This window comes from Bufo gargarizans, chromosome 4 (genome assembly GCF_014858855.1).
Source record: "Bufo gargarizans isolate SCDJY-AF-19 chromosome 4, ASM1485885v1, whole genome shotgun sequence".
NCBI lineage: Eukaryota > Metazoa > Chordata > Amphibia > Anura > Bufonidae > Bufo > Bufo gargarizans.
Window position 1 is genome coordinate 471,837,463 of NC_058083.1, and position 72,089 is coordinate 471,909,551.

Consider the following 72,089-nt stretch of genomic DNA (forward strand, 5'->3'; position numbering starts at 1 on the left):
ATATCTTTCTTTTTTAAACTTTTGGGAAAACAACCAGTGACTAATTATTTTGTTGTCAAGCAAATGTTGAAAGGCTATGGTAAGAATTTTGTTAGTGGAGACTTGAGAAGACCTATTTCTATTGACATATAACATTTGTGGGTTGTTTTTGGATAAGAATTGTTTTAATAATTTTTAGACTTGTCTTTTCAGAACAGTTTTTGTTTTTGGCAGTTTTTGGGACTCTACGAATAAGTGAGCTGGTCTCTAGAAGTCATTTCTCACCGTCAGGTTTATTAATTGAGGATGTAAAAGTTGATGAAGGTTCTGTGGTTGTGCGAATAAGGAGGTCAAAAATAGATCAACTAGGTAGAAGTTGTTCGTTAAGACTGTTTAGCTTTATTGGTTCATCTATTTGTCCAGTTGAAAACATTATTCATTGGTTAGAAATTAGGCCAAAGATCGGGGGCGTTTTTTTTTTTTCCATGAAAATTTAATTCCAGTTACTAAGTACCAATTCAATGAGATTTTTAAGAAGTGCTTGTTGGAATTGGGTTTAGGGAGCTTTTGTTTTTCGTCTCATTCTTTCGGGATCGGAGCTGCAACAGAAGCAGCTAGGTTGGGATTGAATGATGCATTGGTTAAAAAGATTGGACGGTGGGAATCAAATAGATTTCAATTATATGTTAGACCTGAGTTGCTAATTACAAATTAATTTTTCTCTTTAGATCCTATTGTTATATGGATCGTGGGCCACTCTCATTTACTGGGCTCAGAAGCGAGCTGGCTCAAGATGCTACTCTGAGAATTTGGAAGTTAATTGTAAAATATTTAATGTTTTTTGGTATGGAGTTCGAGGTTTGAAATGGAGGAATTTGCTTCATGAAATGCATAAGCTGAACGCAATTTGGCCTTCATCAGATGTTTTAATTTTTCATCTAGGGGGCAATGACAATGGAAAAATAAATACCTTGGATTTGTTATTTGAGATGAAGCGAGATGTTTGCGCTGCATTTTTCCAAATTCATTTTTTATCTTTTCAGAAATCATTCCTAGATTGGTCTGGGCCAATAAGCATTTTTCTTGAAAGAATTAGGAGAATCAATCGGGCAATGTGCAAATTCATGCCGTTGATTGGTGGATTCTCTTATCGTCATACTGATCTAGAGGGTTTTACAGTTGGTTTGTACAGAAGTGACAATGTGCATTTATCAGATGTAGGTCTCGATATCTTTAACAATGGTCTTCAGAATATGATTGAGCAATGGCTGCTGTGTTTTGGGGGACTCTTTGAGTCGTGGCGTGTGGGAGTTTGTCACCCAGCTGATGCTGTGTGGACTGGTGGTTATGGTTTTCTGGAGTTTAATTGATGATTTTATTTGGGATTAATTTTAATTAATTTATGCTATTTATCATGCTAATTTATTAATTTTTTATAAGGCTATCCTTAATAAACATCGCAGCCATATATTTCCACTTAGAAAGTGTCTGTGTATTTATTTATTAGAGTTGGTTTATCACTGTGTGACTTGGGTCACCATGTCAAGGGCCCCCCATAGCAGTTAGCTTGAAGGACACATGGTGGCCTAGTCACTGTCATTGTTAATGGAAAGTATAATGGTTCGTTCTATATGGCTATGTGTTCTATATGTCTGGTGTTGTGTCTCCCTCTCTTGTGTTTCAGTGCTACTTACTGGTCTGGTCATCTTGAGATCAACTGTGCTTGGCATGAGTGGTCATTTCTGGTCCTGTCCAGTTCTGAGGCGGGAAAATTCTCAGATTTTCCCGGAGCCGGATTTATATGTACATGCAATAAAGACTTTTGAAGAGAAGCACCCGTGTGATTGGCTGCCTTCATCCGTTAAAACTCTAGAAGCGATCCAGGCTGGGGGGGGGTACTCGGTTTACAGGTGTATTATGCTTATCCTGGTAAACCGCCCCCCTCGTTAACCACCTCCGGACCGCCTAACGCAGATTCGCGTTCCGGAGGTGGCAGCTCTGCGCAGAGTCACGCATATATGCGTCATCTCGCGAGAGCCGTGATTTCCTGTAAACGCGCGCGCGCGTTCACAGGATCGGAAGGTAAGCGAGTGGATCTCCAGCCTGCCAGCGGCGATCGTTCGCTGGCAGGCTGGAGATGTGATTTTTTTTAACCCCTAACAGGTATATTAGACGCTGTTTTGATAACAGCGTCTAATATACCTGCTACCTGGTCCTCTGGTGGTCCCTTTTGTTTGGATCGACGACCAGAGGACACAGGCAGCTCAGTAAAGTACCGGAAAACACCACTACACTACACCCCCCCCCCTGTCACTTATTAACCCCTTATGAACCCCTGATCACCCATGATCACCCCATATAGACTCCCTGATCACCCCCCTGTCATTGATCACCCCCCTGTCATTGATCAACCCCCTGTAAGGCTCCATTCAGACGTCCGTATGATTTTTACGGATCCACTGATACATGGATCGGATCCGCAAAACACATACGGACGTCTGAATGGAGCCTTACAGGTGGGTGATCAATGACAAGGGGGGTGATCACGCATATAGACTTCCTGATCACTTCCCTGTCATTGATCACCCCCCTGTAAGGCTCTATTCAGACGTCCGTATGATTTTTACGGATCCACTGATACATGGATCGGATCCGCAAAACACATACGGACGTCTGAATGGAGCCTTACAGGGGGGTGATCAATGACAGGGGGGTGATCACCCATATAGACTCCCTTATCACCCCCCTGTCATTGATCACCCCCTGTAAGGCTCCATTCAGACGTCCGTATGCGTTTTGCGGATCCGATCCATGTATCCGTGGATCCGTAAAAATCACACAGACGTCTGATTGGAGCCTTACAGGGGGGTGATCAATGACAGGGGGGTGATCACCCCATATAGACTCCCTGATCACCCCCCTGTCATTGATCACCCCCTGTAAGGCTCCATTCAGACATTTCTTTCAGACTTCTTCTCACGTTTTAGGGCCCCTAAAATGCCAGGGCAGTATAAATACCCCACATGTGACCCCATTTCGGAAAGAAGACACCCCAAGGTATTCCGTGAGGGGCATATTGAGTCCATGACAGATTGAAATTGTTGTCCCAAGTTAGCGGAAAGGGAGACTTTGTGAGAAAATACAAAAAAAAACAAATTCCGCTAACTTGTGCCAAAAAAAAAAAAAAAATTCTAGGAACTCGCCATGCCCCTCACGGAATACCTTGGGGTGTCTTCTTTCCAAAATGGGGTCACGTGGGGTATTTATACTGCCCTGGCTTTTTAGGGGCCCGAAAGCGTGAGAAGAAGTCTGGGATGCAAATGTCTAAAAATGCCCTCCTAAAAGGAATTTGGGCCGCTTTGCGCATCTAGGCTGCAAAAAAGTGTCACACATGTGGTATCGACGTACTCAGGAGAAGTTGGGGAATGTGTTTTGGGGTGTCATTTTACATATACCCATGCTGGGTGAGATAAATATCTTGGTCAAATGCCAACTTTGTATAAAAAATGGGAAAAGTTGTCTTTTGCCAAGATATTTCTCTCACCCAGCATGGGTATATGTAAAATGAAACCCCAAAACACATTCCCCAACTTCTCCTGAGTACGGCGATACCAGATGTGTGACACTTTTTTGCAGCCTAGGTGGGCAAAGGGGCACACATTCCAAAGAGCACCTTTCGGATTTCGCAGGCCATTTTTTACACATTTTGATTGCAAAGTACTTCTCACACATATGGGCCCCTAAATTGCCAGGGCAGTATAACTACGCCACAAGTGACCCCATTTTGGAAAGAAGACACCCCAAGGTATTCCGTGAGGGGCATGGCGAGTTCCTAGAATTTTTTATTTTTTGTCACAAGTTAGCGGAAAATGATTATTTTATTTATTTTATTTTTTTCCTTACAAAGTCTCATATTCCACTAACTTGCGACAAAAAATAAAAAATTCTAGGAACTCGCCATGCCCCTCACGGAATACCTTGGGGTGTCTTCTTTCCAAAATGGGGTCACTTGTGGCGTAGTTATACTGCCCTGGCATTCTAGGGGCCCAGATGTGTGAGAAGAACTTTGCAATCAAAATCTGTAAAAAATGACCGGTGAAATCCGAAAGGTGCACTTTGGAATGTGTGCCCCTTTGCCTACCTAGGCTGCAAAAAAGTGTCACACATGTGGTATCGCCGTACTCAGGAGAAGTTGGGGAATGTATTTTGGGGTGTCATTTTACATATACCCATGCTGGGTGAGATAAATATCTTGGTCAAATGCCAACTTTGTATAAAAAAAATGGGAAAAGTTGTCTTTTGCCAAGATATTTCTCTCACCCAGCATGGTTATATGTAAAATGACACCCCAAAACACATTCCCCAACTTCTCCTGAGTACGGCGATACCAGATGTGTGACACTTTTTTGCAGCCTAGGTGGGCAAAGGGACCCACATTCCAAAGTGCACCTTTCGGATTTCACCGGTCATTTTTTACAGATTTTGATTGCAAACTACTTCTCACACATATGGGCCCCTAGAATGCCAGGGCCGTATAACTACCCCACAACTGACCCCATTTTGGAAAGAAGACACCCCAAGGTATTCCGTGAGGGGCATGGCGAGTTCCTAGAATTTTTTATTTTTTGTCGCAAGTTAGTGGAATATGAGACTTTGTAAGAAAAAAACAAAAAAAAAAATCATCATTTTCCGCTAACTTGTGACAAGTTCTATGAACTCACTATGCCCATCAGCGAATACCTTAGGGTGTCTACTTTCCGAAATGGGGTCATTTGTGGGGTGTTTGTACTGTCTGGGCATTGTAGAACCTCAGGAAACATGACAGGTGCTCAGAAAGTCAGAGCTGCTTCAAAAAGCGGAAATTCACAGTTTTGTACCATAGTTTGTAAACGCTATAACTTTTACCCAAACCATTTTTTTTTTTTTTATCAAAGACATGTAGAACAATAAATTTAGCAAAAAATTTATATATGGATGTCGTTTTTTTTGCAAAATTTTACAGCTGAAAGTGAAAAATGTCATTTTTTTGCAAAAAAATAGTTAAATTTCGATTAATAACAAAAAAAAGTAAAAATGTCAGCAGCAATGAAATACCACCAAATGAGAGCTCTATTAGTGAGAAGAAAAGGAGGTAAAATTCATTTGGGTGGTAAGTTGCATGACCGAGCAATAAACGGTGAAAGTAGTGTAGTGCAGAAGTGTAAAAAGTGGCCTGGTCATTAAGGGGGTTTCAGCTAGCGGGGTTGAAGTGGTTAAGTGAGTAAATGAACCCACGATACCACATTATTTTAATATATGTATTGGTATCCTTTTAAACAGATTTTTTACCTATTGATTTGCCTAACTGCACCATACCGTGTACGATACTGCAGAACACGGTCTCTCAGGCACTTGAGACGGTTTGCAGTGATCCTACCCATGTGTACAATCTTTTAATGACCAGGAGGCAGTGCAGAGGACTAGATCAGAAGGGAGCAGATAAGTATGAATTCTTAGCTCAGTGGGGGCAGGCAGCTGGCACTTAGTAAGATGTCTCTAATATTATTACCAGAGAATCCCTTGAAAGAGCATTTCCATGATTAATATAGTGTTATGCCTAACGCAGATATGCCTATGTAGTTGGTTACGTCATGTACATCTTCCCCATGATTTTTTTTTCCAATTTGGACTTTCCTAAATCCTGACCCGTTTTCACCATGTAAACAAATCTCTCTTGTTTACATCCTATATGTAGCACTTCCTGTTCCTGTATCCAACCAAACCAATAATGCAATTCCCCTTTCTTTGCCACAGCTCCAGCACCGCCCCTAACACCTAGCTAGTTTATAGCTCCTCCCACCCGGTTAGTTACGTGGACAGCGTCCTATCACTGCTCCTGTTGCTGCTTGGACACACCCATGGACATAACATCACAGGAAATAAGGAAGAGCTACACTGACATGGTCATGTGACCACTGCCCTAGATGGAAAATAGGAGCAATAAAAGTGAAAAAAATACATAAAATTACAGCTACCTTCATAAATGATTATTTTGAAGGACGTTGAAGCAAACAGGAAAACCCCTTTAAGAACCACAGCATGAAGTAAACACACTGACACAACTTGCAAAATCTATCAATGTAATTTTACCAGAACAGAAAAACTAATGACATATATAAAGGGAAACTATCATTATCTGTTTTATATTTATATACCTTCAATCTCTGATTACAATAGTGCAGTACTTCATTTGACATTGGTACATGATATGCTTATTACCTACGCAGTAAATTGTTGTGATTTTCTTTACTATAGTTCTCAGCACTGGGATATATATTGAACTGAAAACAGTATCTTCATATTTCTAGCACTCAAGCAGGACTGTAAAATTTGCTCAGGGGCAGACACAACATGGAATTGCAGCAATCAAAGAAACAAAAACAATAACATAAGGTTCAATAAAAACATAATACTTGTTAGCACACAATAGAAAGGCACAAAGTAAAACAGCAATGATAGTCTCCCTTTAAACACTTGAGCAATAAAGGCAGAGCACTTAAAAGCAATGACAGCTATTCTCACAGTCTTCATATCTTGTCTACTAGGGGTTCATTTTCTTAAATACTAATGTTCTAAAACCATGGAGCAATTACATTATAAACACAACATTATATATAAAAATAAAACATATCCACTAACACCATTGTAAACATAAACAGGGTATAAACATTGAGTCATATAGAAGAATCATGTCACAGAGGAATACTTCATTATATGTTGTCTTCTGTGACCCAGGAACTCCTGTTCCCATTACCGGTAATGACTTTACCTAATCTATGTGTAAATGACCAACTTATTGTTCTATAGTGCATCAATCTTTTTTACATCGACGTTGTAATATGTTAGTGATTAGCTTTATGGTCCTCCTGCGCACAAGTCTAATGAAAAGACAGAAGAACACAAAACGTTCAACAAGATGTTGGTTATTTGCATATGGTAAAAGTAAAGGCTTGAAGGTTCAAAACTGCAGATCTTGACCTTAGGTGATCCTGTGTTTTTCTTTAAAGTGGTTGTCCAACTGATGACCTATACTCTAGATAGGGGACCCCCATCAGTCAGCTACTTGAAGATGGCCCAGCACCCTGCTGAGCACTGAGGCCTCATCCTAGGCCAGTGAAGTCAGGTGCATCAGTCACAAGGCCCAGGTGCAGCTCAGTCCCATTCAAGTAAATTTCCCTGAGCTGCAATACCAAGCACAGTCACTATCCAATGGAAGGCACCATGCTTGGTAAGCTGTGAGGAGGCCGTGGCTCTTGACGGAACACAGCACACTCTTCAAATAGCTGACTAGCAGAGGTGCCAGGTGTTAGACCTCCAGCAATCAGATAATATGATCAAAAATGAAGATAGGTCATCAGTTTTAAACACTTGGAAAACCTCTTTAAAGTATTTAAAGCATTTGCGTCTAAAATAGTAAATCACCTGTAAATATAAGCCACAAGTTGTCCTAACCACTATGGTCAACACCAAGTTTTCACTAAAGTCCCAAACAGCAAATCTAAGTAGTTATCCAGCGATGCACCAAAACTGATGTATAACTAGGGAGACTGGCCATTCAGTGTACTGAAAAAGCTTGGTGAAAACCCAAGTGTGAGTTGTGGTGGTGTCCATATTGGTTGTCATTAAAGAGGTTGTCCGGGTTTAGTGCTGAACCCGGACATACCTCCATTTTCACCCAGGCAGCCCCCCTGACTTGAGCATTGGAGCAGTTCATGCTCCGATGCTCTCCTTTGCCCTGTGCTAAATCGCGCAGGTCAAAGGCATTTTCAGGAGTTCAGGTGACGAACCAGGCTCTCCATGCGGCTGCCAGGAAGCCCGGTGACATCACCGGCACTGATAGGCGGAAGCTTCTGCCCGGCCGTGTGTTATTGTAAACAAAAGAGCCCGTGCCCTGCGCGATCTAGCGCAGGGCAGGGGAGCACAACAGAGTATGAGATGCTCCGATGCTAACATTAGGGTGGCTGCCTGGGTAAAAATATGGGTATGTCCGGGTTCAGCTCTGAACCCGGACAACCCCTTTAAACTTTAGGTTGCATTCAGAAAGCTATAATATGGCTCAGCGTAACAATGTATATTTTGTGCAAAGAATGGAATTAGATGCTCACAGGGCAAAGTGGGGAATAAGTTCCTTTTCTGACAGTATCCAATCCCATTCTTGACGTTAAATATATGGTTCCCGCACAGAGGTGAATTACGATTGCTGGCTGGTGGCAGAACATAAAGAGGACAAATAAAAGACTTTAGTAGGTGATATATCTACTGGTTGTATGTTTTTAGCAATTTAACATAAATGTTCTTTAAGTTAAGGGGTATTCCCATCACACAGAGCAATGATATAGCACTAGGATATAACATAACATTTAGACCAGTGTGGTCCAACCTCTGCCAAATTTGAAGGACAAAGGGACCAAAGTACTTTGGGTTTTTTCCCTGGTTAGAGATGATCCTGTCCACCCAGGATCTTGCAACACAGCTCCACTGAAGTGAATGTGATTGTGTTGCAGTTCCTTGTAGATGGGACTCATAGTGCTGTTGTTCCTTACGCTGGTTGGGAAACACTGGGGTACAGGATGTGGCCTCTAATAATCCGGAAGTGTGGGCGTATACTAGTGATATCCTAAACATGTACCTACTTCATACACACAGCTGGGGTGGCCAGTTTGTAGCTGGCTGATATTCACGAGACTTCACCTGATCGGTTCAGCCTGAACCAATGATATTACGTGAACATTAAGAAGCAGACTTGGGCTACATGGCAATATGAGGTTGTCCACAATTTGAGGTCAGATCGTTTGATAGCTCACAACTAGTTTGCCCTGAAGGAGAACACTGATGTCACAAGTTTTACTGTGACTCCCAGATACTGTCATGTTGCTGTGTAGCCCCAGCCATAAGCATATAGTGTCTCAATGATATTAGCGGTCCATGGTAAACTGGCAAGTGATTTTCCTCTTACAGTCACCATCACTGATGTAGGGGTTTGGTTTATCTCAAGTAAACATTATTCATCAAGGATTTTATTTTTTAGGCTCATGATATGTTATCTATACTCTGCTTTGTGGCTCATTGTGCTGGTCAAGTTAGGTCCTCATCAGAAGATTGTCCAGCTTTGGTGGCTTCAGTGGAACATCTCTTTGTTGATCCACATTAGGCTGCGGGTCTCATTAGGCTTGCACTCATATTCAATACTGCTGAAGCTGTTGCCCCATTGGCAATGATCTCTTTTATGGTAGTTGTAAAACTTCACTTGCCACACGGTCTCAAAGCTTCCGATGTCTTCAAACTGTGAACAGGGCAGAAGAAGAAACAGAAGAGCTTTTATCAGGAGATCTCACATGATATATGCACAGTAATATCCAATTTGTTTAGGTAACATGGAGACTAAACAATTATCTGACATTGTATCTGATCTGATGATAACTGGTAATGTGAAAGGGGCACAACCGAATAAGGGTTAAATTTAAGAAAAGTGTTAAACAATAATAATAAATCATTTTACTATTCTTGTGCTGAAGATAAGAAAACAATAAAATTTGAGATTCCTCAGCAGTTGATACCTTTTAATGGCCAACTGAAAAGATAATGACACAACTGCAAGCTTTTGAGACTACTTGAAGGGGTTTTCCCATCACAGACAATGGGGGCATATCTCTAGAGAATGGAGCGGGAGAGTGGTGGCTAGAGGATCTCGGGTTTCCCGGGGTCCGACCACTGCCAAGCGCTCTCCCCATAAATGGGAGCGCACCGGGTTTGCGTGGCCACCGTTCCCATTAATTTCTAAGGGGCCGACAGAAATAGCGCTCGGCTATTTTCGGCAGCCCCATAGAAATCAACGGAGGGCGACTGCGCAGTGCGCCCTCCGCCACCTTCCGCGCTCCGTTCTCGGTGAAGGTGCGGGTCCCATAGGTGGGATCCGCACCTATGAGACAATGAGGGCATATCCTAGCTATATGCCCCTATTGTCTGTGATGGGAATACCCCTTTAAGCCTCTTCATCAGGCGCCTTTTAAGACAGTATCTGAAGATTCACATATGTACACACCAAAGTCCATAGGAATAATTAGGTAGATGAGACCAGTAAAGTAAGGCAGATCAATATGAGTGATGGAGGAAACAAACAGTTGTAGCAATTATAGATAAGGAGAGCGAAAGCTTTATTGTTCCATTTGAACTTTACTTTTGATACTTTAGCAGACATGTAAAAGAAGATTCCTCGGGTTCTGAGCATAAGGCCTCATGCAAACTGCGGATCCGCAAAAATACAGAAGCCGCCCATGTGCCTTCCGCAATTTGCGGAACGGGCGGCTTATTGAAGAAATGCCTATTCTTGTCCGCAAAACGGACAAGAAGAGGACATGTTCTATTTTTTTTTGCGGGGCCACGAAACGGAGCAACGGATGCGGACAGCACACGGAGTGCTGTCCGCATCTTTTGCGGCCCCATTGAAGTTAATAGGTCCGCATCCGAGCAGCAAAAACGGCTGCTCGGATACGGACCCAAACAACGACCATGTGCATGAGGCCTAACAAGTATTGTAGGTGTTTAGAACTGTGATGTTTTTTAGGCTACATGCACACAAACGTATTTTGTTTCCGTGTTCGTTCACTTTTTTTTTTGCGGAAAGGATGAGGACCCATTCATTTCAATGGGTCCGCAAAAAATGCGGACAGCACACTGTGTGCTATCCGCATCTGTATGTCCGCTCTGTAGCCCCGCAAAAAAATAGTGCATGTCCTATTCTTGTCCGTTTTGCGGACAAGGATAGGCATCATTACAATGGATATGCAAAAAAAAAACGGATGCCATATGGACGTCATCCGATTTTTTCCGCCTGTGAGGAAGCCGGCACCAGGAGCGCGGCATTCACTCACTGCGCCGAATACAGAAGCGCACGGTGCAGGCGCAGGATTTAGACAGATACAGGCAAATCGGACGGCAATCAAGAGGAGCGGGGTGGGCTAGAAGAACGACATCGGCGGCGAAAATGGTCAGTAGACGGAGCCTCTAGGTGTTGAATCGACACCCACATAGCACCTAGAGGCTCATTAGCATATGGATAAAAGTACATTTTTTAGGTGAACGGCCGCAGACAGAAGTGAACAAAGAAGACTGTTATGTACTGCTGACACTAGCACATCGCTCAGTCAGCTACATATGGGCAAAATCTGATGGTAGAAACCCTTTAATACCCTGTTAAGATTGTAATGTGCTGTTACCTGCAGTGACCACTAGAGGGAGCTTACTGCTACTGTTGTACATCAGAAGGGATGCGCTGTATAAATGCCTTGCCCAATGTAATGGGGGCTGCGTGCTGTAGTCCTGTGTGGGGGGCTACATCACAGACGGAACTTAAAAGCGCTGCCTCGTGGTCCACTGCATGACAACCTATAGAACATGCGGCAGATTTTACATAGTTCAGGTATAGATTTTCAAAGTGAAATTCCCTTTCGTAACCATGTCCAAAGTACACAGTTTTGAACTGAAGCAAGGAGCGTGATCAGCACAGCGGCACGTGGCACTGATCACTGCCAAACATAAGCAAAGAACGGTGCCAAAGTACAATGGAAGTCCGCATAGTCAGCAAACGGAAGCTCCTGGACAGTGTCATAACGGAATTCTTAGATAACCAGTACTTTGTGCGCCGAACTTGTTAACATAAGTTCACTCATCCCTACTCATGGATAGTACAGTTTATCTCTGGTTCAACTTCACATATAAAGCAGGTAAGCTGCAGGTGGATGAGCACCGACTTAGGGCGCGTTCATACTGGCGATGAATCCCTTTGGGCATTGCCCGAATTTAGAACAGACAGTACCCGGCCTGAGTACTGACCCACTGAACTGAATAGGTACATTCACATCGGCAATTTTCCACATGGACCACTGGTCGGTGCACAGCAAATCCCAGCATGTTCTATCTCTGTCTGTTTCATTAATTATTTGCACGGATAAAAACCGTTACAATTTTTGGTGGCCAAATCCCAGTAATTATGTCAGGGAGCGGCCAGATCCCCACTGGTCCTCATTATAGTCGATGCGATCTGGGGGGCACATGGCACTATCCGCTATGCCGGGCCGAGAAAACTCCGTCAGGCTGTTCTCTACTTGAGCAGCCTTCCAGATTGCTGTGCCGCATGTGTGAATTTAGTCCCGAAGAGGTTGTGCTTAAAAGGGCATCTGTCAGCAGTTTTGTACCTATGACACTGGCTGACCTGTTACATGTGCACTTGGCAGCTGAAGACACCTGTGTTGGTCCCATGTTCATATGTGTCCGCATTGCTGAGATGTTTTAATATGTGTAGATGAGCCTCTAGGAGCAACGGGGGCGTTGCCATTACACCTAGAGGCTCTGCTCTCTCTGCAACTTCCGCGCCCTCTTCACTTTAATTGGCAATAGCCCCGTATACATACCGTATATGCCGGCGTATAAGACGACTGGGCGTATAAGACGACCCCCAACTTTTACACAGAAAATATAGAGTTTGGGATATACTCGCCGTATAAGACTACCCCTTTTTCAACACACAGCAGTACATTACTGCATCCCACCACCATCCCTGGGTACCTCTGCCATCCCTAAATCCCACCACCATCCCTGGGTACCACTGCCATCCCTGCATCCCACCACCATCCCTAGATACCACTGCCATCCCTGCATCCCACCACCATCCCTAGATTCCACTGCCATCCCTGCATCCCACCACCATCCCTAGATACCACTGCCATCCCTGCATCCCACCACCATCCCTAGGTACCACTGCCATCCCTGCATCCCACCACCATCCCTAGATTCCACTGCCATCCCTGCATCCCACCACCATCCCTAGATACCACTGCCATCCCTGCATCCCACCACCATCCCTAGGTACCACCGCCATCCCATGGTATCACCACCATCCCTGCATCCCACCACCTTCCTTGTCCTCCCTCCCTGCCTCCCAGACCCTAAACATGTGCCACCTATACCCTGAACATGTTTTTGTTATGGTATTCTTCATATTCACATTCACATATGCACATCTGCGCCGCACTTAGATACGCCGCACGGAGATCTCGCACATGCGCAGTAGCGAGATGCGAGCGGCCGTGAGGATCCCGTGTATCCACGCTCGCCGCATGAAATCTCGCACATGCGTAGGAGCGAGATGCGAGCGGCCAGGAGGATGGCGGTACAAGGAGCATACAAGGTACAGAGCAGGGGGCGGTATACAAGGTACAGCGCAGGGGGGGCATATGCCGTGGGTTACATCGCAGCTCTCAGCTGCTGGGGATACAAGGCAATAGCCCGGGCTCTCTCTGTTGATAATTTGGGCGTCCCGGCACTGCAGCGCCCGCCATACCCGGCGTATAAGACGACCCCCGACTTTTGAGAAGATTTTCATGTGTTAAAAAGTAGTCTTATACGCGGGAATATACAGTAGGTTTTAGCACTGTAAGCCATTACTGAAAGAAACACGTATTCAGGGTAGGTACCACATGGTGATCTCCCTCAGCTATTCGGTCAGGACGCCGCTCACGTTTCATGGTATCAGGTAAAAGAAATAACACAACCCTACAACGCCATCATGGAAACTCAATATTCCACGACCGTAATTACAGCTAAGAAAATAACTGTAATTTGCAGTCTTTTGATTACTGGCCATTAATTTGAACGTTGCGATGAACAGTAACGATTATCTCAGACTTTCCATGTACTCCTCTATAATTCCTCCTATTCTATAACATCTTATCAGAAGAATGACGTCGTACAAGGAAGGTGTTCTTAAGTTCTGCATTGTGCTGTAATACGCCTGGGAATTATTCTCCTTCTTTAAAGGGGTTTTCAGAGATTATTTTACGGATGACCCATCCTCTGGATTGGTGGGGGTCCCACACTTGGGACCCCCGCCAATCAGCTGTTTCAGAAGGCAGCGAAGTTCCTGTGGGCGCCGCGGCCTTCTCTCAGCTTTTCCTAGGACAGTGACGTCACGTTCTTCGTTCACATGGCCTAGGAGCAGCTCAACCCCATTCAAGTGGTAGTGATGGTAGTGTCCCTTTAAGCTGAATTTGTATCAGATTGACTGTGAAGGAGAAAGAGCGGCCTGGAGTATATGTGAAATGGTGCAGACTGCAGAGGACAACAGCTGAACATTTTTTTAACAAAGACCAATTGGCTACATTTTTTAGCCAACAGCCCAAAATAAACACAATGCATTATTAAAATAAATGATTCAAAGGTGAGGAAATGGTCACATAATACCCAATCCCAGATTAGTACGCAACTACTATCACATGTTGTCACACAATTCAACGCATTTGTGATTTACCGTAATCTTTTCAACTCATGTCGCTGCCTTCAGTAGTTTCTAACAGTGGTGGGTGCTGATGAGAAACAAATTGTCAGGAACCTAACCCCTGTGTGATCTACACATCCTATTAAATCCCACCTATGTAACGATGCATTCTTATAGGACGTGATGTCGTTGGTTTTTGGGCATAGAATAAACCATTAAAATATCCACTGTAAAAATGACACAAAATTGCGCACATCTTTTCAGCACATCATTTTTTATCCAAGATTTTCACACATGGCATACGGACGCTAACAAATCCCTCACTGCTAATTAAGCTAAGAGAAAAACTCCCAGATGGCGAGAACCTTTGCAGCGAGCTGCTTCGTATGTGTCTGGAGGCTGTGAACATGCACGCTAAATGAGAACTTCTAGAAGCTTCACATATTCTGGTTTACTAGGACAGTTTCCATTGTAAAGGGAAGTATACATGTAAATAGCACTTTATCTATAAATGTCAATTCTGTTAAAATTCCCTATATTTCAATTTGCAATTTTTAATCACTACATTTTACTCATGTTGAGCTCCTGACAGCTCCTAAACACTCATTATAGCCAAAATCTCATCAAACTGAGTTGATTTTATTACCACATTTCACGAAAGTTAGTACACCCATCACGTTTTTGTAAATATCTTATTTTATCTTTTCATGGAACAACACTGAAGATCTGACACTTAGATACAATGTAAAGTAGTCAGTATACAGCTTGTATGACAGTGTACACACAGCCAATAATGTCCAAACTGTTGGCAAGAAAAGTGACTACACCTAAGTGAAAATATCCAAACTGTGCCCAAAGAGTCAATATTTTGTGTGGCCGCCATTATTTTCCAGCACTGCCTTAACTTTCTTGGGCATGGAGTTCACTAGCGCCTCACAGGTTGCCACTGGAATTCCACTCCTCCATGACGACATCATGGAGCTGATGGATGTTAGACACCTTGCGCAATGAGGATGCCGGTAATTGATTCTAATGCGTTGGGTTTCACAGGTGGCAGACCACATAAGAAATGAGCAATTCTGAACAATTAATGGATGTAAAAAATCCATGATTGTTCAGAATTTAAAAGAAAATTTGATTTTTGTAGACTCAAATACGAGCTTCAAAATCATAAAAAAAAGTTTCAATAAATACATAAATAATAAAAAATATAAACATCATGGGTATCACCACGACCAAAAACGCCCGTACTATGAAAATATAGAAATATTTTTCCAATATGGCGAACGGCGTAACGTAAAAAAAGGGTAAAAATAGCCAAATTTGGCATTTTTTCATTGCTTCTCTTACCCAAAAAATGTAATAAAATGTGATCACAAAGTCACACACACTCTAAAATAGTATCTATAAAAACTACAAATTGTCCCGCAAAAAATGAGCTCCCACACAGCTCAGGAGATATAACTATAAAAAGTTATGGGGGTCAGAATATGGTGATGTAAAAAAAAATATATATATATATATATATCAAATTTTGTATTTAATTTTTACAGTTTTTACGGAACACTGTGGGGGGAAAAAAAGTAAAACGGTGGAGGATTTTTTTTTTTTTCAATTCCAACCCATTTGTAATTTTTTTCCCACTTCCCACTACATTGTATGCCAAAATAAATGGTAGCATTAGAAAGTACAACTTGTCCCGCAAAAAATAAGCCTTCATACAGCTATGTGAAAGGAAAAATAAAAACTTTATGGTTCAAGGAAGATAGGGAAGAAAAATGAAAAAACATTTTTTTTTTATAAAACTCCAGTCTCCTAAGGGTTAACAATTATCAGCCAAGCATTTCTCATTCTGGTAAATCAATTGTGGTAAAATATAAATTTTATATTATATATATATATATATATATATATATATATATATATAAATCCGGAAGAATGAGCGGCACTCCAATGGTAGAAAAAACAAGTGAACCTTTATTCACCCAGGTGCAACGTTTCGGCTCTGCTCTTGAGCCTTTTTCAAAGCTTGAAAAAGGCTCAAGAGCAGAGCCGAAACGTTGCACCTGGGTGAATAAAGGTTCACTTGTTTTTTCTACCATTGGAGTGCCGCTCATTCTTCCGGATTTACTAATTGGGGTAAGAAGCCTATTCCCCCAGGGACGTGCACCCTACCTTTTGCGAACATATTGAAAACACCAGTGCCGCCATTTTTTCTTGAACTATATATAATATATATATATATATATATATATATATATATATATATATATATATATATATAGAAACAAAATGCGGGTCTCAGCAGCACAAGACAAAAAATTGGTGCACGTCCTCACAGCCGTGGGCTCAGGCGGCTATATGTAGATAAGTATCAAAAGGATAAGGCAGCACTTTATTCCCTCTGCAACGTTTCAACCGTCTCGATGCGGTCTTTCTCAAGCATATCACACAGTGTCATACAAGGGTATATATACCCACAATCCATAGCAGGAGATTTAGAGTGACAATCAATCAATATACAACATGATTAATTCATAAAACGTATATAGAACATAATAAAGTGTTTTGTGCATAATAAAGTGAATCTAACTAATACAATTACATGCTGATTCATATATCACAATACATTCACAGTATATACAGCCTCTCTACTGCGATTAAACTGTTAATTCACAACTCATCCATGTATTTGAAATCACCTGTGTATCATATATAGTGCAATCATATCAATAAAAGTTAAAAACAACTCACACCGAAGCACCTGTGCAGGGGCGCCAAGATCCGCGTCCTCACTGTCAAACCGCGCATGCCCAAGAGGTCAACCGCGTCACAGTACGCGACTCCATTAGGACCGAAGCCAGAGGCCGTCACCAAGGAAACGTGACGTCAGAGACACGCGACCCGGGAGGCGGCTCCATGACCAGACCAGAGGCGTCGCCGGGAAACACCCATGATGCAAGGGCCGTGTCACCAGGTCAGACACGCCTACAATAGTGGCGTCGCTGCCATAGCAACAACCGGCCCAGCAACATGCGCTTGCCCTATGTCTTCCGCTGGATCCTGTGGAGACACTGAGCATGTTGCTGGGCCGGTTGTTGCTATGGCAGCGACGCCACTATTGTAGGCGTGTCTGACCTGGTGACACGGCCCTTGCATCATGGGTGTTTCCCGGCGACGCCTCTGGTCTGGTCATGGAGCCGCCTCCCGGGTCGCGTGTCTCTGACGTCACGTTTCCTTGGTGACGGCCTCTGGCTTCGGTCCTAATGGAGTCGCGTACTGTGACGCGGTTGACCTCTTGGGCATGCGCGGTTTGACAGTAAGGACGCGGATCTTGGCGCCCCTGCACAGGTGCTTCGGTGTGAGTTGTTTTTAACTTTTATTGATATGATTGCACTATATATGATACACAGGTGATTTCAAATACATGGATGAGTTGTGAATTAACAGTTTAATCGCAGTAGAGAGGCTGTATATACTGTGAATGTATTGTGATATATGAATCAGCATGTAATTGTATTAGTTAGATTCACTTTATTATGCACAAAACACTTTATTATGTTCTATATACGTTTTATGAATTAATCATGTTGTATATTGATTGATTGTCACTCTAAATCTCCTGCTATGGATTGTGGGTATATATACCCTTGTATGACACTGTGTGATATGCTTGAGAAAGACCGCATCGAGACGTTGCAGAGGGAATAAAGATCCACCTTTTTTCACTTTACCTGGAGTGCTGCCTTATCCCTTTGATACATTATATATATATATATATATATATATATATAGGTTTTTATCCAGAGGCCAACTGTGATTTACACATTTTGGGGTGCTCCATACCTGTTCTGGACAGAGGTTGCAGAAAATGCATAGTCCTTCTCCATTACAGTGAATGGAGGCTAGGAACAGCACTTATGTGATCATGGCCAAACCTATGTGTATTTTGCTATTTTTTTTCACATTTTATTATTTTCAGGACTCAGCATTTAGTTTTCAAACCACATATACAGAGTCAGAGCTCTAACGCAAGGTCCTTAGTGGAGGTTGGAGGGCTGGAGCACCAGAGCCAACTATGCTTTGCTCGGGGCTGTTTACATACAAAGTTAAGGCATCAAACTCAATCTTTGCCCCAGGTAAAGGAAAGTCATATGACTATTCTCTAATGGTAATAAACCAGAATAACCTTCTTATAGTAAATATTAAAGTATAACTGTCATATATCTTTTTAGTATTGGATTGTGGTGATTAATATCACCTTGATGACCCTATTTAAACTTTTCACTGTGTATTTAATCACCCCTTAATTCCACATTTTTGTTCCCTGTACTGCCTACTTTTACCTCTGCTTAAAATCAGGTTGCTAGGCATGGTCCGTCTATGTGTTGAAGGACGGAGGACGCAGAAGCACGCAGCGTGCAGCTCACATTACAGACAGCCAGGGACTGTAAGTAAATTATTAAAGCCAGGTCCTCCCCAGCAGCTGATAACAGTGCCTGGGCTGTGTGCACTTCTCCCTGTCCCTGCGCTTGGCAGACCATCCCTCACTCAGCAGAGCTAGAGAATGCAGAGTTGAAGCAGCGCAGACCAGGGAAGGGAGATCTGCCGTCTGCTCAGTGTATTAAATGAAAGCAACATGTGGTAAGAGTACCCCTTTGTGCTGCAGGAGATTAACCCTTTAGGGGGGAGGGCTCTGGTTACTGACACTTTTGGGGGGCTATTGTTACTGGCTTGTGAGGGCAGGCGGGATTAGCCTCAGGGTGAGGGCAGTGGCGGCCATCTTTACTGAATAGTGAAATTGCAGTTTTATGCAGACTGGAATATCATGTTATTAGTAACTATATATATGAAATTAGGGTCTAAGTGTGACAGTTATCCTTTAAGTAAATGCCCCACATATAAATTTATGTTGGCATTTCAAATCCACAGCACATTACGTGGACATACCCACAAGGGTCCTAATGAACCTTTTCTATAAATGGCAGGGGAAAGGAACAGGTTCTGCATTTTTGAATCTGACCCACACAAGTAATGTCTCTTGTTGGTGGGAATTTCAAGTTCTCTGTACTTTTCTTGCAGACACGTTGGCAGAGCGAGTCTCTACCGCATCATCATTCTCCTAACTGTGAAAGAAGAACAGGGACACCAACATGGACCTCAGCTCCTTCTCTTCTTGGTATCGATACAATCTATGCTGTCATCCAGATTTACTCTACCTTGAGCCTTTTTATACCAGGGATGGCAGATGTATTATGGGAAATGAGGCAAGTGACATATGAAGTGATTTTCCTGGCTGTTTCGCCAACAAGTTGCACAATGGAGATGTTTTAGAAGAGCTGACAAATGATAAGGCCCAAACAGAGCTTAGGTGGAAGGTGTCTTCTACTGTTACATAACTGTGAACAGGTTTGGCTTCTTTTAGTGTTAGAAAGATATTACTGAAGCATTTCAGGATGAACACAGACTCCTTCATGTCACTGTGTTATTAGAAGCGTGGAGCTGACTTTGGGATAGATCCAAATCACAAAAACATTCAGAATTTTGCCAAATATTCTATTTACTAAAAAATAACTAATCCTTATCTGGCATCTGCTAAAATTCATGGAAAGGAAATGTAGTAGAGAGACTTGAAGAATAGCTTTGGACACCATAACAATTGGAACTAATCTTATCTCCTGAGAAAATTGATATTCGGACTTACATTCGGATTCATCATGCCTTCACCGCAGAATTCTGGCTTCAATGGGGCTTTTGCGACTATTTGAATTCCCTTGCAAAAACTTTTTGCAACTTTTTGCATTTTTACACCACTCACTCTAGTTTTCAAATATAGGTGGGAGAGTGGGCATTGTTAGATATGTTAATGAGTTTCATAGCAAATGTCATAAACTTATCTGTCCGGGCTCCAGCGCCGAGACCTCCATCTTTGATTGCGCCGGGAGAGACACGCTGCTAAGTCATGCCCCTGTTGACGCGACAGTCATTAGTAACAGGATGCAATGCTCTGTTTCTCCCTGCAGAGGGCGTGTATGGTGTGCTGGAGGAGATTAGCAGTGGGATGATTGCTCAGCTGATTTATTACTGTGTACTAGTGTTTCTGACTAATGGAGCACCGAGTCATGGACCTATCAGGTTCTGATCCTGGGAGTCGGTGCTATTTGAACCCCTTCCTGCCCTTATACCAGTGCCAGCAATAGTCATTGACTCCCTAGCTGTGCTCCTGGTTCCAGATCTGTGTGCATTTGGATTGCTTCTATATTTGACCTCGGCTTGCCTCTGACCACTCTCTGTTTAGGTACTGTGTTTCTCGTCTGGTTCTGACTTCGGCTTGGCTATTTGACTATCCCATCTTGAGATTTGGTACTGTATTGTCCATTTGGTTACAACTCATTTCATTACGTACCGGTCTCAGTGTTGTTCTGTCTGCGTGTGTGTATGTCTTGTACTTTAGCAGAGTAGGGAACATCGACCAGTTGAAGACTTGCCGCCTAGGGCTTGCACTGCAAGCAGGCAGGGAAAGTGGGTGGGGTTCCAGTTAGGACTCACTGTCTGTGTATTCCTGCCTACTATGGTTACATCAGATTTATCAGTGTGACTTTTTTTTACCAGGCGCAATCTCACTCAAGTAGAAGGGTCGAGTAGGAAAACTGGAGTAGATTTTCTAAACAAAAGTGTTAGGTTTAAGGATAAAGTACACCAAGGCAGACTCGAGCAATTGCCTGTTCATCAGAGGAGGTGAGAGCTGTGTTTAGCAATCATCTCCACTGTATGGGGACCAGCAATGGCTGCTGCAATCGCACATCCCCAAAGAGAATCATTGTTTCTGGGCAGTAAATTGCGGTTTACAAGGGACATCTGCTGCCCAGAAACAATGACTTTGGAGTCAACATCAACGATCCTTTCACACAATGAATGTTTCCTCGTTTATCAGGTGATTGATGGCACATTTACACAGGGCAATTATCGCTCCTTCCAGATAATTGCCCCATCATCGATCCATGGAAGAGGGCCTTGGCTACTTTATTGCAAAAACAGAAGCACCCCTCTCCATGGGTTATGGGGGTCATTTATTATACTGAAATACGCCTATATTAGGCGTCTTGCAGGCGCAGATGGCTAACTAACAGTTGCTCTGGTATCTGCAACTTCTCCCCGCTCACATCAGGTCTAAAATTGTGTCCGTGGCCATTTTCTACGCCTGTTTTAGACGTAGCAAATGGTCCAAATGTAAGACAACTCGGAAGCTGTCTTACATTTAGAACTGGCGATGGACAGGCTTGCACCTCTTCATAATTTCGACGGATCCTCCGCCAGCTATGGGGCTTTTTTTAAGACCGCCGTCTAAAACACCAGTCTTAATGATGTGCCCCTATGTCTGACATGTGCCCCTATGTCTGTCAGCTCCATTGGAGTCAAAGAGGCAGAGCTTCAATACCGCCCACAACCTGTGGATAGGGGTGGTGCTGTTTTTGGAAGAAAGTAGCCATGTTTTTCTAATCCTGCATAACCCCTTTAAAATATATATATATATATATATATATATATATATATATATATATATATATATAAACGGTACAGTTTCCTAACAATTATGAGGTTTCCAGTCCAGTTGGACTGATAGTCTATTCTCAGGTTGGAGTCTGACAGGGAATGGGAGCAGCGCTACAGTAACCAACTCCATCCACTATAGATGGAGCAGTAGCTTCTGTTGAACATTTCATTCATATAACAAAACTTAGAACAGGGCCCTGGATGAACACAGCTTAGGATGATTAACCATGTGCACAAAGGTTAGATTTTCTGTGACATATTTTATTTTGTCCCTTGGTGTCATTCTCCTTCTGTGGACCTTTGCAAGCTTCATCACTTTTTGCCGTCTTTCCCTTCGCAATCTCTTTTGGTCTTCCTTCTCCAACTCTCTAGATCTCACTCGAAGGCTTTCTTATAATGGGGCTCCCTGGAAAGCTGCCACTTCTAGTTATACCCTGGTAGTTACCAGGGCATGGAGAATGCTTAAGAAATGCTGCCTAGAAATCTCAGTTTTATCACCAACATGACATTTGTAGGGCACATCATGTACAAATCTTTACATTTTGTTTCCTCAGCCAAATCCCTGCTTTTTATAACTTTATAACACTAAGGCTGGTTCCACACGGGCGTTGCGGGAACATGCACGATTTTCCCCCGCAAGTGCAAAGCGTTTTAATGCCATTTGCACACGCGTGAGAAAAATCAGCATGTTTGATACCCAGACCCGAACCCGGACTTCTTCACAGAAGTTCGGGTTTGGGTTCAGTATTCTGTAAATTTTATTATTTCCCCTTATAACGTGGTTATAAGGGAAAATAATAGCATTCTTTAATACAGAATGCTTAGTAGAAGGTCAATTGAGGGCTAAAAAATAAAAAATAAATTAACTCACCTCCTCCAACTGATTGCGTAGCTGCCGGTCTCTTGTTCTTTCTTCAGGACCTGTCAAAGGACCTGTGGTGACGTCACTGAGCTCATCACATGGTCCGACACCACGGTGGTGGACAATGTGATTGGACCATGTGATGTGACGTCACCACAGGTCCTTTAGCCGGCAGCTTATGATTAAAGAAGTAAGAAGAGATTGGCAACTACGCGATCAAGAGGAGGAGGTTAGTTAATTAGTTTTTATTTTTAATCCTTCAATCCACATTTTACTAAGCATTCTGTATTCAGAATGCTATTATTTTCCCTTATAACCATGTTATAAGGGAAAATAATAAAGATTGGGTCCCATCACAATCGTCACCTAGCAACCACATCCGCACTTGCTTGCGGATGCTTGCAATTTTCACGCAGCCCCATTCACTTCTATGGGGCCTGCGTTGCGTGAAAAAACGCACAAAATAGAGCATGCTGCGATTTTCACGCAACACACAAGTGATGCGTGAAAATCACCGCTCATGTGCACAGCCTCATAGAAATGAATGGGTCCGGATTCAGTGCTGGTGCAATGCGTTCACCTCACGCATTGCACCCGATCGGAAATCTCACCCGTGTGAAAGAGGCCTTACCCATCCACTTCATGTAAACTGATCTTAAAGATGTATTCTCCTATGGGAAATTTAGGGGCTATTGATAGGATATGCCATATATTTCTGATAGGTGAGGGTCCCCCTTCTGGCACCTACTCCTATCTTGAGATCGGGGTCCCTGCATGAATAGTCAGCACGCTGTGTACTTGAGATAGGATCTGCATTTATCAGAAATCGGCATGTCCCAACAATTTAGCTCTATATGTCCCAGATGGAAATACCCCTTTTACCGTTAACCCTTAACAACCATTAAAGGGTGAATGAAGTTTCTAAAGAGGTAGGCCTATTTCACACTTTGGTGGCATATCGCTAGAATATGCCACCAATGGGTGTGGGTCCCACCTCTGGGACCTGCACCTATGTTTAGAATGGGGCCTTCAAAGTGAACAAGGGGGCACCATGCAATGTATAGTCCGTTTTTCCCCCAAAATCTGCTGTCAGGACAGAATCTGGAGACCCCCAAACACATAAAATCAGGCAAATTGGGCTGACTTTTACCTTATGTGTATAGCCAGCATTAAAGGGTTTGCCCATGAAGAGGTCTCTTTCTCTAGGAACAGAGTCACACTTGTCCATTGGTCTGATATCTCACAGATCACATTGATGAAGTCTGTGATCTCAGACCATCAATCAGACCGCGAATTTAAAAACTGAAAGGAGTACATAGGGCACTCTGACCTAGGGCTTCAACGATTAATCAACGTTATCGATAATATTCGATAACGGAATTTGTTGTCGACGAATCCCGTTATCGAATAATCGGCCGATTTGTTGCTATGCGGGCGGTCAGGCGAAATGCCTGCGGGTCCCGTAAATCCCGCACGCTCCCACACCGCCGCAGTTAAAGGGAATCTGTCACCTAGTTTTACCCTATAGAGCTGCAGACATGCAGGGATAGATCTCCGCAATATACCTGTCCCATAGCTCTGTGTGGTTTTATTTACTTTAAAAAATGATTTTATAGATACCGTATGTAAATTGGCCAAGTAAAGTGCCCAAGGAGGAGCAAGGAGGAGATTCCTGGATGCAGGCGGTGCTGGGCTCCTTCACAGGGGGTGTGGCTGGCTCCTTAACCGTAAGTAACCACGCCTTGGGCACCTTACTTGGCTAATTTACATATCTATAAAATAGTTTTTTTTAACTAAATAAAACCACACAGAGCTATGGGACAGGTATATTGCGGAGATCTATCTGTGCATGTCCGCAGCTCTATAGGGTAAAACTAGGTGACAGATTCCCTTTAAGTCCCTGACCCCTGACTTTTAGTCCCACCCTCCTCTGACCCTCCGCTCACCAATCAGGTGTTCTAACAAAAATTCTTACTTCGTGAAAATACCTTACCCCTCGTGACTTCCGGGGGTGTTTGCCTCAGCGCAAGCGTACTACCGCGGCACGGGTAAGGTCAAATTACAGGGAGCGCTGACTCAGGCGTAAGGAGATCTGACAATCTTTTCTCCTTACCCTCACACTGCAAACGCGCGGATTGGGAAATCTCCTTTTGCTCCCAGCACTATCAGCCATCTGAGGTGCAGAATATAGGGGGGCATAACCCTAACCCTTGTGAGGGTAAGGAGATTTCACAATCTGCGTGTGCGTAGTGTGAGGATAAGGAGAAAAGACAGTCAGATCTCCTTACCCCTGAGGGCGCACGGGATGTGTCCGTAAGTCAGCGCTCCCTGTAATTTTACCTTACCCGTGCCGTGGTAGTGCGCTTGCGCTGAGGCGCACACCCCCGGAAGTCACGAGGGGTAAGGTATTTTCACGAGTAAGGATTTTTGTTAGAACACAGGCGCTGCTGCTCTCCTCCTCCCCCACCACCACCTGACGAGTTTATGGAGCCTCAGCCTGCCCTGGAGGACCTCACCCATACCATGCTAAGCCCACCTGCCGTCAGTAGGCCAGTTTCCCGCTGTATAATGTGCCCTGCTCAGGGCTCATGCTGCCACTGTTACTGCCGCATTGCCACAGTGTCCCAGGCCTATACACATGGGGGTATGTGCAAAGCATTGTACCCTAGCGTCTGTAGTACAGACACTATGATGCAATGCTCTTCCCAGTCTGCACATACCCCCATGTGATTAGTAGGAGTGTACATACCAGGGTACAAAGACTAGTTTTATTAAATGTAAATAATCCCCTCCCTCAACAAAAATTAGCCCCCCTTTTCCTATTGTATTTTTAAAAATTAATGTAATTTTGATAATTATGTAACTCCTAAAATTGTTTTAATATGGCCTTTGTACCAAATTTTTCAAGTAAAATCATATAAACCCCTTTTTTGTCAATTTGATGTTTTTCCTGATTAATCGATGAAATTATCGACAACTAATCAATTATCCAAATAATCGTTAGCTGCAGCCCTACTCTGACCCCTTTGATACTGCTCAATATTTTAAGCAAACAACCCATCAGATCGATGGCCGGTTACTTAGGATGTTGCGTCAGATTTCCAGTAACAAATCTCTAACCAGTGTCAAAGGGGTTTGCGTGTTCTATTGAATCTTCTGGATTCTGGAAAGCATCGTGATTTTCAAATGTTTTGTATGTAGTAGAGAGCTATCACTTTACCCTTTTAAGGTCAGCCAAACATCTATGCAGGTATATATAGAAATGCTGTCTGTATATTAGTACACTAGAGTACATGTGGGCACCGCGTCAGCATGCATGTAACCATGGTATGGGTGTGAATGCAAACAGAAATTATAAAGAGAAATATAAGAATGTGAGGATGTAAGTTTATGGCAAAGTCCCTCAAGTTCAAAAGGAACATAAAATATATATATTACAAATAAAAAAAGGGTAAGGGAGGTGCAGGGGTAGTAGTCATATACCGCCCCTGATGCCTGAGCGAGCCACATAGCAGCAGCTCTGTTTCAGATTTTGTAATGGGGCCCATGAGCGTCCAGTTATGCCTCCGATACATAACAAGACACAAGGAGAATTGTGCACCACACGTTGAGAAATAATTTACCCCCAACATCTATATCTATTAAAATCACTGGCCGGTGCTTATTTTCCACTTCATACTCTACAACCAAGACTATGGATAATGAAATATCTAAATAATATGTAAAATTTCATTAGGTACCACCCCATCTTCCACCGGAGAGAAGAAGAAGTTCTGATGTTCCATTGCTGTAGAGCTGAAAAGAACCAACATTCACCTCTGACTAACGAGTTACCGGTTGTTCAGCTACAATTTCATTTTCTTTTAAATTTATGACCATCCAATCACTGAGAACAAGGGATCTCAAATCCCCTCTCTCCAGCCAATGATTTGGCCATGATTGTTCAGCTGCTCTACAGACAAATTAAAAGGGCTGCTGAAACAGTCAAACACTCACATTTAGGTATTTCAACGGCTCGTCGATTTAGATGAATAGTGGCTAAGCCAAGCCTCAACAGTTCTCTAACCCTCGTGTCCTCAGTAATGGTGGGCCAAACCCATAGCTATCATTCTTTTATGATCAACCTGGCTGGACAGTAGGGAATGGGAGACAAAACAACTGTGAAAAAAACCTATGAATTTTCTATTTGACCACATAAAAAGTTTTAAATGACTGGTAAAATACCTGGATCATGACTTGGAGTGGTTGCCTTTCCCCGCTTTTGGTGTGGGTTACTCCCTCCGTATCATAGAAGGCTGTGTAACAAACCGTCTGAGGATCTCTAGATTTCTCTTCTAGGGGAATGACCAATCCTCCTAAATTGATAGTCCTGAAAGAGATGTCATAAAACTGGTTAATCAATGATTACATGGGAAAATGTGCTCCAGTCCGACCAAACGTATGTATGTATGTCCACTGCAGACTTTACTGAGGAATATAGGATTTGTGTCAAAGAGGCAAGGTGTTGGGTTGGCGGTCCTTTTCTAGGGTTTGTGGTCCCTGGTTGTCCAGCCAAAATGCACAACATGCCTAAACTGCTTCATAATAATCCTGCCTGTATCATTATCAGTATATAGTTCCCAGCTATTGCACACAATCAATACTAGACTTCACAACCCATTAGGTCCTCAGCCTGGTGACAGCTGGGTCTACACAGAGCCTCAATAGTGGAGAAATGGAGAACCGCACTCTGAGGGTTTTCTGCTGCCAACAAGGGCTAAAATAGCCAGGTTTAGAGATTGAGGCACTCAGACCTATTCAGTTTTGCATTTAAGAAAAGATTTTTTTATTCATACATCTGTTTCATAATCCAGTTGCCCAATTTTCACATCAAAAATCAATTAATGAAAAATGACCAGACGTTTCGGTCTCTATGGACCTTCCTCAGCGGTCAGATTTTATCTGCAAATAACCGGTACATAGGACATGTCGTCATTGTCAACCAGTATGCAAACTCAAGAAAGAAAAAAAAAAGGAAAAAAGGACAGACGAAAATTTAAATGAAATAAACAAACTAGCTATCTATAGTACACAAGAAGGCATAGTGATCAGTATCAGGTGGTACACCAGATACACATGATTGAAGGTAATTTACATGATTGAAGGTGGTTATAAACTATAATAGACATGATTGAAGGTAGTAGTAAGCTATAATAGACATGATTATGGCATCATATAGTCCTTTGGGAGAAAAAGGAAGGAAAAGGGGATAACCCTGAAAGAAAAATAAAAAATGAGTCCTTGTTTTCTTTCTTGAGTTTTCATACTGGTTGACAATGACGACATGTCCTATGTACTGATTATTTGGAGATAAAATCTGACCGCTTAGGAAAGTCTATAAAGACCGAAACGTCCGGTCATTTTTCTTTAATTGATTTTGATGTGAAAATTTGGCAACTGGATTATGAAACTGATGTATGAATAAAAAAAAAAAAAATCCTTTCTTAAATACCCAGACCCTCATTCATATAAAATCTGGTATTCAGGGTAAAAAGCCCTCCTCTGGAATGTGAAATGCCTCAATATATATTAATCAGGTTACATGAATGTGCTGCCAGTGATTATACACCGAACAAAAATATAAAGGCAACAGTTTCGGTTTTGTTCCCATTTTGCATGAGCTGAACTCAAAGATCTGAAACATTTTCTACATACACAAAAGGCCCATTACTCTCAAATATTGTTCACCAATCTGTCTAATAAATCTGTTTGTGAGCACTTCTTTGCCGAGATAATCCATCCCACCTCACAGGTGTGGCATATCAAGGTGCTGGTTAGACCGCATGAATACTGCACAGGTGTGCCTTAGACTGCACACAATAAAAGGCCACTCTGAAATGTGCACAGTTTTGCCTTAGTGTGTGTGTGGGGGGGGGGTCAAAAAACCAATCAGTATCTGGTGTGGCAACCATTTGCTTCATGCAGCGCAACACATCTCCGTCGCATGGAGTTGATCAGGTTGGCGATTGCGGCCTGTGGAATGTTGGTCCACTCTTCAATAGCTGTGCGAAGTTACAGAATATTGTCAGGAACTGGAACACGCTGTCGTATACGCCGATCCAGAGCATCCCAAACATGCTCAATGGGTGACATGTCCGGTGAGAATGCTGGCCATGCAAGAACTGGGATGTTTTCAGCTTCCAGGAATTGTGTACAGATCCTTGCAATATGGGGCCGTGCATTATCATGCTGCAACATGAGGTGATAGTCGTGGATGAATGGCACAACAATGGGCCTCAGGATCTCGTCACGGTTCCGTTCTGTTTTTCCGTATGGCAGGGATGGCCAACCTGTGGCTCTTGAGCCACATGCGGCTCTTTGCTTCTTCAAGTGCGGCTCTAGCTGTGGAGCCAGGAAGCAGTCAGGCCCCCCCCAGGCTCAGATCTCTTTTCCTGATCGGGCACTGTTACTACTTTGCAGCTCCAGCTCACTCTCCACTACGTCCTGATGCACACAGTGTGAGAACGTAGTACGTGGAGACATGCACTATGACCCGACGTTGTGCTCATCAGGTCACAGTAGAGAGCGTGTCAGACCTGCAGAGTAGCAGGAGCCCAGTGCCTGATCAGGAGGGAAGATATATTTTTTTAATTATAGAACTGAGCATGTGGGTCTGATCTTAGCATGGGAGGTTCTTATCTGAGCATGGGGGGGGGGGGGGGGGTCCTGATCTGGACAATGGGGGTCTGATCTGAGCATGGGGGGGGGTCCTGATCTGAACAATGGGGGTCTGATCTGAGCATGAGTGGGATGATCGGAGCATGAGGGGGCAGATCTGATTATGGGGGTCTTGTTTGAGCATGGGTTGGTCAGGTCTGATCATGGGGGGAGATCTGAGCACTGAGGGTCTGACACGGGGAGTCTGATTTGTGTTGCCTGATCCGAGCATTGGGGGTCTGATTTGGAGTTCTGATGAGGTTTGGGGATCTTATTGTAGTTTAGATTAGGATTGGGGATCTGATTTAGGAGTCTGATCTGAGGTCTGCTGAAAAAAAATTATTATTTTTTTTCTCTGCTAATGAAAAAGAAAAAATAATTTAGCAGACCTCAGATCGGATGAAAAATATTAATTTTATCTTATTTTTCTTTGTGAAAACCTAGGTGCATCTTGTAGGGCGAAAAATACGGTGACTCGTGTGTAATTGTATAGCTTGTGGCTCCTGGTAGTCATATGTTGTTTTTTTGGGCTCTTCGTGTATGTAAGGTTGGCCACCCCTGCCGTATGGCATATACAGTATACAGTAATTACATAGAAAAAATTGGGCTGGGCATAAAATTTTCAATAGATGGTTCCGCAAAAACGGAGCGGATACGGAAGACATACGGAGTACATTCCGTATGTGTTTAATTTTTTTTGCGGAACCCATTGATTTGAATGGAGCCACGGAACGTGATTTGTGTGCAATAATAGGACATGTTCTATCTTTCAACGGAACGGAAAAACGGAAATACCGAAACAGAATGCATACGGAGTACATTCCGTTTTTTTGGCGGAACCATTGAAATGAATGGTTCTGTATACGTTCTGTATACGGACCGTATACGGAACTAAAAAAATGGCCTGTATACGAAACGCAAAAAACGTTCGTGTGAACGAGCCCTTAGACAGATTTGTGAATAATATTTGAGAGTAATGGGTCTTTTGTGTCTGTAGAAAAGGTTTCAGATCTTTGAGTTCAGCTCATGCAAAATGGGAGAAAAAATGGAAAGTGTTGCCTTTATATTTTTGCTCAGTGTATATATATATATATATATATATATATTGGCCAACCCCTTTAATGCTGAGAATTAATGCATGACTATGAACAAAGAATAATTAATATTTTCCTAGAAAGAGCACGCAAGTCCTTCCAGCAATATCATCGGGAAATAGTCACTGATCCGGAAGCAGCACCACTGCCATTACCACTTCACTGACCCTGTAAAGTTAATACAAAAAACAATGTATCCGCAGAGTCTACCGGAATTATTAATGTTACATAATATAATTAATAGCGATGAAACGAAGAGCCATTCCAGACTGCTGCATCATCATCTGTCCCACGCTGGGTGACCTGGTTGTGTTCCTTCCCGCTCTCCTCCATACAATCACCATATGCTCTGCCATAAATCTCCATTTCCTGATAGTTAATCTGAAAATCCCAAAACATGTGTGACCCCCAAAAACCTTTCAGTAGGGTGTGCAGCCGGCATGCTGAGTGCCAGGGGGTATCAACAAGCCACTCTGCCCTAGAGAGGGAATGCGGATACTAGGCGAGGGCAGCAAACGGAATATTTGCCCCGATGAAGGAAATCCGAGCCGCAGCTCTCGATCTACAGCATATTAAAGGGGGTTTCCAGCAATAATGACTTTTTATCTAATGACTGGCTGATATCTCGCTTGTGGCCATGTCCGCTGCAGCGGAGCATGTGACCATACAGCGCCGGATGTAAACACCGCGGGGTCTGGAACACGGACACAGCGGGGGCTTAGAGCAGCGCGCAGCAGGTAAGTAGAAACTTCCTATTCCCAGAAAACCCCTTTAAAGGGCACCTGTCAGCAGATTTGTACCCATGACACTGGCAGACCTGTTGTATGTGCGCTTGATCTGTGATTTGTGGACTGAAATCCGGACATTGTCGCGTGCACAGGGCCTAACAAAGCTATAATGTAAAGTATCATGTCTTTCACCCGGATCTCACTTCCACGTAAGGCCTACGGACACGCCTGGATTCAGGGGCTCACCGCCATCATCACAGCAATACTTGGGACCATAGTTGGTATTTTTTGCGTCCTGATCCACTCTGAGGAACCATAAGCCAAATCTGATGGCTCGCTGGCGCTGATTGCCCCATATCACGTACAGACTGACAGATCTTCTGGCCTCACCATACATGGTCCTCATCTGCACACTGATCAGTCCTGCAGAAGGATGACAGCCTTGCAGACATGGCCCCAGGCCTCAGGCCGCTGTTTGTGTGCTCCTGGGATTTCTGCTGATGACAGCTCGGAGCAAGAGGAAGGAAGGAGAAGACAGGGGGATTAACCCTTCCCAGGCTGCACCCCCCAGACCCCCGGCACTTACTTGGCTCTCACCGCCCCCGGTTTCAGGACCACCTCGATCTTGTATTTGGCTCCCGTCAATAATTTGATCGTCCGGTTCTGCCCGAATCTCTGTCCGTCCACCTTAAAATACACCGGACCGTCATTGGGCTGGATCTTAAGGGAGACCGCGATCTTGACCAGATGAGGGATCTCCCCCATGGCGAGCAGAGGACACTGACAGCTCTGGTGGAGGAGGAGGAGGGATCAGGGGCTCCCTATGGGACCAGCACAGACGGATGGAGGAGGCAGCAGCGGGGCGCAGCCATTCACCGGCAGCAGCAGCAGCAGCAATGCACGGACTGCCAGCACCTAATCCTCCGCCACTGCTGCAGTGTAATCAGGGGGGGGAGGGGAGGCCGGATCTCCTCCCCGAAGACCAGCAGGAGAGGAGGAGGACACCAGCTCTCCATCTAATCCTCTCTCCATACATCAGGAGGAGACATGGCTCTGGTTATTGTAGTTCATCGTTGTACTGATTGCTAGGAATATTACACATCAATCTGCTCTATGTACCATCTGCCTGCGTATTATCTATTATCTATCTATTCTCATATCATCTATCTGTCTGTCTGTCTATCGTATCTATCTATCCCATATCTATCTATAATTCTAAGTGTAGTGAGCGGCACAGAGATTAAATAGTTGTGGTGTGCCAGCGGCTGCGGAAGTGATCCAAAACGTAGATAAAGGAAAAAGTGTGCACATTTCAGAGTGGTCTTTTATTGTGGGCAGTCTAAGGCACACCTGTGCAGTATTCATGCTGTCTAACCAGCACCTTGATATGCCACACCTGTGAGGTGGGATGGATTATCTCGGCAAAGGAGAAGTGCTCACTAACACAGATTTAGACAGATTGGGTCTTTTGTGTCTGTAGAAAATGTTTCAGATCTTTGAGTTCAGCTCATGCAAAATGGGAGCAAAACCGAAAGTGCACTGCAATACTCATCCTGTTTTAAGGGGGCAGCGGGCACATGCAAGCTTATACAATGCAGAGGACTCCTCCCCTTTCCCATTCAATAATAAAATTACCGGCCATTATCATGGCCAGTACAAAAAAAATATACCGGCACTGGCAGGCTGAGTAAAACACCGGTGAAACGCCAGTCAGGTGGCAACCTTAAGCGGTGGCCATGCAGGGATCCGGAACAACACAGGTGCCAGGCCGCGGGTAAGTAATGTATGCGAGGGGCCCAGGGATTGGGGGGGGGGGGGTCATTATAGGGGTTGAATAACCTCTTTAAAGGAATTAAAGCCCCTGAACATAAAAACTGTACTCATTGTCCTGCTCTGTTCTGCTCCCCACAGGTCCAGGCAGTGGCTGGGTCCCATAACTGCGGCAAGTCACAAGCCTCTGTGGTCACAGAGAGGCCTGAACAGTGCATCACTGCTGTGACATAGCATTCAGGCCACTGTGACCACTGAGTCCAGTCACTGGCTGCAGCAGTCATGGGACCCAGCCACTGCCTAGTCCTGTGAGGAGCAGAACACAGCAGGACAGTGAGTGCAGTTTTTATGTTATGGGGCACAGGTCCCTTTAACTACAATCCCTTTAACTACTTGTGGATTACTGGGGATTACTGGGTGGTCTAATGCATGAACATTTTTGAACATCCACATTTCTGGAAGCGGCTGGGAATGGAGCAGCAGCAGGACAGAGGAGTCCTCCCTTTTTCATGTTCAGGGGCACGAGTCCGTACCAAAAGGGTTGTTGGCAACAAGGCCAGAGAAGCCCTTTAAGGGGGTTGTTAGAAATACAACTGAAAGCAGCCACAGGAAATGTTTAAGGCTAGGTCTACACGACGACATTTGTCGCACGACATTTTGTTGCACCAATGTTGCGCGACAATTTTTATAATGGCAGTCTATGGTGTCGCACTGCAACATGCTGCGACTGCGACGCAACAGTCGCAGAAAAATCCATCTCGAATGACACCCATAGACTGCCATTATAAAAATTGTCGCGTGACAAATGTCGTCGTGTAGACCTAGCCATAAAGTAACAAACCAAACAGTGGTCACCTGTTCAGTCCACTGCTACCTCATCAACAAAGCTCCGATGGTCCTTGCTGGGCTTGGCTTCCTTTTCCTGCAGCAGTCCAACAGCATCCCTGCTGTCAGGCTAAGGGTCCATTCACACGCCAGCAAAATGGGTCCCCATTCGTTCCGCAATTTTGCAGAACGGGTGCAGACCCATTCATTTTCAATAGGGGCCAGAATGTGCTGTCCGCATGCGCATTTGCGGTTCCGCACTTCCGTTCCGCAAAAAAATAGAACATGTCCTATTCTTGTCCGCAAAGGCATTTTCTATGAGAGTGCCGGCAATGTGCGGTCCGCAAAATGCGGAACGCACATTGCCGGTGTCGGTGTTTTGAGGATCCGCAATTTGCGGATCTGCAAAACACATACGGACGTGTGAATGGACCCTAAGCCCCACAGGCACAGCCTGACAGCAGTAACAGACAGCACGCAGTGCTGCGCTATGTGAAAGGACTGCAAAAGTTCATCTTTTCCTGAGGCGTCAGAAAACAGACTAACACCAAGCAGGTAATAAGCCTTTTGTTAGTTACAAACACCTGGTGCGGTACTGTATGGCAGCTGGTGTTGACATGGTGCTGGTGTGGCCCGGAGCCAAGTAGGCTTGTCCTGAAAGACGGGTGCTGGGCTTATGTATACAAAGCTCATAGCAGCAGCAGATGGATGTATAACATGTGGATGTGTGGTACTTGCCTTCTATATACTGTTGCATTAAGGAGAATCTGTCAGCATGATCAACCCTAGTGAACCAGGCACACTGCCTGGTCGGGTTGATAATGCCTAGGGTAATGACACCTCTGTTGCAGAAATCAGAGGTGTCGTTTGAGGGAAATTTGTACTTTTTTATGTCACATGCTGTCCTATTTCACCCAGCAAAATTGTCACGAGGGTGTCAAGAACCACGCCTGACTCCGTTATACCCGGGGTCAGGAAGTCGCAGCGGTTGGCTGCGCGCTCTATGTAAGATAGGGCTTTTTCCTTATGGTAGCTTTCTGGGTTTGCTTTGCCACCCTTTTTGGCTCACTCAGGGATCCGTAGCTCCTTCTCAGGGTTCCTTGTCCAGCACTCCCAACCTCCTTATATTCCCCTCTCACACTTCTCTGGTTGCCAGATATAGAGCTTCCTGCCTGGACTTCTATACTGACCCACTGGAGCTGTGTTGCTGCGTTCCCTGGTTGTTGTTCCAGAACGTTACCCTCCGGAACCCTGTTGGGCCTTTGTGGTCTGCTGTGGTCGCCCACCTGGGATTATGTGTTTGTCTGTATTGTCTGTCCTCTCCTTGGCGTTTCCCTCTTAGTGTCAGTGGTGCGGGCTAGTGATCCCACCGCCCCGTTCACTACCTAGGGCTCATCTTAGGGAAAGCCAGGGTTTAGGCACGTGATCGGCGTACGGGTGAGGAACCCGTCTAGGGACGTCAGGGCAGTCAGGTGCCAGCCGCAAGGTGAGTCAGGGGTCACCACCTTTCCCTCTCCCTTGGGCAGGGCCTTCCCTTTGCGTGACGCCGGTCATTACAAAAATGCTTGTTGCTAGCCGGAAACCCAACAGACTTCATTATAATCAGTGGGGTCCTTTGGACGCCATAACTGTCCATCAGCACTTGTTATTGGGGCAGAACAATGGAAATAAGAATGCCAATGTGAACGAAGCTTTGGTGCCTTACACATACTGTAGATATAAATTGTTTAAAGTGTAACTGTCATATTTTTATTTTACTTGCTAGTTTATTAGAGCTAGGCATGTATACCCGAGTTACTCTGTCAATGATTGTCAAAAGATCTGTAATTACCTTATAATAACAGCTTTCATTAATGTCCTCTGTCCCTTTCCACTGCTCCCTTAAAAGACAGTTGCTATGGCTTGTCTGTCTCCAGCTAAGAAGACAGGAAGATGGAGGGGCGGTCCTTCACACTGCATGCCTGCATTAGGCTTCAGAGTGAGGAGGCGTGTCTCTCAGTAATCCAATCTGATTGGCTGGCAGGGAGCTGCTGGCTACAGCAAGTGCGTATATGAAGTGAGGAAAAGCAGTTTTGGCCTCAGAGAACTGGCAGAGGAGCCACCTTGAGAAGGTCCTCATATTGTAAATGTTTAAACAGCTGTAGCTAAGGGAAAAACTCAAGGAAAACAGTGGTATGTGAAGAAACTAAAGATTGCTTTATGCATAATGCTGCTGCAGCAGTAACATATGCTAAAATTGCTTTTTTGATGAAAACATGACATTTACACATTACTGGTGATATACTAATGACAGATCCCTGTCGATCCTTTCAATAGGGAACATGTTGTCTTAATAGAACAGACCCTGTAATCAGACTCCAGACCAGACACCATAAAGTAAAAAGACCACAAACCCCCTAAGCTGAGGGGACACTTTTTTTTTTCCATGGCCACTTTAAGATCCCAGTCCGCCCCTGCTTGAGAAACAAGGCAGCAGAGTGATTAGCAAAAGTCTGCGTTACAGACACTGCTGCAAGGTAAGGAACTACAGCTCAGACACCCATCACCCAAACCACCACTAGGCCAGATAAAGTTCAAGTCTGAACCTTACAGAGGAAACCGATACCCACAAGTGCCCATTCGCAGTCTTCCAACCTTTATTCTTACTTAACTAGTGCCAGACACTGCACTTTGAATTTAAGGGAGGCTTGGCCTGGTAGGCATGGCGTGAGGAAGCTTTGCAGGGAGCTCTCCTCAGAATCCTGCATTAAATCCTGACTTCCCCATCTTTCTCTCTCCTGACGACCACCTTCCCCACCTGGTAAAGAACCCTGGACCCTCCCTGACACACCAGAGCGGCAAGAAGGAGGCTGCTGCAAGAGAGGAACGTGAGCGGCTCCGTACCTGACAGACGCGGGAGCCGGCTTCTTGGAGGAGATTGTCGGAACAAGGCAGCGCAGATCACGGGGGCGGTGAGGCGTGGGAAGCCCAGGGAGAGGGTATCGGGATAGCCCAGTGACCTCCGGGACCCCAGGACTCTGTTCCTACCCGTAGGAGAAGAGCGGATCTCACCCTCTGCACATGCGGCAGCCATCTTGCGCCTGTGGCCGTGGACATTTGCTGGTACACAACAACAGGGTGTAAAGGCAGGGGAAGAGAGCCCTTAGTCATCTGCACCCTACACCTGCATAATAAGCTTTCATCTACGGAGGATTAGTGTTCTATACAAGTAGAGACTACCACCTAAGGAAAGCCTGACAACCTGGATACAGCACATATAGACCAGTGCGCCTAGAAGTGGAAAGAATTATTGAGACCCATCATACCTATACAGAGGCATACTATTGGCTATCTGATCCGCAGCTTATACTTACAAAGCGGTCTAACTTACTCCTAGACGTGCATAGGGGTAGGGAAGGCTGTATATGGGTGGTGAAAAACCGCGTCGCCTTGGTAGACAGCATGAGCCAAACAGAGAAGCATGACATAGCCGTGGATACACCTGAGGAAACATCACAAACCGACAAAATTATGTTGGCCATAGAAGCTTGCCAGGCAGCCTTAACTGCTAAAATAGATCACCTACAAAGTAAAGATCCTTCAAGCTAGAGCAGAGGACGTGGAAAACCGCAATAGGCGAAATAATATCTTTATACTTGGTCTCCCCTGAAAGGGCGGAGGGTACTGAACCTGAGGTCTTTACTGAGAATCTGATCAGGTCGGTGCTCTCCCCTCTGCACCTCTCTCAAACCATCGTTATTGAAAGGCCTCACAGAATCCTGACTAGACCTCTACCTCCAGGCTCGTTGCCAAGACCATTTATAATAAAAATCCTAAACTACATAGATTGTGATAGTATCCTGGTGGTGGCTAGGAAAAAGGGCAATATCTCCTATGAAAACACGAAGATTTCCCGTTATCCAGATTTTACTACTGAAGTGCAGAAGAAGAGGAGACAATTTACACATGTCCGGGCCAAACTGAGAGAATTAGGCATACAGTACGCAATTGAGAAAAAAAGGTGAGTGAGCACTCACAACATTTGGACCATAAGGATATATTTATTAGTAATTGCAGGAATAAGCAGGTTATTATACAGGTATTCACCTTTTTTTCTCAATCGCTTTTCTATTACCTCATTTTGGGGCAGGGCACCCAATTGTGAGCTAGTAGCACCCATCATAGCCACCAGGTGTGAGCCAACCACTTATTTATTGATACAGTACGCAATGCTTTACCCGACCAGGCTCCGTGTGCAGGTGGACGGGACAACTCACTTTTTTCAGACGTCTGAGGAAGCTTCGACCTGGCTGGATTCTAGACAGTCTCAGAGGAATAGGCGATGATATGGTCGCTAAACTCAGCTAAATAATTTCTTGATCAGGGTGCATCATCTTTTGTAATGAAATAGGCGCAATGGGGGTAAAAAGGAGGGAGGAAAATGACAAAGTAAGGGGGGCACGTTCGCCGCCCTAAGGGAGGAAGAAAGTGATTTCTTAGCCTATTCTAACTGAGGGTACTTCATATACAAATGTTCTTCCCCGTTTATATCTGATGTTAATCCGATGTAGATTACATGGGACAGGGGGGATTTGGCAGAGGGTAAGAAATGTTTGAGATGTGGATAAGAATAGGGTTTAATGGAGATTTAAAATAAATAGCAAAAAAGGCGGCTCTCCACTGGTTTTCTGGAAACAGGTGCTCTTGCTCAATTATGACTCACCCTTGTCACTTTTAAATAGTTAAAATTATGGTATTAATGAGCAGGCACTCTAATTATGGGTACATGGAGGACAATTTATTGTTTAAAAATATAGACATAAAGCAATCACAATGTTCATATAAAAATCACAATGTTCATAAAAATGATTAAATATCCATAGAAATAGTATTAGCAGCAATAGCAATGGTTAATATCAATAATGGCAGTAACAGTTTAAGGATATCAGCAATATTACAATGAATATACAAATAAAAATTAAAATAGAAAGCAGGAACAACTTGGATTAGTGGCAATTAGTTCCATGTACTAGTCCCCATAGAATATATATTGCACTGTTTGTTTGGAGTTCTTTGTATATCTCAGCAAAATAGCAACAATGTTTGTAGCAATTGTAGCAGCTTTGTTATTTGCTTGTGGCAGTGTTTGTAGCAATTTTACTAACAGTTGATCGCTAGATATCCACACGCTCAGATGCAGTCTCACTTGTTTTAAAGGGGTTATCCCATCATAATGATCACTGTTAAATCTGTTAATGATTTGACAGTGATCATTTTTGTAAATATACTTTATTAACAAATCCCCACCGATTAGGATAAAATTCATCCCCACTTACCTGATTGTTGTGACTCGGTCTCCCCTGGTTACGACCTCCGCTCTTCTCCAAAAGCCGGAAGGTCGCGCTTGCCCAGAAGACTCCTTCTTTTCTCCCGGCCGGTCCGCTCGCTGTTCTGAACGCGCACGCTGCCGCGCATGCGCGACGGTGACTTCTTCCCAGCCAGAATAGTACAGAGCTGCGAACGCGCACGCCGGCTCTGTAGGAATAAGTCACCATTGCGCATGCGCGGCGGCGTGCGCATTCAGTCCAGCGCGCGGCACGGCCGGGAGAAGACTTCAATCAAGATGAAGCCCGCCCCCAGCCAGAATCCAGGAAGTGAACTCGCGGTGGCAGCAGGTAAGTATGAAAACGCTTAGTGGGATAACCCCTTTAAGTATAGAGATAGGGAATGTTCCGTCTGTGCACATTCAGTGCTTTTAGTTTACTCACAGTTCAGCTGTTCTCTGGTGCGGCGTCCCGCTCCTGCTGTGAAAACAGACTGACCTTCGTATTGCAGATCCTCCGGTCACAGCTTATTCAAAGAGGTCGGCGTGCCACGTGTTATGGCAGCGTCCCTGTTGAGTGTCAGTTTCAGCTGTCGGGGTTCCGTTTAGGTCAGTTATCGTGAGTTCAATGTGTTCAATTCCTCTTGCTGGAGCGCTCCAAGAGGAATTGAACACATTGAACTCACGATAACTGACCTAAACGGAACCCCGACAGCTGAAACTGACACTCAACAGGGACACTGCCATAACACGTGGCACGCCGACCTCTTTGAATAAGCTGTGACCGGAGGATCTGCAATACGAAGGTCAGTCTGTTTTCACAGCAGGAGCGGGACGCCGCACCAGAGAACAGCTGAACTGTGAGTAAACTAAGCACTGAATGTGCACAACATTCCCTATCTCTATACTTAAAGGGGTTATCCCATCATAATGATCACTGTTAAATCTGTTAATGATTTGACAGTGATCATTTTTGTAAATATACTTTAATAACAAATCCCCACCGATTAGGATAAAATTCATACCCACTTACCTGATTGTTGTGACTCGGTCTCCCCTGGTTACGACCACTGTTCTTCTTGAAAAGCCGGAAGGTCGCGCTTGCCCAGAAGACGACTCCTTTTCTCCCGGCCGGTCCGCTCGCTGTTCTGAACGCGCACGCTGCCGCGCATGCGCGACAGTGACTTCTTCCCGGCCAGAATAGTACAGAGCTGCGAACGTGCACGCCGGCTCTGTAGGAATAAGTCACCATTGCGCATGCGCGGCGGCGTGCGCATTCATTCCAGCGCGCGGCACGGCCGGGAGAAGACTTCAATCAAGATGAAGCCCGCCCCCAGCCAGAATCCAGGAAGTGAACGCGCGGTGGCAGCAGGTAAGTATAGAAACGCTAAGTGGGATAACCCCTTTAAAACAAGTGAGACTGCATCTGAGCGTGTGGATATCTAGCGATCAACTGTTAGTAAAATTGCTACAAACACTGCCACAAGCAAATAACAAAGCTGCTACAATTGCTACAAACATTGTTGCTATTTTGCTGAGATATCCAAAGAACTCCAAACAAACAGTGCAATATATATTCTATGGGGACTAGTACATGGAACTAATTGCCACTAATCCAAGTTGTTCCTGCTTTCTATTTTAATTTTTATTTGTATATTCATTGTAATATTGCTGATATCCTTAAACTGTTACTGCCATTATTGATATTAACCATTGCTATTGCTGCTAATACTATTTCTATGGATATTTAATCATTTTTATGAACATTGTGATTTTTATATGAACATTGTGATTGCTTTATGTCTATATTTTTAAACAATAAATTGTCCTCCATGTACCCATAATTAGAGTGCCTGCTCATTAATACCATAATTTTAATGGAGATTTCCCTTTTATTCTTTGATCTTACACATATCAAGTTTTACAGAGAAAGGTTAAACAGGGAAAGGATAGGGCGAGTAGTTCAGTGAAGGCCTCTTTCCTAATAGTACCCTTCTTTAGTTGGCCGCTAGGGGCCACATCTTAGCGGGAAGGGGTGAGAGGTAGGAAAGAACGCCCCAGAGTTAGGAATTGTTTAAACCACTTATGAGCTAGTTACCTCAGTGTCAGGTTTTCATTTGAAATTCCACTTTAGTTTGGGATCCGAGGCTCAGACAAGTTCGGGATGTGTGGGCAGGGAGGGGGACGGGAAGGTTACAAGATAGGTTTAGAATGGTGTGAATGGATGTGTGAATGTCTCCGTAGCGCTGTGGGATTCTACATCAAGGGAATATATATATTTGTCGGTTTTTGCCATGGCAACGATTAAGATAATTTCATGGAACGTGAGGGGCTTGAATTGTAAAATCAAAGGGCTTTGGTCTTCAACTATCTTAAACCCTAAAATCCTGATCTGATTATTTTACAGGAAACTCACCTGCGAGACCGTAAGGTATTGGCCTTGTGCCGACCTTGGGTGGGACAGACCTATCATGCGACGTACACGAGTAATGCAAGGGGAGTGTCCATTCTTGTCAACAAGAGAACTCCATTACAGCTACAGACGGTTCTGACCGATCCCCATGGTAGATATATAATTTTGTATTCCTTAATACGGGGTAGTCCCCTGACTGTTGAGAGACTATACATCCCACCTCCCTTTTGTAGATCCCTACTAGATGAGATAATGACCAAGATGTCACAATTACCTCTAGCCCCTTTCAAAGTACTGGGAGACTTTAATGCAGGACTGGACAATCAGCTAGATAGACTCAAACCTTCAATTAGGCAAAACTCATCTCTGAGCAACTGGGCAGCAGCACATAACATCAGGAGGTGGAAAAATCCTACTGCCGGGCAGTTTTCATGTCACTCAGCCTCTAGTAAAACTATGTCACGTATCGGTTTAGCATTTGGTAGTCCTGACTTCTTACTTATGGTGAGAGAAGTAAGTTATTTGCCAGCTGTGATTGCCGCAAAAAGGTGGCTCTACAAAGTATTGCCTTTAGGGGGCTTTTTCTGTTATTTTGCCCTATTTGTTGTTTGCTTCACAATAAAAAATAAATAAAAAATCTTCAAAGTTGTGGGCATGTTCTGTAAATTAAATGATGCAAATCCTCAAACAATCTATGTTAATTCCAGGTTGTGAGGCACCAAAATATGAAAAAAGTCAAGGGGGGTGAATACTTTTGAAAGGCACTGTACATCATGTTATACTCCCACGGTTGTTAACTTGAAGCATACTTGGATCAAATTGAGCTTGCAAAACTGTCTGGGGGGGGATAGAGAGACATTAGATTTCCCAATATCTGCTGCTGAGATTCAGGCAGCAATAGGCTTTATGGCCTCCCACAAAACCCCTGGCCCGGATGGCTTCCCTGCCGAGTAGTAAAAATTGCACGCTGAGGGTCCTAGCACCCGGATGAGCAAGTTGTTCAAATATACCTTAGAGATTTCAGAGTTACCACCTTCCTTTTCTGAGGCTACAATTGTGGTGATTCACAAGGCGGGGAGGCCACCGGACCAGTGTAGTTCATACTGGCCCATTTCACTCATAAACTTAGATGCCAAAATATTGGCTAAGATATTGGCCATACAACTAACGGCGGTTATTCTATCCATTGTGGGGACAGACCAATCTGGCTTTATGCCGGGGAAAACTAAGTTTTCTCCTGTATAACGTTTGCGCATCCTATAGCTAAATGCACACGATCAGGATTGCGTGCAGATTTTCCACGCGGATTTGCGTGTGGAAAATCCGCACCGTAGGTCATGTACATTGTATTCTATGAGAATTTGAAATTCTCAATGCACATGATGCAGATTTTTTCCGTGCGGATTTTGATCTGCGGTGCGGATTTTAAAATCTGCAGTATGTCAATTTTATTTAATTTTTCCTGACTGGATTTTCTTCATTCACTTAGTGAAATCCGCATGCGGAAAATCCGCACCAAATCCGCATGCAAATCCGCACCAATTAATGCGGATTGATCGCACAGATTTGCCTGCGAACACCTGCGGATTTCAGTGCGGATTCTCCGCACATGAATCCTGAACGTGTGCATGTCCCCCTAATATCAGCGACATTCAGTAGAATTTTTTTCGACGCTGGTGACAGCGACATTACCTGCGCTACATCTCCTCTATAACGCTTGCGCATCCTAAATATCTGTGACATTCAGTTAAATTTATTTGCGCATACACTTACACAACCTGTGCTACTGTACGTGTGACATACTTGCAAGCATATATACCATTTAATATGCGCAAGGCAAACAGTAAGGGACGGGGAAGTGGCCATGCTGCTGATGGTGCACGCCGAGGCTGTGGCCCTGGGTGCGGTGAAACTGTGCCTGCTGCCAGAGCACAAGAAACACATTCATCCATGATACCTAGCTTCATGTCCCAGTTTGCAGGGCGGCGCAGGACACCACTCTTGAAGTCATACCAAAGCGAACAGGTGGCCGGTTGGATTGCAACAGATAATGCTTCGGTTAAGCACCACCCTGTCTTCCACAAAGTCCAATCTCAGTAGCCAAGAATCTGGTCAACAGAGTCCTCACCCTGATCCTCCTTCGTCCCACCATGGAGAGTCTTGGCAAACAAGTGATCCCACACTCGGATATTCCAAGGAGCTCTTTTCATCGCCATTCCTTGATTTGGCCCTCTTGCCAAGCCCGCTTGAAGAGGGACATGAGGAGATCTTGTGCATTGATTCCCAAACTCTTGAGCATCCAGAGTCAGAAAAAGATGCAGTGGGGAACGGCAATTAGTGTTTCACGAGGTGGATGATGATGATGAGACACAGTTGCCAATAAGACCACCTCAATTAGTCTCTCAAGAGATTCATGATGAGGATAAGACAGTTGTCGATAAGTCAGGTTCTTGTTAGGTCAACAAGTCAGGAAGATGACCAGAGTGAGGAAGTAGAAGAGGAGGTAGTGGACGATGAAATCACTGACCCAACCTGGGAAGGTGGCAGGCCGAGCGAGGACAGCAGTACAGAGGGGGAGGGATCCGCAGCACCGCAACAGGCTGGAAGAGGCAGTGGGGTGGCAAAAGGGAGAAGGCAGGACACTCCAAACAGGCTCACAACTGTTCCCCGGAGCACCCCCTTGCGGGAATCTCCCTTGCCAAGGGGTAGGTGTTCCGCAGTCTGGCGCTTTTTTGAGGAAAGTGCGAACAATAAAAGAATTGTCATTTGCAACCTGTGCCGTACCAAAATGAGCAGGGGCGTGAACACTAGCAACCTCCAGCATGATCCGCCACATGTCATCAAAGCACTCTAATAGGTGAGCCGAACACCTGGGTCCACAATCAGTGTCTGCGAGTCACACCACTGCCTGCTCTTCCCCTGTTTTACCTGCTGGCCAATCCCCTGTCCAAGACACAGTGCCAGATGCCTCCCACCCTGCACCTGGACCTTCGCAAGCACCATCAGCTAGCACATCCACTTCTGTGTCCCAGCGCAGCGTACAGATGTCCATACCCCAGGCCTTTAAACGAAAGCGCAAATACCCAGCTACCCACCCATAGGCAATAGAACTAAATGCACACCTTTCCAAATTGCTGGCCCTGGAAATGTTGCCATTTAGGCTTTTGGACACTGAGGCTTTCAGCAGCTTGATGGTGGCGGCGGTCCCTCATTACATAGTCCCCAGCGGCCACAATTTTTCCCGGTGTGCTGTCCCCGCCTTACACCAGCATGTGTCCCATAACATCACCCGTGCCCTGACCAACACAGTTATTGGGAAGGTCCACTTAACGACTGACATATGGACAAGTTCTTTTGGCCAGGGACGCTACATTTCCCTGATGGCACACTGGGTGAACGTTGTGGAGGCCGGGAGCGAGTCGTACCCTGGGATGGCACAGGTGCTATCGACTCCAAGGATTTCGGGCCCTACTTCCATCAGAATTTCCGCCACCACCTACATTAGTGGCTGCAACCCCCTTCTGCTCCTCCTCCACTTCCACCTCTGAATTCTCATCTTGTAGTACCAGTCAGCCATCAGTCAGTAGCTGGAAGCAGTGTAGCACTGCAGTGGGGAAGCGGCAACAGGCCAAGCTAAAACTAATTTGCTTAGATGACAAACAGCACACCGCCGCAGAGCTGTGGCAGGATATAAGGGACCAGACTGAACTGTGGCTCTTGCCACTCAATATACAACCAGGCATGGTTGTGTCTGATAATGGCCATAACTTTGGATCTCAGCAAGCTTACACACATACCATGTCTAGCCCACGTGTTTAACTTAGTGGTTCAGTGGTTTCTCAAAACCTACCCCAATTTACTGATTTTAGACAACATGGATTACTGGTTGTTCACCCTTCTCGACCCCCGCTACAAAGAGAACTTCTCAACTCTCATTCCTATAGAGGAGAGGACTAGCAAAATGGTGCAATACCAGAAGGTCCTTGTGGAAAAATTGCTCCAAAAATTTTCAGCTGACAACGCTGGCAGCAGAGTACATAGTTCCTTCGGCAACAGAGGAGGGGAGACGAGGAGAACACACAGCAGTTCCAACAGAAACAGGCAAAACTCTCCAAGGCCTGCTACAGTTTTATGACACCTTGCCAGCACCTTCACCCTGATGCGCGGCCTACTGTCACAAGGAGGGAAAAGTTTTGGAAGATGGTGAAGTAGTACGTAGCAGACCGTGTCAGCGTCCTCAGTGATCCCTCTGTGCCTTACAACTATTGGGTGTCCAAGCTGGACATGTGGCACGAACTGGCGCTCTACGCCTTAGAGGTGCTGGCCTGCCCTGCCGCCAGCATTTTGTCAGAGCGGGTATTTAGTGTTGCTGGGGGCATAATAACTGATAAGCGCATCCGCCTGTCAACTGAAAATGCTGACAGGTTGACTCTTATCAAAATGAACTAGGCCTGGATTGCTCCTGACTTCTCTACTTCACCAGAGGAAAGCGTCTGAACATAAAGGCACTTTAAATGTGGATTTTATGGTGTATTAAATACACTGTATACCCATGCACCCCTTCCACCACAAAAAAGGGTATATGGTTCAATCTTCCTTTTCTAGTCCTCCTCCTCCTCCTCCTCCATCATATCAACATGCATATTAGGCTGCCCTCGCTCCTAATGTTTTAGAGGGTCAGCTCAGCAGCAGACCCTCACCCCTAATGTTTAAGAGGGTCACCAGCAGGCCCTCCCCATAATGTTTTAGATGGTCAGATCAGCAGCAGGCCCTCGCACCTAATGTTTTAGAGGGTCACCAGCAGGCCCTTGCTCCTAATATTTTTGAGGGTCACCAGCAGGCCATCAATCATAATTATTCAAGGGTGTGTATGATGCCCTCCTTGTGTGTAATAAAGGGTGTATTTGAGTGCCGGTTCCTTGTAATTTTTGGCAGCCCCTTCACTTAGTGCATAGGCCTAATGAGTGTAGGAGTCCCACTACCTGAACAATTGTACCACAATGTGAATGAGGCCCTCCATTATGTGATCTACAGGTTGTATCGGAGTGCCTCTTCCTTGTAATTGTTGGCAGCACTTCCACTTTATATACAAGTAAATATACAGAAAGTATGTTTCCTAACAATTTTTACTCTAAAATCAATTTTATCTTCGGTTTGGTGCGTATTATTGTCAGTCTGTAAAAGTGGCGTACTACTCGGACAACATCGTTCCCAGCAGCGACCTGGGAGTAGTGATGGACGAACATCAGCCGGGACGATTCGCGAACTTGATTGCGCGAACACGATCGAATGTTCGCGAACCACAAGTTCGCAGCGGGCCCCATTCACTTTAATAGCAGGCAAACCTGAAAAACCTTCAGGTCATATTTGCAGCCACCAAATACTTACTAGAAGTGCACAAATCGTCCCACAACATGGACAGTGACATACCAGAGGGGGATTAATGGCAAACATTCCCACAAAAAATATGTATTTTACTCAGGGGCCATTTTTAAGCGTCTTAAAGGGAAACTGTCAAAAATGTGGCCTGCTGGAGCCTAGAAAATTTTTATTTTATGCCACGGGAGTACAGGCCCCAAACATTAGGCATTCACCAGACAGAAAACATCAAGTGATTATGTGGCTTGAGGTATATTAGATGGTCATTGGATATCAATTTTACTGCAGGCCATTGGAGTACAGACCCCAGTCATTAGGCATTCACCGTACAGAAAACATCAAGTGATGATGTGGCTGCAGGTATATTAGACGGTCATTGGATAACAATTTTACTTCAGGCTAGTGGAGTACAGGCCCCAAAAATTATTCATTCAATGTACAGAAAAGAACAAGTGATTATGTGGCTGAAGGTATATTAGACGGCCATTGGATATCAATTTTACTGCAGGCCAATACAAATACATGTCAAATACATATGTTAAAAAGATCTAAAAATATCAAATTGGATTAAAAACATGGCTAACGAAATCCCCCCTCTTAAATAAACCCCAAATGATAATAGGTGAAATTCGATAATACGTGGTCGTCACAGGTGTTGAATTCCTCCGAGGCCCCAACAATTAGGCATTCACCGTACAGAAAAGATCATGTGATTATGTGGCTGGAGGTATATTAGATGGTCAATGGATATCAATTTTACTACAGGCCAGTGGACTACAGACCCCAAAAATTATTAATTCACCGGACAGAAAAGAACAATTGATAATGTAGCTGGAGGTACATTAGGCGGTCACCGTATAACAATTTTACTGTTGGCCAGTTAGATTACAGGCCCAAAAATTATGCATTCACCGTACATAAAAGATCAAGTGATTATGTGGCTGGAGGTATATTAGACGGTCAATGGATATCAATTTTTACTGCAGGGCAGTTGAGTTGACTTCAGACCCCAAAAATTATTCATTCACTGGACAGAAAACATCAAGTGATTATGTGGCTGGGGGTATATTAGACGGTCATTGGATATCAAATTTACTGCAGGCCAGTAAAAATACATGTCAAATACATATGTTTAAAAGTTAAAATTGGATTAAAAACATGGCTAACAAAAACCCCCCTCTTGAAAAAAAAAATAATAATGATAATTCGATAACACGTGGTTGTCACAGGTGTTCAATTCCTCCGAAGTCCCAAACATTAGGCATTCACCGGACAGAAAAGGCCTTTTATGCCGCTGTAGTTACATAAGACAGGGACCATTATTTGTTCTGGGTGTGTCACGGCTGTTTAAGGGTAACAAGAGTATACACAGTAAAAAGACCTACTGACCGGACCCAAACTAGGGAAGAGAAAGGGTGACCCCTGTCAGACCCTCAACACTCTCCCTATGCTGCTAAAGCACATGCCCGGATCCAAATGGTGGAACGAGGCATGCCCGCGTACCTTAGACTGATGAGCCCTGTAACCCCTACAATAGTGGAAGGGGCACGGCCTCCGATGCCCTGCACAGAATAAGGAGGGAACCGGGGCCACCTCAGATCCAGTCAGGAAATCACCAGGTACATAACAAAGTCTGCACACTTAGCTGATGGAGCTGCAGCCGTAGAGAAGACGGATCCAAGGACCGCTGGCAATATCCGGAGTGCTTGCAGCAGCAGAACACAGGTCCAGAGAACTAGTAGCTAAAGGAGTGAAGATACTCAAGGCAGAGCTACAACTGAAAGGAGAAATATAATCCACGCCCTGCAATAGGAGGAGGGGTGATTTAAAGGCAGAGAAATCAAACGCAGGAGAGACAGCTGAGAGTAAGACCTCATCACAGGGGCGGAGAAACAGAACAGTGAGAAAACCTCCAACCCTAAGTGACATCATCACAGGGGTGGAGACACAGAGCTTTGAGAACGTCTCAAAGCTCTGGTAGTGACAGTACCCCCCCTTCTACGGGTGGACTCCGGACACCCAGGACCCACCTTCCCAGGATGAGCCCTATGAAATGCCCTGATAAGGCGAGTGGCTTTAATGTCCGACATCGGAACCCACATCCTCTCCTCAGGACCATAACCCTTCCAATGAACGAGGTACTGAAGAGAACCGCGGACAATGCGAGAGTCCACAATTCTGGAAACCTCAAACTCCAGATTGCCATCAACCAAAATCGGAGGAGGAGGCAAAGAGGAGGGTACCGTGGGCTGGACATATGGTTTTAAGAGAGATCTGTGAAAAACATTATGTATCTTCCAAACCCGTGGAAGATCAAGGCGGAAGGCAACAGGATTGATGACTGACAAAATTTTATAAGGCCCAATAAACTTGGGGCCCAATTTCCAGGAGGGAACCTTCAGTTTAATATTTCTTGTAGACAACCACACCAGATCACCCACATTCAGGTCCGGACCAGGCACACGTCTCTTATCAGCCACACGCTTATACTTCTCACTCATCTTTCTGAGATTACTCTGAATCTTTTGCCAAATGGTAGACAAAGATGAGGAAAATCTCTCCTCCTCAGGTAAACCAGAAAGAGCCCCTCCCGAGAATGTCCCAAACTGCGGATGGAACCCATATGCACCAAAAAATGGTGACTTATCAGAAGATTCCTGACGACGGTTGTTCAAAGCAAACTCAGCAAGAGGGAAAAATGAACACCAATCCTCCTGGTTCTCTGCCACAAAACAGCGCAAATATGTCTCCAGATTCTGATTGAGGCGCTCAGTCTGACCATTCGACTGCGGGTGAAAAGCAGAAGAGAAGGACAGCCGAACCCCCAGGCGAGAACAGAAAGCCTTCCAGAACCTGGACACAAACTGCGTGCCTCTATCGGAAACAATCTCAGAGGGAATGCCGTGCAATTTAACAATATGATCGACAAAAGCTTGCGCCAACGTTTTAGCATTGGGTAAACCAGGGAAAGGAACGAAATGAGCCATCTTGCTAAAACGGTCCACGACCACCAGGATCACCGACTTCCCCGAGGAACGAGGAAGATCCGTGATAAAGTCCATGGACAGGTGTGTCCAAGGACGGGAAGGTATGGGTAACGGGAGAAGGGAACCTGAAGGTCGTGAACGAGGGACCTTAGCGCGAGCGCACGTCTCACAAGCCGCCACAAAACCCTCCACAGACTTACGAAGAGCCGGCCACCAAAATCTCCGAGCAATGAGATCTACCGTGGCTCTACTCCCGGGGTGACCAGCAAGAACTGTATCATGATGTTCCTTAAAGAGTTTGTGACGTAGCTCAGGAGGCACGAACAACTTCCCGGAAGGACAACGGGCAGGTGCCTCAGACTGGGCAGCCTGGACCTCGGCCTCCAAATCGGAATATAGAGCAGAAACAACTACCCCCTCCGCCAAAATGGGACCCGGGTCCTCGGAGTTTCCTCCTCCCGGAAAACAGCGAGAGAGAGCATCAGCCTTCACATTCTTGATCCCAGGGCGGAAAGTAACAACAAAATTAAATCTGGAGAAGAACAGAGACCATCTGGCCTGTCTCGGATTCATACGCCTGGCCGACTCCAGGTACGCCAGATTCTTATGGTCGGTAAAAACGGTGATCGGGTGCCTGGCCCCCTCCAACCAATGGCGCCATTCCTCGAAAGCCAACTTGATGGCCAACAACTCCCTATCTCCCACATCATAGTTTCTCTCTGCCGGGGAGAGTTTTCTAGAGAAAAAGGCACAAGGTCGCCATTTGGCAGGAGAGGGGCCCTGGGACAAAACTGCACCCACACCCACCTCGGAAGCATCCACCTCAACAATAAAAGGTAAGGAAACATCGGGATGCAGCAAGATGGGAGCAGACGCAAAACTCTCTTTAATCTTAGAAAAGGCTGCAAGCGCCTCCTCCGACCAAGAGGAAAAATCCGTCCCCTTTTTTGTCATGTCAGTAAGGGGTTTGACAATAGAGGAATAATTCAAAATGAACTTTCTGTAGTAGTTAGCAAAACCCAGAAAGCGCATCAATGCCTTCTGATTTTCAGGAAGCTCCCACTCCAGCACAGCACGGACCTTCTCCGGATCCATGCGAAAACCAGAAGCAGAGAGGAGAAAACCCAGAAATTGAATCTCTGATACCATAAAAGACATTTCTCCAGCTTGGCATACAGTTTATTTTCCCGCAGTATCTGCAGGACCTGAAAAAGATGATCCTGATGAGTCTGAACATCAGGGGAAAAAATCAAAATATCATCAAGATACACCAATACAAATTTCCCCATTAAATGATAGAAAATACTATTAACAAAATGCTGAAAGACGGCCGGAGCATTCATCAGGCCGAAAGGCATAACGAGATTCTCGAAATGCCCGTTAGGGGTATTAAAGGCCGTTTTCCATTCATCCCCCTCTCTGACCCTGACCAGGTTGTACGCGCCTCTCAGATCCAATTTGGAAAACACCTTGGCCCCAACAATTTGGTTGAAGAGGTCCGGGATCAGAGGAAGGGGATAGGGATCGCGAATCGTGATACGGTTCAGCTCCCTAAAATCTAAGCAAGGTCTCAGAGAGCCATCTTTTTTTTTAACAAAAAAAAAACCCGCGGCAACAGGCGACTTTGAGGGACGAATATGCCCCTTCTCGAGACTCTCAGAGATATAGGTTCGCATTGCGAGTCTCTCCGGTTGTGAGAGATTGTAGAGGCGTGCCTTTGGCAGCTTGGCGCCGGGAATGAGGTTAATGGGACAGTCAAACTCCCGGTGAGGAGGTAGCTCCTGAACACCGCTCTCGGAAAACACATCCGAGAAATCAGAGAGAAATGATGGCAGAGTTTTAGTAGACACCTCAGCAAGAGTGGCTGTGAGACAATTCTCTCTACAAAAGTCACTCCACTCATTTATTTGCCTTCCTTGCCAATCAATAGTGGGGTTATGTCTAGTGAGCCAGGGTAGCCCCAAAACTAGAGGAGAAGGCAATCCGTTAAGGACAAAACAAGATATCTCCTCCACATGAGTGTCACCTACAGCTAGCCGGATATTGTGAACAATGCCTTTCAGAGATCTCTGCGAGAGTGGGGCAGAGTCAATAGCAAAAACAGGTATATCCTTTTCTAATGTACAAACCTGAAACCCATGCAAAGCTACAAATTGAGTGTCAATAAGATTGACGGCCGCTCCACTATCGACAAAAATCTCACAAGGAATGACCTTGCTCTCTAGCGCCACCCTGGCAGACAGGATAAAACGGGAACTGCAGGTCAGAGGAAAAGCATCAATTCCCACATCAACTTTGCCCAAAGTAGCAGATGAAGCAGAACTTGATGATCTACCTCTTGAGGTTTTTCTCTTATTATCGCTCTTAGTACAGTTCAGGAATCTCCTAGACGGACAAACATTTGCCAAATGACCTATGCCCCCACAACAAAAACACACCATATTCTGAGGACTAAATCCTCTTTTATCAGGGGCAAGTCGGCCTAGCTGCATGGGCTCCTCCTCAGAGGGGAGCGAGACAGGATGAGACCCCTGCATACTGAATGAGTCCGCACCATTGCCCCTAGACTGACAATGGCTGGACGGAGAGGTCTTGTTTCTTTCCCTTAGACGCCTGTCAAGGCGTACCGCCAATGACATGGCAGACTCTAAGGATGTTGGTCTCTCATGGAAAGCAAAGGCATCTTTCAAACCCTCTGAGAGACCATGACAGAACTGACTTCGGAGTGCAGCATCATTCCAGCCTGAATCAGCTGCCCATCTCCGAAATTCAGAACAATAAAGCTCCGCAGACAGTTTGTTCTGGCATAGAACACGTAAGTTCGATTCTGCCAGAGCAACACGATCCGGGTCATCATATATCTGCCCCAGGGCCACAAAAAACCTCTCCACGGATCGCAGGGAAGGATCCCCTGATGGCAGCGAAAAAGCCCAAGTCTGAGCATTACCTCTGAGCAGGGAGATGACAATCCTCACCCTCTGTTCCTCATTACCAGAGGAGTGGGGACACAAACAAAAATGGAGTTTACATGCCTCTCTGAAGCGAACAAAATTCTCACTGCCCCCGGAGAACGTTTCCGGAAGTGAGACCTTTGGCTCGCAACAGACTCCATGAGCCGGAGCAGAGCCCAATGCTTGTAGCTGAGTCAGAGATTGACGGAGATCCGCTACTTCCAAAGAAAGACCCTGCATGCGGTCAACCAGGTCAGAAAGCGGATCCATGTCAACAAGGACGGTTTTGGTGGATTATAATGTCACGGCTGTTTAAGGGTAACAAGAGTATACACAGTAAAAAGACCTACTGACCGGACCCAAACTAGGGAAGAGAAAGGGTGACCCCTGTCAGACCCTCAACACTCTCCCTATGCTGCTAAAGCACATGCCCGGATCCAAATGGTGGAACGAGGCATGCCCGCGTACCTTAGACTGATGAGCCCTGTAACCCCTACAATAGTGGAAGGGGCACGGCCTCCGATGCCCTGCACAGAATAAGGAGGGAACCGGGGCCACCTCAGATCCAGTCAGGAAATCACCAGGTACATAACAAAGTCTGCACACTTAGCTGATGGAGCTGCAGCCGTAGAGAAGACGGATCCAAGGACCGCTGGCAATATCCGGAGTGCTTGCAGCAGCAGAACACAGGTCCAGAGAACTAGTAGCTAAAGGAGTGAAGATACTCAAGGCAGAGCTACAACTGAAAGGAGAAATATAATCCACGCCCTGCAATAGGAGGAGGGGTGATTTAAAGGCAGAGAAATCAAACGCAGGAGAGACAGCTGAGAGTAAGACCTCATCACAGGGGCGGAGAAACAGAACAGTGAGAAAACCTCCAACCCTAAGTGACATCATCACAGGGGTGGAGACACAGAGCTTTGAGAACGTCTCAAAGCTCTGGTAGTGACAGGGTGGTGGCGGATATGGGTGGGCTGGCATGAGGAAATTCAATTAAAAGTTGTCGTCACAGGTGTTGAATTCCTCCGAGATCCATGCCTCATTCATTTAAAAAAAAATGTGAGGTAGTCCACACTGTCGTGAGCTAGGCGAGTGCGCTTATCGGTCACAATCCCCCCTGCTGCGCTGAACGTCCTTTTGGACAGGACACTGGACGAGGGGCAAGCCAAGAGTTCCATGGCAAATTGTGCCAGCTCTGGCCACAGGTCAAGCCTGCACACCCAGCAGTGCAGGGGTTCCTCGCTTCTCAGAGCATCCACATCGGCCATTAACCCGATGTAGTCGGACACTTGTCGGTCTAGGCATTCCATGAGGCTGGATTCAGAGGGCGGCTGTCGATGGGCTGATTGCAAGAATGATTTCATATCCAAAGTGACCAACACATCTTCAAACCGCCCTCTTCTTGCATGCGCTGTAGGATTTGTACTCGCAACTGTTTCTCTGTGGGTGGAAATTCCTCTGCCAGCACCAGCAACAGCAGAATGCAGCATCTCTCGCAGCAAGGCCTGGAAATGCTGCATTCTGACAGCCCTCTGTGATGCTGGTAACATGTCCTCCATTTTGTGTTTGTACCTGGGGTCTAAGTATTTTGCCACCCAGTAATGGTCCTTGCTCTTTATGTTTTTTATATGGGGGTCCCTCTTCAAACACTGGAGCATGAAGGCCCCCATTTGCACTAAATTGGAAGCAGTGGAGCGGCTTGGCTCTTGCTCATCGCCCAGGAGAATGTCGTCCTCGGTCTCCTCCCCCCATCCACACACAACACCATGGATCCCAGAAAAGTTTAAAGCCTGCTCTTCTTGCTCCTCCTCCTCCCCCCAGGCACCATCCTCCTCTGACTCCTCTTCAGACTTCTGCTGACTTGTCTCAGATGGAGTAGCCCCCCCGGGGATTCATTCAGCATTGCGACTTCCTCATCTTTCTGCTCCTTGACGGCTTGATCAATGACACGACGCAATGCATGCTCCAGAAAGAAGGCGTAAGGTACGATATCACTGATGGCACCCTGGCTGCAACTGACCAGTTTGGTGATCTCAACAAATGGCCGCAGAAGTCTGCATGCGTCGCGCATGACCAGCCACTGGCGTGACGAAAAAAACCAAGCTCCCCAGAACCTGTCCTGCCGCAGAGTTCGTACAGATAGTCGTTAACAGCACGTTTCTGCTGGAGAAGCCTATCAAGCATATACAAGGTGGAGTTCCAGTGCATCGGGCAGTAACAAATTAGACATCTGACGGGCAAGTGGTGTCGCTGCTAAACGTCAGCAAGGCGAGCCATGGCCGTGTAAGATCTTCTAAAATGACCAGAGATTTTCCTGGCCTGCCGCAAGATGTCCTGGACCCCGGGGTATTTGGCAATGAATCGCTGCACGACTAAGTTCAGGACATGTGCCATGCATGGCACGTGTGTCATTTTGCCCTGTTTCAGCGTGCTCAGCAGACTGGCACCGTTGTCGCACACCATTTTACCAACTGTCAAATTGAGCAGGGTTAGCCACTGATCGGCCTGTGACCGCAGAGCTGAAAGCAGTGCAGGACCGGTGTGGCTCTTTGGCTCTTGGCTTCCAGACACAACAGCCGCAGCACAGCATGGCAACGTCTGGCACGTGGATAGGTTCTGGGGAGCTGGGGGGGTGCAGCGGAAGAGGCGGTAGCAGTGTAAAAGGAGGAGTCAGCCGAGGAGAAGATGGAAGATGGAGGAGGAGAAGAAGAGGCAGGCCTGCATGCAATCCGTGGCTGTAAGACCAAATACACACTGGTGCCACAGGTTGCATGATTGACAGCCGTCAGAAGGTTTACCCAGTGGGCAGTAAAAGTTATGTACCTTCCCTTGGCATGTTTGCTAGACCACGTGTCTGTGCTCAGATGTGTCTTGGCACCGACACTGTGTACCAGAGATAAATTCACTTGCCACTGAACATGGCCATATAGAAAGAGAAGGAGAAGAGGCAGGACGTGGAGCGCCGGGAGTGTGGCTTTGTGGATTCTGATGGTGTTGCTCCCCCTGGGTTCGTGATGGCAGGAAAGGTGCCTTCTTAAGGCAGTCGTCCCTAGGTGAGTGTTGGGCTCACGACTTAAGCATTGACAGCAACGGCTGCAGATGGCAACACTATTGTCAGCAGCTGACATGTTAAAAAAAAGCCCACACTGCAGAGAAATGTGCTGGCGTCCTTGGAGCGCCAGATGTGATCGTGCATGGTGGATGGCTTGCTCCAGATACATTTGCAGTCTGCTTTTTGCCTCCTCTGCACTGCAAGTTCTGCCTGCTGCTCGTCACTATCTGCTGCTCCATCTCTCCCTCTGAACTCTCTTCCTCTCTTGTGGGCACCCACGTGACATCCATCAACATGTCATCATCGTCACCTTCACCACCATTGACATTAGAGATCTCGGAGTAGGCAGCAACAGCGGGGACCACCCTCCTTGGGCTGATCTGGGTACTGTCATCAAACCGCTGGGTGGCGGCCGTTCCTACCTCCTCTTCCTCACTTGATGCCAAGAATGGCTGCGCATCGGTAAGGTCTGGGAATGGATGGTAAAATAATCCTCTGTCTCGAGTGGAGGGGCTATGGTGGTGGTGGTGTCTTTGGGGGTGTACATAGCAGAGAGTGAGGAGGGTGCTGAGTGAGCCACTCAACCAACTCTGGTGAGTCCTTTAACATAATCGCACGCACCTTCTCCAACTTCCCACTTAGGCTCCAGCCTGGTGCACATGCCCGACCCCTACCACCCCTGCGGAATGGCCTGCCTCTTCCTCGGCCTGTCATTTTTAAAATGACCCTGTGACAAAGTCCCTATAGAAGAGCAGTATTTATGGAAGCATATATATAGAACCCCTTAATGATTATTTGCTGGAAGCAGGTATATCAAACCCCTTAATCAGTTTTTTTGGGGGCAACTGTTATATCACACCAGTTGCAATTAGTTGTTCCAATAGCGTTTGTCCCTCTGTATAGCAGCGGTATCTCAGCAGAACCGCACACAACTGCTGCACAATACAAATGCTCTATATAGAAATTATATTATAGCTATATCACACCCCTGCCTCAATCATTTTTTTGGGGGGCAACTGGTATATCACACCAGTTGCAATTGGTTGTTCCAACAGCATTTGTCCTTCTGTATAGCTGCGGTATCGCAGCAGAATCCCACACAACTGCTCCACAATACAAATGCACTATATAGAAAGTACTGTATATTATAGGTATATCACACCCCTGCCTTGTTCAGTTTTTTTGGGGGGCAACTGGTATATCACACCAGTTGCAATTAGTTGTTTCAATAGCATTTGTACCTCTGTATAGCTGCGGTATCTCAGCAGAACCGCACACAACTGCTGCACAATACAAATGCACTATATAAAAAGTATATTATAGGTATATCACACCCCTGCCTCAATCAGTTTTTTTTTTGGGGGGGGGGGGGGCAACTGGTATATCAACACCAGTTGCAATTAGTTATTCCAATAGCGTTTGTCCCTCTGTATGGCTGCACACAACTGCTGCACAATACAAATGCACTATAATATACTTTCTATGTTAGAAAGTATATTATAAGTATATCACACCCCTCAGTATGTCACAGCTATCGATAGCACAACTATACCAGTCCTTGAAAGGACTTTTGTGGCCCTATTAGCTAGCGTTTGGTGTCCCTAACAGTCTGTTCCTGCTCCACACAGCAACCTCTCCCTACTCTGGCAAAAGACTGAATGTAAAATGGCGGACCACAAGGCCATCTCTACCCGGAAGTCCAAGATGAATCCATACATCCTCCCCATGGTGTTCCTGAACCCTTTCAGTGGCGTTTCCATCAATTTCTGACCTTTTCCTATGAACCAGACACCCTCACCTCTTCAGGGCAGGGGGTGCCTGGTTTAATGCTCGGGTTCTCTTATTGACTTCCATTGTGCTCAGGTGCTCGGTAGAGCACCTGAGCATCCCGATGTGTTCAGCCAGAGCACCTGAGCACTTTTGTGCTCGATCAACACTAACAGCAGTTCATCCCACATAACATGTTACCGACCATGGAAAACCGAAAACTGAAAGCATGGGAGACTCTTCCCCTATCTTTAGTAGGGCGTATTAACATTTTCAAAATGATAATTCTACCTAAACTTTTATATGTATATTGTTCTTCAGAAATCTCACTTTGTGGCAATTGACAAACTACTGACTCCATTCCTCTGGGCTAAGGGCTCTTTCACACCTGCGTTCTTGTCTTCCGGCATAGAGTTCCGTCGCCGGGGCTCTATGCCGGAAGAATCCTGATCAGTTTTATCCTAATGCATTCTGAATGGAGTGAAATCCGTTCAGGATGCATCAGGATGTCTTCAGTTCCGGAACGGAACGTTTTTTGGCATGCTGCGGTTTTTGCTCCGGACAAAAATCTTGAACACTTGCCGCAAGGCCGGATCCGGAATTAATGCTCATTGAAAGGCATTGATCCGGATCCGGCCTTAAGCTAAACGTCGTTTCGACGCATTGCCGGATCCGACGTTTAGCTTTTTCCAGGACGCTAAAGTCCTGGCAGCCATGGTAAAGTGTAGCGGGGAGCAGGGGAGCAGCATACTTACCGTCCGTGCGGCTCCCGGGGCTCTCCAGAGTGACGTCAGGGCGCTCCACGCGCATGGATGACGTGATCGCATGGCACGTCATCCATGCGCATGGGGCGCTCTGACGTCACTCTGGAGCGCCCCGGGAGCTGCACGGACTGTAAGTATACCGCTCCCCCGCTCCTACTATGGCAACCAGGACTTTAATAGCGTCCTGGGTGCCATAGTAACACTGAACGCATTTTGAAGCCGGATCAGTTTTTCCGCATTCGGCGTGTAATTCCGGCAAGTGGAGTACACGCCGGATCCGGACAACGCAAGTGTGAAAGAGACCTTACACGCAATCCAGATTGGCCAGGGAAACCTTGAAGGTGCCATATACTAGGGGTGGTTTGGCTCTGCTGGATATGTATAGATATTATTGTGCCTTCCAATTGACATATGCAAGCTGGTGGGTAAGGCGGATGCCAATAACCCGGCAATAGTTCTGGAAGCAGCACTCTTAGGATCTTATGAGGCTCTGACAAATTTTTTGTATAGAATGGGTAAATATCCAGTTAGGTGTCTCACTTCTAATATGACTGTGGTAATAAAAGTATGGAAAGAACACAAGTGGGTGTGGGGAAACAGGGGAGGAGGGGAGGGATGGTCTCCTGTCTTGCCACTATGGATGAATGGATGAATGCAAAGTTACTGAAATTAGATACACTACCTGACTTTGGGTTCTGTCCAAAGCATGGAATTAAGTATATGACCCAGTTGTTTTCAGAAGGAATCTTTAAAACCTTTCCCAATCTAAAGGAGGAATTTGGCATACCTTGGAATAGCCTCTTTAGATACTTCCAATTAAGGAACACCTGTGTGTAAGGGCTCTTTCACACTTGCGTTCTTTTTTTCCGGCATAGAGTTCCATCGTCGGGGCTCTGTGCCGGAAGAATCCTGATCAGTTTTATCCTAATGCATTCTGAATGGAGAGAAATCCGTTCAGGATGCATCAGGATGTCTTCAGATCAGGACCGGAACATTTTTTGGCCGGAGAAAATACTGCAGCATGCTGCGCTTTTTGCTCCGGTCAAAAATCCTGAACACTTGCCGCAAGGCCGGATCCGGAATTGATGCCCATTGAAAGGCATTAATCCGGATCCGGCCTTAAGCTAAACGTCGTTTCGGCGCATTGCCGGATCCGCCGTTTAGCTTTTTCTGAATGGTTACCATGGCTGCCGGGACGCTAAAGTCCTGGCAGCCATGGTAAAGTGTAGTGGGGAGCGGGGGAGCAGCATACTTACCGTCCGTGCGGCTCCCGGGGAGCTCCAGAGTGACGTCAGGGCGCCCCAAGCGCATGGATCACGTGATCGCATGGCACGTCATCCATGCGCATGGGGCGCTCTGACGTCATTCTGGAGCGCCCCGGGAGCCGCACAGACGGTAAGTATACAGGTCCTTCTAAAAAAATTAGCATATTGTGATAAAGTTCATTATTTTCTGTAATGTACTGATAAACATTAGACTTTCATATATTTTAGATTCATTACACACAACTGAAGTAGTTCAAGCCTTTTATTGTTTTAATATTGATGATTTTGGCATACAGCTCATGAAAACCCCAAATTTCCTATCTAAAAAAATTAGCATATTTCATCCGACCAATAAAAGAAAAGAGTTTTTAATACAAAAAAAGTCAACCTTCAAATAATGATGTTCAGTTATGCACTCAATACTTGGTCGGGAATCCTTTTGCAGAAATGACTGCTTCAATGCGGCGTGGCATGGAGGCAATCAGCCTGTGGCACTGCTGAGGTGTTATGGAGGCCCAGGATGCTTCGATAGCGGCCTTAAGCTCATCCAGAGTGTTGGGTCTTGCGTTTCTCAACTTTCTCTTCCCAATATCCCACAGATTCTCTATGGGGTTCAGGTCAGGAGAGTTGGCAGGCCAATTGAGCACAGTAATGCCATGGTCAGTAAACCATTTACCAGTGTTTTTGGCACTGTGAGCAGGTGCCAGGTCGTGCTGAAAAATAAAATCTTCATCTCCATAAAGCTTTTCAGCAGATGGAAGCATGAAGTGCTCCAAAATCTCCTGATAGCTAGCTGCATTGACCCTGCCCTTGATAAAACACAGTGGACCAACACCAGCAGCTGACATGGCACCCCAGACCATCACTGACTGTGGGTACTTGACACTGGACTTCAGGCATTTTGGCATTTCCCTCTCCCCAGTCTTCCTCCAGACTCTGGCACCTTGATTTCCGAATGAAATGCAACAGTCCAGTGCTGCTTCTCTGTAGCCCAGGTCAGACGCTTCTGCCGCTGTTTCTGGTTCAAAAGTGGCTTGACCTGGGGAATGCGGCACCTGTAGCCCATTTCCTGCACACGCCTGTACACGGTGGCTCTGGATGTTTCTACTCCAGACTCAGTCCACTGCTTCCGCAGGTCCCCCAAGGTCTGGAATCGGTCCTTCTCCACAATCTTCCTCAGGGTCCGGTCACCTCTTCTCGTTGTGCAGCGTTTTCGGCCACACTTTTTCCTTCCCACAGACTTCCCACTGAGGTGCCTTGATACAGCACTCTGGGAACAGCCTATTCGTTCAGAAATTTCTTTCTGTGTCTTACCCTCTTGCTTGAGGGTGTCAATGATGGCCTTCTGGACAGCAGTCAGGTCGGCAGTCTTACCCATGATTGCGGTTTTGAGTAATGAACCAGGCTGGGAGTTTTTAAAAGCCTCAGGAATCTTTTGCAGGTGTTTAGAGTTAATTAGTTGATTCAGATGATTAGGTTAATAGCTCGTTTAGAGAACCTTTTCATGATATGCTAATTTTTTGAGATAGGAATTTTGGCTTTTTTATGAGCTGTATGTCAAAATCATCAATATTAAAACAATAAAAGGCTTGAACTACTTCAGTTGTGTGTAATGAATCTTTATCACAATATGCTAATTATTTTAGAAGGACCTGTACTGCTCCCCCGCTCCCCACTACAACTATGGTAACCAGGACTTTAATAGCGTCCTGGGTGCCATAGTAACACTGAACGCATTTTGAAGACGGATCCATCTTCAAATGCTTTCAGTTCACTTGCGTTTTTCCGGATCCGGCGTGTAATTCCGGCAAGTGGAGTATACGCCGGATCCGGACAACGCAAGTGTGAAAGAGGCCTTAGACAAACAGATCTGTGTAAGCCAGTATCTTCTTTTTATTCAGTGCGTATCTCCCAACTAGCCTCCCCATTGACCAGGGCATTGACAAGGTGGCAGAAGGATATTCTGATATTAGAAGATAGGCATGAGAAGGAGCTTATACATAACTGGAGGAATACAGTCATAATTGCCAGGGATCAGCTGATACAAGTGAAGTGGATAAATAGAGTGAATACATCGCCTTAACAGCTCAGATGTAATAAAGAAGTTGGCACTCACATGATCTGGGAGTGCCTGAAAATTACGGAATTCTGGTTAGCAATTTATGAGTTCCTGAATATGAAGTTAGGGTTGCTGGCGGTATGCTCCCGGAAAATAGCTTGTTAGGACTAGTGGATGATTTGTTGTAGACCAAATACTCTAAGGCCTCATGCACACAACCGGTTTTTTTTTACGGTCCGCAAAAATTAGGTCCGTAGGTCCGTGATCCGTGCCCGTTTTTTCGTCCGTGGGTCTTCCTTGATTTTCGGAGGATCCACGGACATGAAAAAAAAGTCGTTTTGGTGTCCGCCTGGCTGTGCGGAGCCAAACAGATCCGTCCTGAATTACAATGCAAGTCAATGGGGACGGATCCGTTTGACGTTGACACAATATGGTGCAATTGCAAACGGATCCCTCCCCATTGACTTTCAATGTAAAGTCTGGAGTCTCTTTTATACCATCGGATCGGAGTTTTCTCCAATCCGATGGTATATTTTAACTTGAAGCGTCTCCATCACCATGGGAACGCCTCTATGTTAGAATATACTGTATAATATACTGTTACCAGGGGCGTTGCTAGGGTCTCAAAAGATCCGGGGCACAAGCCCCAATAAATATGCCCCCCCCCCCCCCCCCGCACTATGCTGTACTTGCTATACAGCGGCACTTACCTGTCACATCCAGGGCCTTCAGGGGACGTCTCCTCTCTGTCATCATCTTCTCCATTCGGTCTGGACAACTTCTCTCAGCCGCCTCGTCTCTGCAGAGTGTGACACACAGACATCTTAGCTTCCTCACATTTCTATCATTATCCCCCAACTGGAGTCCCCACAGTGTTATCCTGCTGCTTGCTGTGCCAGAACCTCAACCCCCTCCCCCCCATACCCCCAAATACTATCCTGAAGAAACTTTACTGCCCCCCATAGTAATAGTGCTCCTCATAGTCCCACCAATAGTAATTCCCTTCTAGAATGCCCTTATTAGTAACACTGCCCCAACCGTGATAATGCTCCTCAACAATGCCCTCCCATATTAATAATACCCTCACAGAGTCCCTAGTAGAAATAAGGCCCCCTATTGTTCCCCCAGTGGTAATAAGGCTCCCTACAGACCCCACAGTAGTAATAAGGCCCCCATAGTGCGCTTAGTAGAAATAAGGCAGATCTACAAGACCCTCCTATAGAGCCCCCAGTAGTAATAAGAACGCCTATAATGTCCCCTGGATCTGCAGGGCCCCCTGTAGTTATAATCCTCCCTCCACCATACAGTCCCATGTAAATAACATCACCTCCTCCACAGCCGCCTCCAACACACAATCCCATGTAAACATCACCCCCTAAGGCTACTTTCACACTTGCGTTCGTGCGGATCTGTCATGTACTTGTACAGGACGGATCCGCACCGATATAATACAAACGAATGCATCCGTTCAGGACCGATTCGTTTGTATTAGATTTTAATTTCTAAGTCCCAATACGGATCCGTCCTGACTTACATTAAAAGTCAATGGGGCACGGATCCGTTTACAATTGCACCATTTTGTGTCAATGCAAAGGGATCAGTCCCTATTGACTTACATTGTTAGGCTACTTTCACACTAGCGTTCGGGGCTCCGCTTGTGAGCTCCGTTTGAAGGCTCTCACAAGCGGCCCCGAACGGATCCGTACTGCCCTAATGCATTCTGAGTGGACGCGGATCCGCTCAGAATGCATCAGTCTGGCAGCGTTTGTCCTCCGCTCCGCTCAGCAGGCGGACACCTGAATGCTGCTTGCAGCGTTCGGGTGTCTGCCTGGCCGTGCGGAGGCATGCGGATCTGTCCAGACTTACAATGTAAGTCAATGGGGACGGATCCGTTTGAAGATGACACACTATGGCTCAATCTTCAAACGGATCCGTCCCCCATTAACTTTCAATGTAAAAGTATGTTCAGGCTACTTTCACACTTAGAATTTTTTTTACAATATAATGCAGACAAATCCGTTCTGAACGGATCCACCGTCAGCATTATATGAGCGGATCCGTCTCAGACGGATCCGCTCTGAACGCTAGTGTGAAAGTAGCCTAAATCAGGACGGATGCGTTTGGCTCCGCAAGGCCATGCGGACACAAAAAACGCTGCTTGCAGCATTTTGGGGTCCGCCTCCAAAATGGAACGGGGGACCGCACGGAGCCGAACTAATGCATTCTGAATGGATCCGCATCCATTCAGAATGCATTGGGGTTAAACTGATGCATTTGGGGCTGCTTGTGAGAGACCTGAAACGGATCTAACAAGCGGATCACCAAACGCAAGTGTGAACGTAGCCTAAACATTAAGTCCCATGTACATAAACATCATTCCCCCCCACCATCCACTTTCAACATACAGTCCCATGTAAATAACATCCCTCCCTCCCCCAGCCACCTCAAGCACACAGTTCCATGTCAATAACATCCCTCCCTTCAGCCCTAAAATACATCCCAGTTAAATAACTACAACTCCCAGCATTGCTCTGCCTCTCCCTTCACTTACCTCTCCTGTACAGACATCAGCATTAGGCTCCTTCTCCTCTTGACTCCGGTCCAATCTTACACTGGGAAGAGGCGAAGGACCTTTGGTGACATCACAGGTCATGTGATCAGCAAAACAGGCTGTGATAGGATGACCTGGATGGTGACATCATCCAAGTCATCCTATCACAGCCTGTTTTGCTGATCACATGACATATGATGTCACCAAAGGTCCTTCGCCTCTTCCCAGTGTAAGATTCAATTGTATTTGCCGTTCTGTGTACGGCAATACAGTTGTATCTGTCAGGCAGGCAGGACATTCGGGGCATGGGACAAAACATCCGGGGCCCAGGCCCCGAATGTTTTAACCTAGCGACGCCCCTGACTGTTACATTGTGAAAACTCATATCCAACAGTATATTCTAACACAGAGGCGTTCCCATGGTGATGGGGACGCTTCTAGTTAGAATATACTACAAACTGTGTACATGACTGCCCCCTGCTGCCTGGCAGCACCCGATCTCTTACAGGGGGCTGTGATCCGTACAATTAACCCCTCAGGTGCTGCACCTGAAGGGGTTAATTGTGCGTATCATAGCCCCCTGTAAGAGATCCGGGGCTGCCAGGCAGCAGGGGGCAGACCCCCCTCCCTCCCCAGTTTAAATTTCATTGGTGGCCAGTGCGGCCCCTTCCCCCCTCTATTGTAATAATAACATTGGTGGCACAGTGTGCGCCCCCCCCCCCTTCCTCCCTCTATTGTATTAATACGTTGGTGGCACAGTGTGCAGCCTCCCCCGGTCCCCCCTCCCTCCCTCTATTGCATTAATATCATTGGTGGCAGTGTGCGGCCTCCCCTCCCTCCCTCTATTGCATTAATATCATTGGTGGCAGTGTGCGGCCTCCCCCGGCCCCCCCTCCCTCCCTCTATTGCATTAATAACATTGGTGGCAGTGTGCAGCCTCCCCCGCCCCCCCCCCCCTCCCTCCCTCTATTGCATTAATAACATTGGTGGTAGTGTGCAGCCTCCCCCGCCCCCCCCTCCCTCCCTCTATTGCATTAATAACATTGGTGGTAGTGTGAGGCCTCCCCCGGCCCCCCTCCCTCCCTCTATTGCATTAATAACATTGGTGGTAGTGTGAGGCCTCCCCCGGCCCCCCCTCCCTCCCTCTATTGCATTAATAACATTGGTGGCAGTGTGCGGCCTCCCCCGGCCCCCCCTCCCTCCCTCTATTGCATTAATAACATTGGTGGCAGTGTGCGGCCTCCCCCGGCCCCCCCTCCCTCCCTCTATTGCATTAACAACATTGGTGGCAGTGTGCAGCCTCCCCCCCCCCCCCCGATCGGAGTCCCAGTTTAATCGCTGGGGCTCCGATCGGTAACCATGGCAACCAAGACGCTACTGCAGTCCTGGTTGCCATGGTTACTTAGCAATAGTAGAAGCATCATACTTACCTGCACTGTCTGTGTCCAGCCGGGAGCTCCTCCTACTGGTAAGTGACAGGTCTGTGCGGCGCATTGCTGTTACCATAGTTACCGATCGGAGCCCCAGCGATTAAACTGGGACTCCGATCGGAACTCCGCTGCCACCAATGATCGGGGGGGGGGGAGAGGGGAGGCCGCACACTGCCACCAATGTTATTAATGCAATAGAGGGAGGGAGGGGGGGCCGGGGGAGGCCGTACACTGCCACCAATGTTATTAATGCAATAGAGGGAGGGAGGGGGGGCCGGGGGAGGCCGTACACTGCCACCAATGTTATTAATGCAATAGAGGGAGGGAGGGGGGGCCGGGGGAGGCCGCACACTGCCACCAATGTTATTAATGCAATAGAGGGAGGGAGGGGGGGCCGGGGGAGGCTGCACACTGCCACCAATGTTATTATTACAATAGAGGGAGGGAGGGGGGGCCGCACTGGCCACCAATGAAATTTAAACTGGGGAGGGAGGGGTCTGCCCCCTGCTGCCTGGCAGCCCCGGATCTCTTACAGGGGGCTATGATACACACAATTAACCCCTTCAGTGCAGCACCTGAGGGGTTAATTGTACGGATCACAGCCCCCTGTAAGAGATTGGGTGCTGCCAGGCAGCAGGGGGCAGTCATGTACACAGTTCGTTGTATATTCTAACTAGAAGCGTCCCCATCACTAAGCTCTGAAAAAGCTTTTATGCAGACGGATCTTCGGATCCGTCTGTATGAAAGTAACCTACGGCCACGGATCACGGACACGGATGCCAATTTTGTGTGCATCCGTGTTCTTTCACGGACCCATTGACTTGAATGGGTCCGTGAACCGTTGTCTGTCAAAAAAATAGGACAGGTCATATTTTTTTGACGGACAGGATACACGGATTATGGTCTCGGCTGCAAAACGTTGCATATTCCGATTTTTCCACGGACCCATTGAAAGTCAATGGGTCCGCGAAAAAAAACGTAAAACGGCACAGCGGCCACGAATGCACACAACGGTCGTGTGCATGAGGCCTAAGATGCTATATCGACTTCTAATGTTCTATGCTAGGAAGTCTATCCCATTGAACTGGAAGCCCCCTAAAGTCCAATCAGTCCAACATTGGATGCAGTTTATAGAAGAGGCTTTGCCAATGTATAAAATTACATATATTGCTAGAGGCAGCCAGGAGAAATTTAATAAAATTTGGGGTTTGTGGCTGGCTGCTAGAACATTGACACTCCAATGGAAGTATAGGAAATTAGCTAACCCCTTTAAAAAATGTCAGGAGAGCTCACTGGTCCTATATAAGAACAGAGGAAGAATGCAGTCTAGGAAAGGTTCTTCTGGGAGCACTAGGGAAGGGGGCATCTGCGAGGATTAGATTACATTCTAGTTAATCTAACTGAAATCCAATCCAAAATCAATTCAGATCAATATTTTTAATTATTACTTTTTCAATGATTCTTGCATAAATTAGTAGGCTTTGTCTTCTAAAACAGCAAATATTGTGTGGCAAAGTCAAGCCATTAGCCATAGTTTGAAACCGATGAATAACATAATATTAATTGAAATCAATGGACCCTGATGTACCCTCAGAAATGAAAATGTTGTGGACCTGACTATAAAATCCTGGGTCTGTTTTAGTACCTAAGTACAGCTGTACAGTGATGTTAAAGTATCACAGCTTACAGTTGTAAAAAAAAGTATGTGAACCCTTTGGAATGATATGGATTTCTGCACAAATTGGTCATAAAATGTGATCTGATCTTCATCTAAGTCACAACAATAGACAATCACAGTCTGCTTAAACTAATAACACACAAATAATTAAATGTTACCATGTTTTTATTGAACACACCATGTAAACATTCACAGTGCAGGTGGAAAAAGTATGTGAACCCCTAGACTAATGACATCTCTAAGAGCTAATTGATCGTTGGGATAAGTGGGTTCCAGTGTCACTGTTGCTGGTTGTACCTGTATTGTGGTGACAAAAATAAAGACCGGGATTTTTCACTACGTCCTTCTGGTGCTGGAGCCTTTTTCTACTTTGTGTATCTACCTCCGGACTGGCTTGAGTCCGCCCCGTGCACCGTCACACAGGATCGGAAGGTGAGCTGGCTACAACCTTTTCTACTATAAATTGGAGTGAGGTGTCAGCCAACTGGAGTACAATCAATGAGATGAGATTGGAGGTGTTGGTTACAGCTGCCCTGCCCTATAAAAAAAACACACACACTAGTTCTGAGTTTGCTTTTCACAAGAAGCATTGCCTGATGTGAATGATGCCTCACACAAAAGAGCTCTCAGAAGACCTACGATTAAGAATTGTTGACTTGCATTAAGCTGAAAGGGTTATAAAAGTATTTCCAAAAGCCTTGCTGTTCATCAGTCCACGGTAAGACAAATTGTCTATAAATGGAGAAAGTTCAGCACTGCTGCTACTCTCCCTAGGAGTGGCCGTCCTGTAAAGATGACTGCAAGAGCACAGAGCAGACTGCTCAATGAGGTGAAGAAGAATCCTAGAGTGTCAGCTAAAGACTTACAAAAGTCTCTGGCGTATGCTAACGTCCCTGTTAGCGAATCTACGATATGTAAAACACTAAACAAGAATGGATTTCATGGGAGGATACCACAGTTTGCTGCACGTTTACAGTTTGCACAAGAGCACCTGGATGTTCCACAGCAGTACTGGCAAAATATTCTGTGGACAGATGAAACCAAAGTTGAGTTATTTGGAAGAAACACACAACACTATGTGTGGAGAAAAATAGGCACAGCACACCAACATCAAAACCTCATCCCAACTGTGAAGTATGGTGGTGGGGACATCATGGTTTGAGGCTGCTTTGCTGCATCAGGGCCTGGACGGATTGTTATCATCGAAGGAAAAATGAATTCCCAAGTTTATCAAGACATTTTGCAGGAGAACTTAAGGCCATCTGTCCACCAGCTGAAGCTCAACAGAAGATGGGTGTTGCAACAAGACAACGACCCAAAGCATAGAAGTAAATCAACAACAGAATGGCTCAAACAGAAGAAAATATGTCTTCTGGAGTGGCCCAGTCAGAGTCCTGACCTCAACCCGATTGAGATGCTGTGGCATGACCTCAAGAAAGTGATTCACACCAGACATCCCAAGAATATTGCTGAACTGAAATAGTTCTGTAAAGAGGAATGGTCAAGAATTACTCCTGACCGTTGTGCACGTCTGATCTGCAACTACAGGAAACGTTTGGTTGAAGTTATTGCTGCCAAAGGAGGTTCAACCAGTTATTAAATCCAAGGGTTCACATACTTTTTCCACCTGCACTGTGAATGTTTACATGGTGTGTTCAATAAAAACATGGTAACATTTAATTATTTGTGTGTTATTAGTTTAAGCGGACTGTGATTGTCTATTGTTGTGACTTAGATGAAGATCAGATCACATTTTATGACCAATTTGTGCAGAAATACATATCATTCCAAAGGGTTCACATACTTTTTCTTGCAACTGTATATCTCAGTTCAGGCCTAGTTAGAGGTTGTTGTTTAGAGTTGGTTAGATGTAGTAGAAGAAGTAGTGAGGAGCAGGGGGAAGGAGAGGACCCCCCTCCTCTCAGCGCTCTGGACCTCCACGGACCAGAGTAGCCCAGACCTATCTCAGTTACCAAAGGCAAGGAATAGGCAAAAGGTGGGATCTTGCTTCTACGGTACACCCTTCCGGGGTGCCCAGTGAAAGATTATTTTCTATAAAAAGACAAAGGATGACAATAGTCTTTTTCCCGGGCTTTCAGGTACCTTTGTATACACGTGAAGGACGTATAGCTTCCGGCAGCCTCACCGTTTATTATTACAAGTACAGAAAGACCATCTGTAGCAACACTGAAGTAGAAGATTAGGATCCTAAAACCACCGTTACTGAGACTAGGACCAGATTCAGGACTAAATACCTGTGAGTACACAACCTCCTATCATAGCCTGAGATATAGCCACATATACAGCCTGTTAAAGGGATTCTGTCACCTCCCCTAACCCAAAAAACGATTTTAAAGCAGCCATGAAGCACAGCTTACCTTGATTAGGCTGTGCTCTTTTATCTTGTAATCAATTCCAGCAGTTTCTGCAAAAAACGACTTTTATTGATATGCAAATGTGTCCTGAAGGTGCCAGAGGGGCGTTTTGTTCCTCTTAGAGAGCCCTGTACCGCCCCTCTTACAGTGCCCAGCCCGCCTTCCTTGCACTGTCTAACCGCCCCCAGCCTGCCACAGCCTCTCCTCCCCCCTCCCTCACGCCGAACGAACTCTCGCACAGGCGCAGTACCCACTGAGGGCTGCGCCTGTGCGATCAGCAGGAGACTGAGGGCAGGAGCTTCATCCTCGTCACTGGGCATGCGCTGAGCCCAGTGACGTCCGATGCTCGCTCTTCCCTGCTGACTGAGGGAAGAGCGAGCATCGGACGTCACTGGGCTCGGCGCATGCCCAGTGACGAGGATGAAGCTCCTGCCCTCAGTCTCCTGCTGATCGCACAGGCGCAGCCCTCAGTGGGTACTGCGCCTGTGCGAGAGTTCGTTCGGCGTGAGGGAGGGGGGAGGAGAGGCTGTGGCAGGCTGGGGGCAGTTAGACAGTGCAAGGAAGGCGGGCTGGGCACTGTAAGAGAGGCGGTACTGGGCTCTCTAAGAGGAACAAAACGCCCCTCTGGGCACCTTCAGGACACATTTGCATATCAATAAAAGTCGTTTTTTGCAGAAACTGCTGGACGGATTACAAGATAAAAGAGCACAGCCTAATCAAGGTAAGCTGTGCTTCATGGCTGCTTTAAAATCGTTTTTTGGGTTAGGGGAGGTGACAGAATCCCTTTAACTGGATTTACAGTATTCAACCTTCATATACATGAGAGACTGTTTATGTCTGGATGTAAATTGCTATCAAGACCCTGTTTACAGTGAAGTACTTAGTTGGATTTAAAACCTGCCTCATTCTTCCATCTCCATACTACAACCCCTCACATCATTTTGCACCACCAAGGTGCTGGCGTCACGACACTTACCTAATTCAGGGGCCCAGCCGCACAAGCACCCAGAAAAGCCAATCACCATCAAGGGCACCTCGATCACCACCTGGCCGGTGTGTCCCCTGTAATAGAGTGTGCCCCGGAGAATTTGGTGCTGTTCTCCCTTTCACTGCACTGCTGGCCCAGGGAGGCATCTGCTAACCATGAGTAACCGATGAACTGTTGTGACTGTCGGCCCACCGTGAACCTCACATGTTTCCCCCTGAGGTCCGACACATTGCATATGCAGTTAAGTTCTAGGTACTAGTCCATAGAAAGGACGCTCTGCAGCTGGAAAAAGTACAGAGGAGAGCCACTAAAATGATAACGGGCATGGAGGGTCTTAGTTTTGAAGAAAGATTCAAAGATTTAAATTTAGCCTTGAGAAGAGGCGTCTAAGGTGTGACATGATTAATCTATACAAATATATAAGTGGGCCATACTAAAATTACGGTGAAAAATTGTTCCATGACAAATACCCTCAAAGGACAACGGGGCACTGCCTCCGACTGGAGAAGAAAAAGTTCACTCTCCAGAAGCGTCAAAACTTCTTTACTGTAAGAACTGTGAATCTGTGGAATAGACTTCCTCAGGACGTGGTCACAGCAGGAACAGTAGGCAGTTTTAAAAAGGGTTTAGATGAATTCTTAAAAGTAAATTACATTAATGCTCACTCCCCTTTTTCTAAAATTCACATCCCCACCCATCGTGGTTGAACTTGATGGACTTTTGTGTTTTTTCAACCATATTAACTATGTAAGGGCTCATTCAGATAACCATATTCGTTTTGCGGTCCGCAAAAAATGGATACCGGACGTGTGCGTTCAGCATTTTGCCCTATGATAGAAATGCCTATTCTTGTCTACAAGAATAGGACATACTCTATCTTTTTTTGCGGAGCCACGGAACAGAAGTACGTATGCGGACAGTACACGGGGTGCTGTCCACATCTTTTGCAGCCCCATTGAAATGAATGGAAACCCCACACCGAACATAGGAGGGAAAGGGAAAGGAAATAAGGCCTGAAAACTAGGGAATGAAGATGGACACCTCCTAGTGAAAACCCTAATGAAAGCCCTGACTGACTACCCGTATGAACAGACCCCAGAGGTAGGTGAGTTCATACACAGGAATACCTATCTAACCCTAAAGGACCATGATACTAATGACAGGAACGAGACATCCTGTTCCTCCAAAAGGAAGGATGAACGGGAGTCTCCCTAAAGCCTAATACAAAACAACAAAGAAATGCAACACACAGAAAAGCCAAAATACAAAGGAAAAGGTAACAACTTCCAAGAAGCTATGGCAGCACCAG

The 72,089-nt window shown here is 45.7% G+C and overlaps 1 protein-coding gene across 1 annotated transcript; it reads right to left on the minus strand.

Annotated features, from left to right (window-relative positions):
- Positions 1 to 7,936: 7,936 nt before the first annotated feature.
- Positions 7,937 to 32,496, minus strand: LOC122935045 (CB1 cannabinoid receptor-interacting protein 1-like). Its single transcript, XM_044290767.1, has 3 exons — positions 31,811 to 32,496; positions 26,931 to 27,075; positions 7,937 to 9,301 (listed from the first exon to the last, which is right to left on the minus strand). The coding sequence occupies exons 1-3, from the start codon at positions 31,987 to 31,989 to the stop codon at positions 9,137 to 9,139; spliced, it is 489 nt and encodes a 162-aa protein (XP_044146702.1). The 5' UTR covers positions 31,990 to 32,496; the 3' UTR covers positions 7,937 to 9,136.
- Between the last annotated feature and the right edge of the window lie 39,593 nt (positions 32,497 to 72,089).

What these genes read in the sequence shown, in the direction of transcription:
- LOC122935045 (XM_044290767.1), bottom strand. Translation starts at nt 31,989, where the DNA reads ATGGGGGAGATCCCTCATCTGGTCAAGATCGCGGTCTCCCTTAAGATC. An exon ending in CCGGGGGCGGTGAGAGCCAA is followed by an intron (nt 27,076 to 31,810) that starts GTAAGTGCCGGG and finishes CATCTCTTTCAG; the next exon opens with GACTATCAATTTAGGAGGAT. An exon ending in CACTCCAAGTCATGATCCAG is followed by an intron (nt 9,302 to 26,930) that starts GTATTTTACCAG and finishes CCCTGTTCACAG; the next exon opens with TTTGAAGACATCGGAAGCTT.